This window comes from Lethenteron reissneri, chromosome 29 (genome assembly GCF_015708825.2).
Source record: "Lethenteron reissneri isolate LAM-NWPU_2019-01 chromosome 29, ASM1570882v1, whole genome shotgun sequence".
Taxonomy (NCBI): domain Eukaryota; kingdom Metazoa; phylum Chordata; class Hyperoartia; order Petromyzontiformes; family Petromyzontidae; genus Lethenteron; species Lethenteron reissneri.
This window is the reverse complement of record NC_083807.1, coordinates 12,796,893-12,868,981: the sequence shown is the minus strand read 5'-3', so window position 1 is coordinate 12,868,981 and position 72,089 is coordinate 12,796,893. Positions and strand designations below refer to the sequence as shown.

Genomic DNA, 72,089 nt, shown 5'->3' with positions numbered 1-72,089 from the left:
ACGCAACGTTCAAGATGGCCACCACATTACAACACGTCAAGGTTCTTACATAAGAGCAAAACACTACCATCTGAGAAACACTCATTGTGCTTTTCTTTAACATAACAAAACAAAAATGTGTAAATACGTTAAGAATTAGTGTGGTGGACATGGGCAGCGAGTCTTCCGCCAGCAGTGGAGTGAGGCAGAAATTGCAGGGCTGCACCTATTACCTTCACCAACCGGTGCAGCACGTAAACACAGGCGGGCAATGCACGTGCACCTTCAAGTCGAGTCTATCAACAGATCGCGAGCGGAATCCGTGCGCGTTGTACAACCGCCGCTAAAATTTAAGGCGAACAGATGTGGGCTTTTGTGCATATTTCTAATGAGTCGGCACAAAGTGTTTAAACAACACGAAAATATATTGGTGTTTTGACAGTGCGCCATGCAAACGGCCTTTGTAAACTGTCAGTGAGTTTACACGGACTTGGCTGTAAGCAAGTACCCGTGTTCCCAGATGCTCTAAGCAGATGCATTCGCTGACGCTGTGCAGCTTCGCAACAAAAAAGAGGTCAGATGTGGTCTCGTGGAATATCTACACATTTATTGCGGATTTTACTACTACTATTATTATGTTGCTGCCTAAGCTGTTTTTTGTTATGAAGGCTGCACGGAGCAGAGCACCATGTTTACTCAAAGAAAAATCGGAAGTAAAAAAAGATATAACACTTTCTTTACAATGTAACGGTAAAAGGTACAGCCCTCACATTGCTATGACGGGCCTCCATTAAAGGCAGCTATAGAGAAGCCCCTCCTCGAATGAATTTGGCCTACTTGTCCACACTGGCTAGACGTTTTCGAAGAGTTGGGAGTACCCACACTTGACCCCACCACACGTAACCTGCTGATCGATCAGCTGTGGTGAACCCATTTATAGTGCTGGCTGGACAGAGGAAGCGGGTGGGGGGGGATTTTATTAATTTGCCCATTTTATCAACTTCCACGTCAGGAGATACAACAATATTTGATTCTATAAATACAGGTGATGCATTTTGCATATACAACCATGCCCTAATGGTCTGCAGTCGTCCCAGTCACACAGTTGCAGGGCAATTAGAGGTGTGTAACATGTCAGTCTCCAAACCTGCAGTGGGTTTAATTCATTTACCTGGTTAATAACCAGCTGAGTTCAAGCCGTCATTCGCCCCAACTCTTCCCTGACGCGTCCTCCTAAGTGGCGCGGCTCGGTCAAGCGGGTTTTCTGAGCTCCAGAAAATCTCTCTGCTCGGCGATGTGTTTACATTATCCACATCTGCCAACCCTGGGTTTTTTTTTTGGGAAACGCGGGGCTTATGGCTAGTGTAAGCAGTACATCCGTGACATGTTTCAGTAAACACAGAGGAACGCCGCTAACTAAATATTTTCCCATTTTCCTCGTGGGGATTTTTTTGCGTGCCTCATTTCTTCCACGCTTCAGAATTCACTTTGCTTTTGTTCATAAACGAAGCTCCAGGGTGAATTTCTTGGAGGAAATTATTTTAACAGACGTTTGACGGCAAATTATGCGGTTTGCTCGGTCAAAGGATAGGAGAGACACCCTCCTGTGGGTTTATAGGAAGAGGTACAGCAAGTAGGCTGTTGAAAATCCGTGTGGCGTTTGAATGGTCTAAAATTATATCTGTGTGAAGTTTTTTTTCTTCCATGAATGCTAATTTATTTTACATGTAAACCTTCAATAATTGATCAAACATTCTGGAAAATTCTGAAGCTTCAATCAGACTACTCTGTACAAAGTAAAGCAATAAAAAACAATACAAATTTAATTAATTATATTCAAACTTGTCGACATAAATTACGTTTAATAATTACATTATGACATATTTTTAATACAGACAATATGGTTTTATTCAATTATCTTTAAAAATGTTTCGTCTCTTTCCGTTAGTTCGTTGACACAAAGTCTATAAAAGTCTTAAGCATCTGACTTGATAGTCACCCCTTGGCCAGTCCACTGCTGGATGAATACCTCCCCACATCTTGTTAGTTATGGGGCTGTTGACATCTTTTCGCCGTTATGGTCAGTGTGGGTATGTGAAGGCTATCCCAGACATCACTCCGCCCAAGATTTTGGCAGGAATCAAACTCAAGTCGCCAGTGTCAAATTGTATCGTGCTAACCGCTGCATCACCAAATTGACGAAAATAATATTCACATTGTTAGGAAGCTATTATTTTAGTCATTATTAGTATGCGTTAACACAGTAAGATAAGGTAAATCGGCAGTGTAATGGTTAACCCGGTGACATAGGTTTGATTTCTGGCCATGCCAAGTGATATCTCAACCAATGCTAGCTCCCCCCCATTCGCCAACCTCCACTGATCAAACTACTAAACTATTCTTATTTTTCCAGCTATATAGCTCTTTTTCAAAAGCAACCTGGCAGCAAATGATAGCTCAACGAAGTGGCTTATCATGTGGAAGTTTATAGCAGCCAAAGAATCGAAACACGTGATGTTGATTCTAAAATGTAGAGGGAAAATCCTGGCGGTAGAATGACACAGTGTTGAAAGTTATTATTCACAATATATACAATCATAACAAAGACTCCACCAACTGCTGTAAGTTGACAGAAATTGCAGGTTAGACTATAGACGAAAATTAAAAGCGACGAGTTGATATAATCTAAGCTTTAATTAAAAGTTTCATCAAAGAGACTAAAATAAATCTCGTGAAGGTCACCGTGAACTCCGGCTCTGCAAGTTCAATATTGAAAGTGCAGCGTTAAATTACTAGAAAAACAATAATTTTACTGGCGATCACCCATTAACCCACCTCCCAGGAATCACAACACAGGAGCATAAATCAAAGATGAATATCGCAAAAGGTCGATGTATTAAAGAGAAACACTGCAGAAAAACAACAACATTACACGATTTCCAACGAAAGGTGTTTTTGATACAAATTAGATTTCACGCTTGGTTGGGCACAGACAGAGAACCTACGCATTGTAGAATATTAATCAATGCTCCCGTGACAATACTTTCCCCCCCCCCTGTAACTCCTTTAAAGAGCTCCATAGAACTTAATTCAGAAGCACCCTTTGCTTGTGGAACGAAAATCAGAGGCAAGATAAAAAAAATACAAATATATGATGGAAATATCGGGACAAGCGGTGGCGTAATTGTTTATGAACCTGGCTACCTGAGTTCGATTCCCAGCCACGGGTTGCATTCGAGGCGAGTGATATCTGAATCGGTGCCGGTCACTCCATTGTTCACCAACTCGCATTGACCAGCGTGGTCATTGGTCATACAATCCTGGAGACTGACAAGTTGTGGGGAGGCCATCATCCAGCAGTGGATGCACACTGCGCTGTTGTTATTACATACGTTCCTATGACAGAGGTGTAACGTCCTTGACGAATGTTTACATTGACGGCTTAAGGATCTTCCACACGTCGAGTGCACCCTTCAAGACGCTCTCTTCTCCGCCAATTTCACTACAATTGTGCTATCGACGTTGTGTCAGCTGGCAAACGAATGCTCCATTCGGAGCTCTCACAGAAGCAGCGCATGACCCCGAGTTTGGAAACGGCTTCCGGAAGGTATGTGTGTATGTATGTTGAACTTTGTTCGCACCGTATGTAGCCGCCAACCGTGCTAATCGGAGGTGCGGGGCGATATCACGAAGCTATTGCCGCATTTGCTTCTTGTTTAAACGATGGACACTGCTCCCCATGTGATGTGCTGTAGATGTGCTCGATCAAACGGCAATAACAGCAGTATTTTTGTTTTGGTCCTCGGATGGGCAAATGCAGTAAAATACACAGTCGCATATCCAACCTGTGAAAGTGTCCTACCTGACCAAGTAACCGCCCACACAAAGCGCAATTCTTGTGCGTGGTGCAACTGGGATTTATTAGCGATACTCGTATATCCGCCACTACTACAGTCCCGAGCCAGCCGGAGATGTGACGGCCTGCGTGTTGAATGAAGTAAAAAAAAATTATTAAATTTCATCGGGGGAGAGGCGGCGAGGAGACCGTCAACACCGCCACGCAAGAGAATCCTGTTTCATCACCTCTCTCCGTTTGGCTTCAACCGTGGATCTTGTCAATGCTGGCTCCTCCGTGCTCCAGCATGTCGCCCCAGAGTGTCCCATGCGCCACTCGGCCACCGAGACGATGGGCCCAGAGTTCTGGTGCCCCAACTTCAAACTGTTTGCTCGCCTGTGGACACGCGCGGCGTTTCATCAGAGAGTTCGTCGCACCTCCGACGAGCACTGGTAGCTACGGACGGTGCGGAATAAGTGCAACTGTACATACATACAGAGAGGTCAGGTAGACATTAGACAGGATGCTCACAGTTTTTCTTAAAATCTGGCCTCAGTATACAATTTGGTAAATTTATAATACATCATTCAATTTTTCGATTTAAAGCTTTCGTGACTGCAGGGATTCATCTTCTTGGTTCTTTCGGTAAAGTCATGTAGAAGGGAAGTAATAAAATAATAAAAATAAAACATAACACAATAATTCTCACGACGTTTCGGCCACAACGCAAGCAGCCGTCCTCAGGTGAAGAACAGGTCTGTTGAGAAGACAGCGTCTGAATGAAACACCCCAGGCTTGGAGCGTATATTTAATCAAATGGAAAATATAGAGGAGCATTTTTATTTAAATGCCCTCTATGTGTCTCCTGCCAATTTCAATGTACATGTTACATCAATACCCATCTTTAACCTCTGTTCCTTCATACGATAGGGAATCATCTCTTTCACAATCCTCACTCACCTGTTGAGAAGACACTAACAGAGGGTTATTAGAAATTAGTGGGGTATATTAAATTGAATCACTATATATCTGGACAACGCTTGCCCCGTACAGAACTACTTAAAATTATCTGCACCCCTCTGGAATCACGACCGCTCGGCCGAGAGAATGACGTGTTAGTCGCCTGTTGTCGTCACGGCTTTGTGTCATCTCCTGTGTGCGACTGTGGTCACCCAGAAAAGACCGTGCAACGTGTGACGACGCAATGCCCGATTCACAAATACAAAGGAGACATCACAGCGATGATAAACTCCGCTGCTCCTGACTCGGTTATCTTGCTTGACCGCCTGAGTGTGAAATTGTAGCTGTTGCTTTGCATCTAACATCAACCATACGAAAGAAGAAAAGATGATGATGATGATTGATGATTATTTATGATGATAATGATGATCCCGGTCGCACAATTTTTTTTGTTTGATTCACACAGTTGGCTAGAAACACGTTCAAGTGATGTAGATCTCAATATTTATTGCATAATGACACGAGTCTGATGAGAGAGAGGAAGTTCCATCGTGTAACTTCCATTGCGCGGTGGTCACCCACCGTGCCACCGAGCTCAGCGTCCGTTTATTTGCGAGTTCACTCCTCGCTGGATGGGCAGCGAGCCGTGACCTGCCAAGTGAGAGCGACCCGGCGACCTTGGGGACCGAGCCGCTGCGCGCTCGAGGATGCTGACCTTGCTTCTAATGACCCGGCGGAAGCTCTCCTCGAAGCCGGCATTTGGAAGCTAATGAACAATAATTACGCGTTAACAAAAAAATACGCGACGGTTCGCTGAACCGAACAAAAACAACCAGGGGGCATGTGCGTAAGCGCACCGATGCACGTGAACACACACGTAGAAATCTGTTAACAAGCCACCAACTGACTAACCGAAACCCCGACTAAATTCCCAGGACAAAGAAACGCAACACCAGTCAGGGTTGCGTTTGTTTTTTGCACAACGCGTCCATTCCAAACCTGCCCACCCCCACTCCCAAGCACTGAAATCCAACTCCGCTCACCACGAAGACTTCCTCCATCCCCCCCGCCCCGCCATCGAAACCTTTCTCGCGCTCTCCCTTCGCAGCCTGACACCAATTAACCCCGCAATCCGAGGGCCTCCATTTACGACTCGGCCCTCCTCTGTGCGAGATCGCCGCAGCCAAAGGCAGCCGCTGCGGGCCTCTCTAGCTCTACCCTCTCAGCAGCAAATCCTCTTGTTATGGGAAGGAGACATCGGGGAGGATGCCACGGGTAATCAGGGGCCCGCCTTCGCTGCCTCCTAATTAACAGCGCCTGCACAAAAAAAAGCCCCGTGGATTTGGCAGCTCGTCAGAAATATCCATTACGTGGGAACCAAAACACAGCTGGCCACCGCAATGATTGGGTGGCATTAAGGGTAAGAGAGAAATAATTAGGCTCTTTTAACTGCGCAAAAAAAATATCTCAGCATTGAACCGCTTGTATTTTTGTAACAGTTGTAGAGTCATGCACCGTGTCCAGATTCTTGTGATCATTGACAAATGTAGGCCATTGTGTACCGGTGTCAGGACTCACATTTCAAAGTCACACACAAATAATAAATTACACGTGTATTTAAGTTGCAGAAAAAATGAACAGAAAATACATGAAGCCTCTCTACACTGAGCTTAAATAGTTCACCCTGTAATGATCAAGTATTATAGTTCAGCATATATAATGCATACACATGTTACTCGTGGTTGTTTTTGAAGCCCATCATAATTATACATTTGTTGCCCTCAATGCTATTAAATCAGCACAATAGTGAGTACCGCATTGTAAGGATCATCGTAATCAGCCATGATCTCTCCACTGCTTGAGGAAGGCCTCCGCAAGCCATTGCCATCCTTCATCGCCACTTGATGTGACCATCCACCGAGCTCCCGCACACGAGCTGATGGCATCGCTCCATCTCGGCGGTAGACGTCCTCTCTCAGGCGTACTCTCGACTTTCGGCTCTCATATTCGCAATCATCATCAGCCATGATCAATCCACTGCTGGATGAAGTCTCCCCAAGCTGGCCCTGCGGCGTGGCAATCATAGCCAGCATAGGTGGCATCATTTATTTGTTGCTTTGGGGCGTCGCGGTGGCGAGATGTTAACTCCCTTGCCTTGTATACAGGAGATGGTGGGTTCGATGCCTGGAAATGTAGAGTTTGCATGTATCTCTCCCCGTGGTTGCGTGGATTTTTATCCGGCTCCTCCGGGTTTTTTTCTCTTCCACATTTATAATCAACATCACGCGTTTAGATTCTTTGGCTGCTGTAAATTTCCACCAGCTAAGCCAACTCGTTGAGCCGTCATTTGTGATGACATGGTCGCTTCTGAAAAAAAAGAGCTGTATAACTCAGTAGGCCTTATCTGGTATAATATAAAATAGTTGTTTTTCAACAGAGCACACCGCTACGGCCAAAACCACGGCACTCTTGGGCTGCACAATTCTGTTGCTGCCGAAACCGGACGCCCCCAATGCGCTGCACATTTGGGATGCGCTGGGATGTCAAAACACCCGTCAACAAGTGCACGATGTTTGTTGACGTCGTGGGCAAGCGAGGTTGACAAATGACTTGGTAAATAAAGGCGCAGATTAGCTGCCGTCCTCATTACGTAGATAAAGGCGGTGGTGGCGGTGGGGGGAGGGCCAATACAGACTTTTTTTTTGCCAAACAATGAGGAATGTGTGGGGGCTACAATGCAGTGATTAAAAGCATACACTTACGCCCTCGTTGATAGGATAGCATGACATTACGTAAATATATATATAAAGCCATCGAACTGCAGCTCTCTCGGTTGTTATATTGCACAAGGGGACTTGTGTACATTCTTGGCGAATGGTGTTGGCTTATAACTTCAGTTTAAGAGCCATGATGCCCGATGGGACCACATTTTAAATATGAGGGATCGATCTAAAAATTATTCCTCCGTTAATCGCGAACTTGGTATCCGCGAATTGCATCTGGATCTCCACACGACTGCATCGAGAGAGGAAGAAAGCGATGAGATAATGTGATGCGAATACAGCTATGAGATAAAGTGATAAGAGAGAAAGCTTACTCAAGTATGTATTTAAGGTAATTCATTAAAAGGATAGGTTTACGTTGCCAATATAATTTTCCACAAAATGTCCTCTTCACGAGCATTCGCACCTCCGATTATCACGGTTGGCTACGTACGGTGTGAACGAAGTTTAACATACATACTTGGAACGTATTCCTCGCGAATAGCGAGGGAACACTATTGCTCAATTCTCTTTTCTGGCTGTACCACGGCGTTGTTCGGCACAATGTCCAACTGTTCGGTCCGCGTGCTGTGAACTTGCTCAGCAGCTGAGTAGAGCAGCTCTGGACTGCACCTCCGATTATCACGGCTGGCCACGTACGGTGCGAAATAAGTTCACCATACATACATACGTACTCGTCACCTGTGAAATATACTGGACATTTCTGAAAAATATCTTTATATCTCCGGTATAAATAAAGATTTCTGATTCTGAACTGCTCCAGTCATCGTATCCTCAATGAGCTCCCAGCACGTGGAGCGAAGTGTCACGCCGAATAACGCGCGAGGTGCAGAACACGTCGGAGGGATCGCGTCTGCGTTGCCAAGGAAGTATACTCTTGGCAATGCTACGAAACACAAGGATTCATACTCTTGGTTTTTTCGGTAAAGCAGAAAAATTAAAATTAATAAAAGTAATAATAGAAATAAAATAAAATAATATTATATAAAAAATATAATATAATAGTATTATTATTTTATTTATATTATTATAATATTTTATTTCTATTATTACTTTTATTAATTTTAATTTTATTTTTTACCTACGTGGCTTTACCGAAAAAACATAATACTCTTAGGTTTTTTTCGGTAAAGTCACGTAGGTAAAAAATAAAATTTAAATTAATAAAAGTAATAATAGAAATAAAATAATAATAATAATATAAATAAAATATTATAATATTATATAATATTATTTTATTTTATTTCTATTATTACTTTTATTAATTTAAATTTTTCTGCTTTACCGAAAAAACCTAAGAGTATGAATCCTTGCAGTCACGAAAGCTTCAAATCTAGAATAAATGCCAAGGAAGAGTTTGCACAGCGCTGCTGCCACTCGCCGCAGTGTTCTCCCTGCTCTACCCTTCCTCTGTGTTCAAATATTAAACCAGTTATTCGGTGATGCTGCATAGGCCAAGTGGTTCACTGCACAATTAACAACAAATGCACTCAACACGTTTGTCAATAATAATAATATGCCCTTCACAGAAATATACCGTCGATAATATGTGAAGTTTCTGGAAATGGCTCTCTTTCACAGCATATTATAAAGTAAAATAAAAAATGTCAGTGACACTTTGTCTATGTTGTATTATACCAAATGCTGTAGCTGTTGAATGTGCAGCCGGTGTGACGATACTGAGACCCACAGACCAGAAGGGCCCAGGCAAAGAAGGGACATTGGACAGAGGGGACTCTAGTGGATATCTGAGCAGCTCCGGGCCTAAAGAGTGACCATCGTAGAAGTACAAAAGGTTGCACATAGAAGAAGACCTGATGGATGATGCAGGCAATGAAGGAAACTGGAAGGAACCGGAAAGAGAGAAAGACCTAAACGAGAATGGCTTCACAGCGACATCAGAGATTGGTACCAGAAAGTCGTGCCCCTACGTGAGCACATTGCCACAAGAGAGAGATGAAAGTGGAAACAAATAACGAAATATATTCTTGGTTCTTTCGGTAAAGTCACGTAGAAGGGAAATAATAAAAGAATAAAAATAAAACATTATATAATAAAATTCTCACGACGTTTTGGCCACAACACAAGCAGCCGTCCTCAGGTGAAAAAACAGAGCTGTCGGAAAGACAGCATCCCGACAGCTGTTTTTTCACCTGGATGGCTGCTTGTGTTGTGGCCGAAACGTCGTGAGAATTTTATTATATTATGTTTGATTTTATTTATTTTATTATTTCCCTTCTACGTGACTTTACAGAAAGAACCAAAAATATGAATCCCTGCAGTCACGAAAACTTTAAATCGAAAAATGACGAAATGCACAGTGGACACCTACTGCGGGCTATCTGCCCATTGATCGCGATGACGATGATGATGACGACGACCACGGCCCAATGTCAACGGCGTTACGCCGCTGGCTGAGCAGAGCAGGAGATGGATGCAAAGAGCTCGCGGCTTGGACGAGAAGGGACACGGATCTCTCGTGTCTTGCTGGAATGCCTCGCATGCGTTTCCGTCGCACGTCAGGGCGGCATGCAAAAAGCGCTTTGTTTGAGTGTTATAATACTACGAGCAACCAGCCGTTATCAAACCTCGTCGTGCACTCCTGTTTGGCCCTCCTAACAAATGGTTGCGCGTGTTTGGCAAGGGGAAAAGAAAAGATCAGAGTGGATTGATGATCTTCTTGTTTCTTTCGGTAAAGTCACGTAGAAGGGAAGTAATAAAATAATAAAAATAAAACATAATAAAACAATTCTCACGACGTTTCGGCTACAACGCAAGCAGCCGTCTTCAGGTGAAGAATGAGACACTACCAAACTAGGAGCTTATATATAAGCTGCATTGGGGGTTGAAGAGCGCCTTAACAAAAAGAATGTGCATGTGAAGAGGAATTTAGCATATTCATGGAAAATGCGTAGGCGTTGGGCGGGGGGGTGTCAAAGTCATATTATGCCCATGCATTATGCAGGATCAGCAGCAACCAAGGGGGGTGCAGGGATTAGCAGTAACAAAGGAAAGGAATGTTAATGATATGTAGCTGCAGTTACTCAACCACCACGTAGAAAACTAAAGTATAAACTACATAAAAAACTAAAGTATAAACTGCATCGCACCATCAGTATACTTACTATACTCTATAATAAGCTGAGTTACTAACAGCAAGTAATACATTACAATTCTACCTCGTAAAAATTCTATAATATGCTTCCATCTAAACCTTATTCTCTTATATCACACGAGCATATACCGTACTATATACTGCCATAGATAAACCCAACATTAAATTATATACTGTATTGCTGTAAACCAACCTATATCTTATACATTTAATATAACACTATGTATTATTCTACACACCCTAATGTGTATCGAAATGGTTTATTACGTCCTTCCAATGATTGCTATATTATAGAATTTTTACGAGGTAGAATTGTAATGTATTACTTGCTGTTAGTAACTCAGCTTATTATAGAGTATAGTAAGTATACTGATGGTGCGATGCAGTTTATACTTTAGTTTTTTATGTAGTTTATACTTTAGTTTTCTACGTGGTGGTTGAGTAACTGCAGCTACATATCATTAACATTCCTTTCCTTTGTTACTGCTAATCCCTGCACCCCCCTTGGTTGCTGCTGATCCTGCATAATGCATGGGCATAATATGACTTTGACACCCCCCCGCCCAACGCCTACGCATTTTCCATGAATATGCTAAATTCCTCTTCACATGCACATTCTTTTTGTTAAGGCGCTCTTCAACCCCCAATGCAGCTTATATATAAGCTCCTAGTTTGGTAGTGTCTCATTCTTCACCTGAAGACGGCTGCTTGCGTTGTAGCCGAAACGTCGTGAGAATTGTTTTATTATGTTTTATTTTTATTATTTTATTACTTCCCTTCTACGTGACTTTACCGAAAGAAACAAGAAGATGAATCCCTGCAGTCACGAAAGCTTTAAATCGAAATGGATTGATGATCTTTGTTATTTTTGTAATCGATTTTTCACTGCGATGTTAATGATATTGATATTCATTCAAATAATGTCTTATTGCCTATGTATATTTTTAAACGGAAATATGCACAGGTGAATAAACAAATGTCCGTGATTAATATTTATTCTCACGTTCGGCTTAGATGTAATGAGTATAGCGAGGGATATTTGGTGCATTAGTTACTGCATACAGTATTTTATACTGGTAGGAACCTCCTGGTTACACCAGCCCACAAGGGATTATTGTGTCCGTCCGTCCGTCGTGCAGGGAGGGGCTGGGTGGGAAGGGAGGGGCTGGGTGGGGAGGGGCTGGGTGGGGAGGGTGGGGCTGATTGGGGAGGGGAGGGTGGGGAGGGGCTGGGTGGGGAGGGTGGGGCTGGGTGGGGGGTGGGAGGGGTGGGGCTGGGTGGGGAGGGGCTGGTCACCCCGTGGTGCCCTTATAAAACTCAACGTTTAACCTACTCACGCCGGCTTGTGCCCGCCCTCACAGTCGGCCATATTTACGAAATACACCACGCCGCCGTTGACCCTGGCCATTGACCGAGCAACCCAACGTTCCTACCAGCTCCATCCGCAGGAATGTGTTCTACAGTTTGCATCATTGTACGTCATTAGTGCTGTAATTTAAACTTAAACGTTTACGACAAGACGACCCCGCCTGCTGAAAATACTTCGCGTAATATTCGACGGCAAAACACGTTTGACTTGACTTTGTTTCTAGTGGTGGCGCAATGGTGAGCACACTGTGCTATGAACTTCCTCGCCAGGGTTAACATCAGCGGCGAGTGGTGTCTGAACTGGTCCTGGGCCCTCTGGTTACCAACCCGCATTGACCAGCGCGGTGAAGTATGGTCAACCTCCCCCGCCCCCCCACCTTGATCTATCATCGATGTAGCTTTGGGGGGGGGGCTTCTTCCAGCAGATGATTGACAAAGGGCTAACATAAATATTAGTATTGTTCATTATTTAATATCAGTAACTTTAAACAAAAATTAAGTAATCACATTTATAGGGCCTTGGTCGCACACCGATCTTTTCCAATGACTATACCGCATTGAAAAATGTTACCTTAACATTTCATTCCCCCCCCCACATTTTTTTTTCCAATATTCCCTTTAAGTGTAATTGGCGTCACACTGTCATACAAATCTCGGTGTTGACGGAAACACCAAAGCGGCAATCTGAAGTTCAGTTGGTGCGCATGAGCAACCGCGACTACGTCGGAACGGCTGTTCCTGTTTGTCGTTCCGCCCTTCAGAGAAAGGCATGTGACTGCAAAGTGCTACGAAACACAACCTTACAACAAGACAACCCCGCCTGCTAGCAGCCACACCACGCCTCTCGAAAGGGAGGCGGGAGGGGGGGGGTTAAAATCCTGTGTTCTGCGATGTGTCCACAGCTTTCTAATTTACGTCTCGTGGAGATAAGCCACGTTGGCCAATCCGGCCTCTATCAGGGCGAGCCTCTTGCCGAGGCAAGTTTATATGGCTTCACTTCTGCCAGTTATTTTTCCCCAAGACGAAATTCTCGTGGGAAAGAGGCCACGGTTGTGAGGCCGTTTAGCTCATGTCTGACTTGGGAGCTCTAAAGGTACTTAGCAGGATAAGGCTGGATCACGACCATCATAAATTTACGGCTGCTTGCGCGGCTCTGCAGTGAAAGACCCAACAGATCGCAGCTGCGTGTCATCATAACCTTTGAGCGATTTCAGAAAATTATTGAAGACGCTATTTTACATGTGCACGTTTATTCAGCAACGTCTTATCGCGTGTTTTTGTTTTGTACTGTGCACAATTCAGATAGCAATGGACTCTGTGACTTTCCAGACTGTAATGTTGGCGCAGTGCTTTCAGTCTGCCGTGTTTATATCGAAAGCTGTTGTCTGGCTGACTGCTGCTCGATACAGTTGTAGTCAGTGATCGCCAAATACAAAGATCCCCCGTATAGGCTTAACAGGCTGCTGGGAGCAAGTGCTGTGAGCGAGCAGCTATGAAGGGCGACACGGCGCACGAGGGGGTGGGTGGCCAGCACCACGTCCGGCCGCCTTTGTCTCCCGAACGGCGATGTTTACACCCTGCACCAGGTAATGTACTCATTTGGTGTTGATGTTGACCTTGAGAGAGAATCGAACTCGGGTCGCCGGGTGCGTAGCGCAGTGCATTCACCGCTACACACACAAATGCAGAAATAAAGTTAAAATCTTGACCTTCGACGAACGCAATTTCAGACTCGCTTTTGCGCGCAATTAAAATACGTGGGGCTTTAGAAGACGGATGAACGGGTCACGCCCTCGGCATTTGTACACATAACCATTTTTACGATTACATTACCAATATAACATTGTACCACTTGATCATGTCTCGTAGCCTCTCGTAGCATTTTTATTTGTAGTCTCGACCACCGACCGGCCATCATCATGATTCCTTCGAGCGACGTGTCCTCCCCAAGTCCACTTACTTTCCATAACAGTCGATACAATCAATGTCTCTAGTGTGATATACGTGCTCTCTAATCCACTGTTAAATACCGAACCTGTTTTTTCTTTTTCTCGGCGTGATTTATTCCAGTGGGAAACTTAAAACCTCGTGTTTTGTGCAGAGTGGTGAACTTTGACTTGGGTTAACGGACAGACGCATGTCAATGGAGCCCCCCCCCCCCCCCCGCGTGCTTTGGAATCAAACTCCACCAATTTCAGCCAAGGCCGAGCAAAGCAATGATGCAGTCGGGTTGGGTCTCGGACGCTGCGTCTTGAGTCAATGGGCGTTGGGCGGAAGGTGTCGCTGAGATGGGGTCCCACCGGGGGTCTCTCTGAGTGTCGCTCTGGGTGGCCTTGAGTTCGTGCGCGCACACCGCTGCAGAATCCTGCAGACCCCCAGAGTGGACTGTTTTAATGTTCACGTTGTGCACGGTTGTACCGCGAGAGGCTGTCACGCGGCACTAGGAGAGTGCACTCATGGGCCAGGCGGTGGTGCTGCGCAAGCAAGTAATCCAGGCACCGTGGAAGCGAGGTTTCGCGGATCGCACAAATGTTGCGAAACTCCCTTCTCGTGGGCGTATAAAAATATCTTAGGCCGGCCTGTCAGGAGCAGGCGGTTTAAGCAAAACTGTGGACTCTGCTCGTTCCATAAATTTGGGATAGAGTGTTTCTCCCTCGCACGCTTGGGTTTTCTCCAGGTGCTCCAGTTTCCTTTGCTACATGTATACACTCATCAATTGGACGATAATGCATATATATAGAAGACCGCAGAGCTTGGGCAAGTATTGGCGCCGGCCTATCGCGTGGCTGCCTTCCTGCTTGTCTGCAGGTCCTCTCGCCTCTGAGTCATTCTCTGTCATCGACGGTGGGGCAATTCGAGTGCGGCACGTTGCAAGTTAAGTTGAAATGATTATGTTAAACTCAGCACAACTCTTAATGTGCCCGTGAAGAAGGATAGCGAATTGGCCCCAGGTTAATTTACAAAACAGATCCTGACCCCTCCCCCCCACGCCGACTCCAGCATTGACCAGCATGGTGAAGTATGGTCTAACAACCCCGGCCTCCATGACAGGCAGGGCGTAGGGAGGCCTTCATCCAGCAGTGGATTAAAAAAGGGCCGTCACATATACATACCCACAGTCATACACATCGATGGCAATGCTCGCCCACCACAATTACAAAACGTCGCATAATCACGTGAAACGGGAGCTGACGGCCTAGGCGAATGACGGAGTGTGACAGCCAAGGTGACAGAACGCGTCCGAGAGGACGTCCCCCGGGGAGACGGAGCGAATGAATCGGTTCGTGTGCAGCTGCTGGGGTGGATGAGATTCCGTCGCAGGCTTGGAGTGGCATACATCCAGCCGTGGATTGGCCGTGGCCGACGATGATGAATTACAGTCAGAATATGGGTTACGGGGTATGTGGGGGGGAGTGGGGGGAAGGAAGTGAGTAACACATCCACACTTAATCTTCCCGCAAAAGAATAAACAGGATCAACACAACATCTGCATTTGCTTAAACTATGGTCATGCCCGAATAATACAACTCGTAAGCACGTGTGCATCATTGACACAAACCCGCACACCATGTAACTGTCGGGAGAGGGCATGCGAGCAGCAGGTGGTGGTGCATCTTTGTCGTGAGACGGTGGCGTGCGCGGGGTGGACGGTGTCCCTGTGCGCGTTAGTTGGTGATTGCAAAACGAAACATCACGAAGCGAAGGTTGGAGCGGTGGCACACTGGTTAGCGCACCGCGTTACGATATCAACACGGCGACCTGGACTCAGTGGCGCGTGATATCGGAATCGATCGTGGGTTCATACTTGAACGTATTTTTAATAGCTTAGGTTCACCACTACAGCGAACAGCGTGCTGAGTGAGGTGTGGCAAAAGCAAATCACACATGGCCCACACGGTTTAAGTGAGGCCCCTCGTCCAGCAGTGGATTGACAATGAGAGAGCTGTACAATACATGGCAGTGTAAATCATTACGATGATCCGGGTGTCCCACCAACACCACGCTTTTCTCAGCCCCCCCTCTCCACATTTAGACACACGCGTTTAGAGTAGTTGGCTGCAGTACATTCCCACGTGATAAGCCACTTCGTTGAGCTATCATTTGTGTCCAGGTCGCTTCCTGAAAAGAAAACAAATCTGTATAGCTCAGTGGACCGTACCTGAAAACAAACTTTCGTTTTTAACAGCACGTTGCATATGTCCCACTTGGTATAGTCCACGCACAAGATAAAGTGAGAGGCGGGAGGGAGGACTTGGAGTTCAGCTGCTCTAGCCCGGCGTCAATCAATATCCATGGGAAAGTGACCACCCAACTAACTCTGACGCAGGCAGCAGCCACCCTCATATACCCCCCCCTCTTGCATCATTTCACGGCTGTGTGTGTGTGGGGGGGGGGATCTGGGTTCCCAGTCAACGGCACAACGAAGGGAAGGGGAGTCACGATTACAAGAAATTCTTCTTCAGACCCGGAGCCTGCAAGACGCACACGGGAGGGTAGACCTTACACGCTGCAGTCTGCGTGGGTAGGAATTGATGGCATTATATAGAGAGAGTGAGCCTTGTCTGACATTGCAATCCGTACTTAGCCAGCGTAGATGTGACGGTACACACCCTCGTACCTCTCAAATAAGACGGTGTATTCTGGATAGGTGCTAAGCTGGATAGATGCGATAGTATAAATATATAACTCTACATATATATATATATAATACACTACGTAGATTTTTATTATTTGCTAGAACACTAAAGTCTGACAGTATATATAGTACACTTTTTTTACTGGGAATTTACGTATAATTACAACACTACACATAGTCTGGATAAGAGTACACTATATAGCCTTTAGTTAGCCCGGACTTTAACGGCTATAACACAAGACAGTATCTAATCTGGATAGGCAGTACGATAAACATCGTAAACATCAATACTGCAGCAGTGATATTTAGATATATACCACGCTATATAGTGTGTGGTTAGGCAGAAGGCCACCGTATTATTCAACACGTGTATAGCCTGGTAGAGCAAGAGCCCACAGGGCAACACACACCACACTCACACACCGCACACACACACACACCACTTAGCTCTCACACACACCACTAACACAAACACACACCACTCATCCTACTCAGACACACCATTCACACAAACACACCCCACTCACACCCCACACCCCACACGGACCTCACATCCCACACGCACACGACACACACCACACACACCCCACACCACACTCACACACCACACACACCACTCACCCCACTCACACCACTCACCCCACACTCACCCCACATCCCACACGCACACGACACACACTACACACACCCCACACCACACTCACACACAACGAACCCCACACCCAACACGCACCACACACCCCACACTCACCCCACACGCACCCACACCCCACTCACACCCCACACCCCACACACACCCCACACCTCACACCCCACACACACCCCACACCCCACTCACACACCCCACACGCACCCCACCCCACACGCACCCCACACCCCACACGCAGCCCACTCACACCCCACACCCCACTCACACCCCACACCCCACTCACACCCCACACCCCACTCACACCCCACACACACCCCACACCCCACACACACCCCACACGCCCCCGGCTATGTCCACGGGTTCCACAAGCGACACGGACGAGCTGCTGCGCGATCTGGAAGGCTACGGGTCGCGAGACGCGCGCAAGAAGAGCGACCCACGCCGCCCGGCCAGAGGAATGGCGACCATCGCTGTGGACGAATTGGACTTCACCTCCGAAGAGGGAAGCGGTTGCAGCCCCGGCAGCAGCAACAGCAGCAGCAGCAGAGGCAGCAGTAGCAGCAGTAAGGAGATGAGGCCGACACGCCGACGCCGAGTCACGCAGGGTCGACGCAGAGGTCGAGGAGCAGGAGGCGGCGGTGGTTCTGCTGCTGGTGGTGGTGGCGGCGCTGGCGACGACGGAGCAGAGGGCCTCTCCGAGGGCAAACACGGACAACGCAATGCGGCCAACGCGAGGGAACGGGCCCGCATGCGGGTGCTCAGCAAGGCGTTCTCCAGACTCAAGACCACGCTTCCCTGGGTGCCCGCGGACACGAAGCTCTCCAAGCTGGACACGCTGCGCCTCGCCTCCAGCTACATCGGGCACCTGCGGCAGATCCTGGCCGACGAGACCTACCAGAACGGATTCGTGCACCCGGTCAACCTGGTGAGTGACTGCGTCAGATGTCTGCCCAGGGCGCCGATGCACTTTTTAAATCCTTTATATTAAGTTCACTTGCTTGCTTGCTTGCGCGCTTACGACCGTGCAAATCTTTCGGTCGTTTTTTAACCCACTTCCCGTGATCCAATCGAGCTGACATTTTGCACACAGACTCGTTGTGCGTGACAATTTATTTTCGTGATATTTTTTTTCAAAAATGTTCCACTTTTTAGGAATTTTTTTTCATATTTAATTTAAAATACCAATGTGATAAAAATGAAACTCTTACTCAAGAAAAACATAAATGAATAATAAAATAAAACCGATGCCACGCATATAAAGGATTTATAGTGAAAAACTTTGTTTTTACGGGTTAATTTTTTCTCTTATGGACATTTTCAGGCCAGTGCTGCGTACTCATTGTACCGCACGGGAACAGCTGCAGGGTATTTGAATGGTTTAGGCGCTATATACATTTCGATAAGATGAGGTTGAAGTGTACGGGGAGCTTTTCAGTTTCTGAGGCTATTAATCGTCCTCTAAATCTAAATCCGTATCCTCGATGCGGCTACGTCGCTACCTGATTCATCCAGGGACACCTCACAGAGTCTTCAGGACTCTTTTTTAGAGAGGTTCGTGCCACATTCGAATGTTTATCCAATACCGTGACTTCTTATTTGGCGTCGTGCGGCAAAGAAGCGGAGTATACCCCGGAAGAAAAGAATACTCACGACGTATTCGAGGGGGTGCCGCTCATGACTGCCGTGTATGCTGGCCACCACCTCGCAGCGCGCAACACCTGGCAAGCGTTGGTGTTCAGCCATGCAAGCGATAACCAGACGCAACCCTACTGAGCTTCCCAAATGTGACAATCAGGCGCATTTCGGGGTCAATAAGCCGTAGTAACTTGGTGCAGCTTTGCCCGCTTGCCATCGATTTCAGCGTCCCACTTTAAGGGCTGCAAATGTCTCGGCTCGCTAATGGGGAGGAGATGGTATGTTTATGTGTTTGTAAGTGGTTGGCACGAGACGTAAAGCGATCTGTAAGTTAAGCAGATCCTGCGCTATCTGTGAAACCAATCAACATCTGTGTCGTTATTTCAGAGGCCAAATTCTAACAATTAGAATTTCAGATTATTGTTTGTTTGTTACAAACCTAGGCTGGGACAATACTGTACTCATGGGGAATTGTGAGTTGTATCGCTCTTCTTTGACATCATTAGAATGTTCCGGTGAACTGTGTGAGATGGGTGCTGGGCGTGTTGGCGCACGCTTACGAACCAGCGTTATCATCGCAAGGGTTGGTGGATCACGTAGAGACCAGTGGCACTCCCCAACCCCAGAACTGCGAGGTGGTCAGGAGATGGCAGCACATGAAGCCTATCCGTGGGCGGACCTTTTGAAGGTCATCGCATTCCTTTGCGTTGTTGGATTTCTCCGGGATCTCTGCTGCCCTTATGCACAGAAACAAACGCTCCTCGAAAGAGATGACAACGAACAAGTTGCAATGTAGGAAACCTCTCGCACAAGCGGCTTGAAACTCCGCGAGGCGTTCATTCCCCCGGCACCTCCGACTAGCACGGTTGGCTCCGTAAAGGTGCCGAAAAAGTTCAACATACATACGTAAATTATTATTATATTATTTATTCTTATAATTATTATTTATCCCGCCATGAAAATGCGGAATTTCAAACACTCACCTAGTACCGCTTACGGAGATGAGGGCAGACCCATCGCTCGTTTGAGAAGGAAGATAATATTATTTGGTTCTTTCGGTAAAGTCACGTAGATTGAAAAATAATAAGAAAAAATAAAGTGAATAAAATAATAAAAACCACGAATGTAGACTGTAGACACTTTCACTGACCCGGGCCCGCAGTGGTGGTTGATTGGTCATACTTCACCACGCTGGTCAGTGCAGGGTTGGTGAAGGCGAATAGCCCAGGACCGGTTTCCGATGTCACACGCCTACTGATGTTGGTCGTGGCCGGGCAATCATAGCGCAGTGCGCTAACCACTGCGCCACCGCTCCACCCGTGCTGTTCGAATGCACACCTTTCTAATATAGGACAGTCTTATAATTAGTGACTGTGGTCAAATGGCAATGTAGGAGGCAACGGATCATGATATCACGCATGCAATCACGCAGAATGTTCATAAGTAGTCCTTAAGTAAAACAATATATGAGCATATATAATTTCCTGTAGCGCTTATGAAAGTACAGCTGTGCTGGTGATTCTTACTTGAATGTGAAGTAGTCTTTGTGAATTATGACAAAACGTTGTTTTTATCAGGCCAGAAGGTATGGTGATATTAACTTTCAGCAATGGGGAAAATAAAGTCTGTTTTAATTATACGTTTGTACCGACGTATTTAGATAATTATTGTTGTGTGAGGTCGCTCGATCAGAAACTTGATAAGCGGTCATTGTCGATTCCATTCTTTACTAGAGTTTTGTATTCAAATGATCACGTGGAGCAAAAGTAAACTATCTCAAAATAAAATCACTCCCAGTCCACATTTTCGCGAGCAATATTCATCCAAGTACAAAAACACGGTTAATAATACTCGTAACAATGAGAATGCATTACTGTAATGCTCGTACAAATCGGTTTATAATGTGAGTACAATTCCGCTTATTGGGAAGCATAAACGTTCATTCTGTGGAGAGTGACGAGGCAATGCTCGAATATGACGTGCATGCATATTGACGCTTTATCGTATTAGTACAGGTTGTTTTGGGGGTTGTATAGTATTTATATTAAGCCAAACGCTACACGGCACTTGATGTGACTCAATCACTATCAATGCCAGCCATGATTTATCCACTGCTGGATAAACACCTCCCCAAATCTGCCACCGTCTCTCAAGGTATTGCGATACAACGACCCACATGAGCGCCTGCACGCGTTCCCTCCTGTGAATGACACTTAGAAGACGTTCGTTTCGGTCACCGGTCATCACCTGCTCGCCACTTTATTTGCTTAGCAGCCAGTATGATGTTTTTAACTTTGCGTATGTTAAAGGCTGCGGCAGTGGCGAGATGTTAACTACCTCGCCTGGTATACGGGAGGTCGTGGGTTCGATTCCCACGTCTGTATATGTGGAGTTTCGCATGTTCTGTCCGTGGTCGTGTGGATTTCTCTCCGGGCATTCCGGTTTTTACCTCCACATTTAGAAACACGTGTTTAGAATATTTGGTTGCAATACATTTCCACACGATAAGCCACTTCGTTGAGCTATCATTTGTGGCCAGGTCGCTTCTGCAAAATCGCTATAGAGCTGAGTGGGCCTTACCTGGTAAAATAAGCAATGATTGAGTTTATCGTTTAGTTTTTATATTCACGAATCCATGTGTTACTATTCCACGTCTTTCAGTGTAATGCCAAGCACCCACCTCTCCATTATTACGTGTGCACTTTTCAACTTAAAATATAGATACGTTCAACGAAATATTATTAGCATGAGTCAGTTATATGCATGTTTGTCTTCACGTTGCACAACGTAGGCCTGCAATGGAGTCACAAACGTGCACACGTAAATATATATACAGAAAATACACAAAGTATCTTCCAAGAAAAAAACATGTATTTAAAAAAATGATGTATTATATGTAATCATATACTGTTGGTAGGAAACATAAAATAAAACATAATGCGGCCTATTGGCCTTTCAAACCACAATGTGTCACATCAGCATGTGTTTAAGCAGACAAACTCCGAACTGGTTTCGACTTCTTGGCTTCATCAGCAGGGGTATGGCCTGGTAAAAAAACCGCTGTTTCATTGCCACGTGTCATCGCAAAATCCATCAGCTTAAGGCAGCTATGGAGCTGTCGTAAACCATTGGAATAATGAACATGCGTCTGTTGACAGATAAAGTTTGTTTATTTATGTACAAGTCTTATCTGTTGTGCGCCATTACGTCGCATAATTATACTATACTGAAAATTTGCGTGGCATATTCGCATTGGTACACACACCGCAATCTTAATTTTGAGCTTTCGTGACTGCAGGAATTACTCTTTGGCTCTTTCGGTAAAGTCACGTATAAAGATAAAATAATAAATTAAATACTAGCATACGACGTTTCGATTGCAACACAAGCAATCATCATCAGGTAGTAAATGAAATAGAAACACAAATCTAGTATACTTAGAAATGGAATGTAATACAACAGAGAGTCGGATAACATAACAGGTTAGGTAGGGTGTTGACTGTTATGTTATCCGACTCTCTGTTGTGTTACATTCCATTTCTAAGTATACTAGATTTGTGTTTCTCTTTCATTTACACACACAGCACTTGAAACCCAGCCATATGAGTTTGATTCCCGGCCACGGCTAACGTGATTGTCGAGTGATATCCGTCACGATTCCTAGGCTGCCCCCTCTAACTTCACTAAAACCTGCGCTGCCGACCAGCGAGGTGAAGTGTGGATCAGGAAACCTCTCCCGCCTTGATCCAGCAGTCAGTAGATAGACGGAGGGCGCCGCACACACCGCGCAGTGTGCCTGCACGATGCCAGGAGCGATATCGTACTCGGCGGCTGCTGAGCGATGTTTGCTTTGAAGCGGCTCGGTGTTTTGCGCCGAGTGCTCAGAGGTGAAGGTGCTAGAGGACCGCTGCGCGCAGCAGCGCGCGTAATTCTACACTTGGCGAATAAAATACTGCCCGAGTTAGTTTCACACAAGGTCACACCACTCTTGAAGTAACACACACACACACACTCTCTCTCGTTGGTGTAATAAAAAAAAGTCCTCTGAAAAGTGAAAAGATCACGATGCACGTCGCAGTTTTAGTGGTCCGATAGGATTAGACAGTCCACGTGATATCTCTCACATCGCTGTGATGAGCAACGGGGAAGCAAGTCTGTAGGATGTGTGCATATATACGTGTAGGGTGAAATATCGTCATCCAGCAGTGCATAGACCGTATACGATGTTGATGACGATGATGCCAGTGTTCGGGCGTGTATACACCATATGTCATCGTTGTGAATATTAGGCGATTGCGTTAATGGCGAACTGGGGATGTCTTACCGCGTGCGCGCGCGTGCTCGCCTGATTCGCAGACGTGGCCCTTCCTGGCCGCTGCCAAGGGCGACTCCGAGCTGAAGGACGCCGGATCCGCTTCCCGCATGTGCGCCTCGCCCGTCTCCTCGCTCGCATGAGTGGCTTCGCTCCCCTCCCAGGGGGCCGCCACGAGACGTTCAGAGAGCGACTCCAGCATCAACATCATCACCGTCGTCGTCGTCAGCAGCAGCAGCGGGAGCAATAGGAGCGGCAAGAGAAGCAGCAGCAACAGCAGCAGCTACAGGATCAGCAGCAGCAGCTACAGGATCAGCAGCAGCAGCCACAGGATCAGCAGCAGCAGCAACAGCAGCAGAGGAATAAACATTGGCGCCTTCCGCAGGCTTCACCAGTTTGTCCACGTGTCTCAGATGTTTTACTTTTGGGGACGTCGGGGACCCATCGTTACTCATCGAGGTAGATTTCATCTTGACATGATGATGACGATGATGGCGATGCTGATCAAGACTTTATCTTAATATGATGGTGACTATAATCAAGATCATTCGATATTTTGACAATGATGGTCATGATGATGATTATTATTATGATCAAGATCTTCATCTTGACGAAGGTGGGCGCGATGACGGTAACGATGATCAAGATTTTAACCGTGAGATGACGATGATTATTGCGATGGTGATTATCAAGGCATCGCCGCCTATCCCCACCGCACCACCACCACCACCACGATCATCGTTGTCAAAATCAAAGACAACGATACGAACAGAGCATAGCTTTGAAAAACGATGCTTTGCGGGACGAAGCACTTAACGCATACGGTTTTTTTTTAAATACAGCGTTGTATCTCTGCTGGCTTCCGGCAGAGAAGAGTTTAGCGGTACGCTATGTTTCTAAAATGTATGCAAGAGTCAGTTTATATGCAGCAAACACTTGTGTATTATTGCTAGTTTTTTATACGTATCAATTACCATATCAGTATGATGTACATAATCATTATTCAATTTATAAGGCACCTTTCATCGAGTATCTCAAAGCTTTGTACAAGACACGACAGCAAACACTCAGCATGAAAAATAGCTGACGAAACTAAAAAATATATATCATGCTAAAATAATGCTGAACGCTATTATCTCAACCAACTAATAGTTGAATACACGGAAGTGTCTAACTAAGTTTTCGGTCGTGTTTTACTCGGAGATCTTGGAGATGTCGCGGATTAGAGAGGGTCCCCAGAGTACGGGGGCCAACCCCCAACGAGCCGAGAAGCCTCTACGAGCTAGGGACGCGGAGAGGATCCGCATCCCCACATCGTAGAGACCCTTGACGGCACGTGGGTACAGCGTGTCCCTGATGTACAGGGTGATACAGATTTCTTGTGACCCCCCCCCCCCCCCAATTAATTAAAGCCTCACACTTTTTTTTCCTTTAGCATATTAATTTCTGTTTTAAATCTTATCTAGGATTTTATATAGCGCTTTTTTTAAAGCGCTTTACAATAGTTATAAATTGTACATTAGTGGTGGCTAATGGGGATGGGGTTTGAGTGTTGGGGAGTGGAAGGTATGGCTCGAAGGATGATGATAGGGAAAGGGAGGTTAGGAAGGGGAAGGGAGAGGATGGTTAAAGTTTTAAGCACGAGGACAGGAAGTAGTAGAGGAATACGCTGAAATAAATATTCCTTAGAATATGTATTTAGTTTCAGTGAATTAAATTGGGGCCACAAGACATCTGGACCACGCTGTAGGCTGGGGCGAGGTGGTTCAGAGCTTTCAAAGTTTGCCTGGTCCGTTCGGATTCATACAACCTTCATATAACTTGGCGTGTCGCCATAATTCATTCAACAAAGGCTGTTAAACCCAATGTTTGCATTGCCTTTACTGATGAAAATGTGGATTTTTGTTCTTCATAAAGACAATATATATTGCATATGAGCCAGTGTCTGTAGATTTGTTTTTTAACGTTCGAGACCCATGCTTTGGTGAAGGCAACATATTGAAAATGGCAATCTCTGTGTTAAGCTTGGTATATACAGGGTGGCCTAAAAGTTAGGACACACGGGGTTATATTTAGTTTAACAAATAACAGGGTCATTTTTAAAAATCAATGTTCAAACTCACTTGCAATAACATTAATGCATACAAGAATGATATTTTCAGATGAATGTAGGACAGGTGTAATCTGTGAACATTCTTCAATTTGTCTCAATTCGTTCATGGTTCTTGGTGGAGTTTTGTAAACAATGAATTTAAGGTGACCCCACAGGAAGAAGAAGAATCGATATTAATAATGATAATATATACCATTTTAACTTTTAATAATAAACAATTGAAATGTCTTAATGTCAGTGTTAAAATAAATTAAATAACCCTACGTATCCTGACTTTGTGGGCCACCAATCCATTTATAGTCAGCTCCACTAAACTACCAGCAAGACACTATCGAGAAAACAACATTTTATTTGAAAAACTCTACACGACTCCTACAAATCTAAATAAACGTTTGAAATATATATATTAACAATGTCCTCTGTGAGAAAGGGAGCCGTCACCTACACAAGATTCAATCAGCTTTTGACAAGAACGATATGCGGAATTAGTGGAGTGCCTATAAATGGATTGCCCTGTATATACCGAATTATTAATGACATGTATCACAGCATCTATACAACGCGTCGTGCCACTGTGAGATAAGACGGGGTACGCATCTGAGCGCTCATGCTGTACAAGTCCTTCAAGCTTGTACATATACTCGTGTACAGAAGCAAGGGCGTAACTCGAATAATAATAATTTGCCTTCGGTGATCGATTAATCTACGAAAGTGTTCTTTGCGAGTTGCTCACACCTTATCACATGTGTTTGTGTACGTCTGATGTTATGCTTTTTTTTCTTCAAATATGAATTGACACTTTCATCATCCCTTCTTTGTGTGTAGATTTCACAAAAGACGATACGAAATAAAGGCGGGCCTGGCTTGTTTTGAGTAGCCTCTGTGTGACTGGTTATTTCGCGAACGCACTCACGTAACACACTCGCGTACCACGTGCTTTTTATCAATCTACATCGAAGATTGGGGGGGGGGGGGGGTCGTTACGTTCAATAATACATCCATTCGCACTGATCAGCGTGCAGAAGCTTGATCGAACAACCTTACCCCGAGAGCGACCGACACGCGGGGTGAGTAAGTGGAAGTGTTCATCCCGCAGTGGATTGGCAACATGCCGTCTGTATTATAGACAGCACTCGCGTATGATGGCAGCAATCTGTCCGGGAGATGAATGCCGTCGTGGATATCTGCAAGCGACGAGAGGGCTGCAGGAGAGCGGAGAGTTCGTGTCGTTTTGCGATTCCTCCTCCGTTGGAGGAGCGCAAAACCACAGTGGGTTTACTACACGTGGTCAGTAGTCTGGGCTGCATGGCCAGTCGCACACGATCCCACACCCGTGGGTTGTCTTTAACGCTGTGTGTGTTCAATGCATGCATTAACAAGTATAACCCGTAAAAACTAAGTTTTTCACTATAGATCCTTTATATGCGTGTCGGCTAGAGTCCTCTCGTTCTCTGGCTTGAGATGGCTGCCACCTATGGGTCAGATGATTGCATGGCAGCATTAAGCAATTGGTAATTAAATATAATATTTTTGTCCTAAAAAGTGTAGAATTTTGGAACAAAAAATTTCACGAACATTAATTGTCACGCACAACGAGTATGTGTGGAAAATGTCAGCTCGATTGGATCACGGGAAGTGGGTTAAAAAACGACTGAAAGATTTGCACGGTCCTAAGCAAGCAAGCAAGTGAACTTAATATAAAGGATTTAACAAGTGAACTTAATATAAAGGATTTAAAAATAGGCTTTGGCAGTAATAGTACACGTTGTCCATACTCTTTGGTTCTTTCGGTAAAGTCACGTAGATAGAAAATTAATAGATCACGACGTTTCGATCACTAACACAAGCGACCGTCTTCAGGTGAGAGAGAGAGAGAGCTACTGAGACAATGTCTTGTATAGGCCTGAGATGGGTGCAGCCTCAGGGTTGTCCTTCAAACATACTTTACAAGCCACGGTCGCGATACGTGAAATGCAAAGTAATTGTAAAAAGTATACCGCGTAATGTGAAATATTGCACACGCACACACGTACTACACCGTATGGTTTCATAAAAAAGAACCACATACGTTAATTTACGAACGTGCATAGTTCAACATGCATAGATGATCACGTGATGTTTAGACGAGTAATTTGTGTCTTGCGAGTCTACCGATACAAATGCCGCTGGCTGATCACTTTGCAATGCTTTGGAAGCTGTTCCTAACGCGTCTGCTCTTCAACAGCGCAGCAGTGCCGTCAATCACGGGTAACCATGCAGGCACATCAGATCCACAGCTTTATATATACCTTGTGTTCAGCATGCAAAGCCTTGCGGGGCAAAAACAAATGTGCAGGGCCTTTCTGAAGCCCATCACTTCACCGAAGATCACGCCACGTGGTCTTTTCCGAGTGGGAGTGAGCGGGCAGACATAGTTTCCTTTACGATCGCTAATGCCCTCATCTTGCGGGCATCAAGTAACATTTTAACGAGCACCACGTAGAGGCCGATCTAGGGACTTTCTACTCGATAGATATACACACGTGCACACGCAGAGGCAAAGATCGAACGTTTAAGAGCTTTGGGCCATTTGGAGCAAGTGCTGTTGGGGTGCACCAATTAAGCCCCAGGGTTGTTGGGTCAGCATCATGCACGCTTGACCAATACTGTACAACGCCCGGCCGCCTTTGTCTTCCAAGTACAAGCGCTTTCAGCGAGCGCCAGATGCTCGTTATTAAAGGACGTGTCGAGCTCGGGGAGGCTCACATCAGGATCAGGGATGAGGTTTCCACTGCATGTTCGTGGTCTGGAATCGACCCCGTGTCTATATAGCGCAGTGCACTCAAGTAGGACTCACAACACACGGTAGGAAAACTCGAATGGAAAACAAACATATATGAACATAATTATTTGAAGCTTCCGTGACTGCAGGAATCCATACTCTTTGGTTCTTTCGGTAAAGTCACGTAGGTAGAAAAAATAATAGATCACGACGTTTCGATCGCAACACACGCAATCGTCATCAGGTGTGTTGCGATCGAAACGTAGTGATCTATTATTATTTGTTCTACCTACGTGACTTTACCGAAAGAACCAAAAAGTTAATTAACATAATGGTACGTTTATTATAACTCCACTGTTAATGCATAGATCATGTAAATAGTGTTAGCGCATAATAGACATTGTTGTGGAGTTAGAATCCCGGCCACGGCTATGCGTCAACAGTGTGCTGTACTGTTTGTTGAACTTCTTTCGTACCGTACGTAGCCAAACGTGCTAATCGGAAGTGCGGGGGAAGGACAATAAACTGAACACAAAAAGCAGTTCTAAAGAAACGAGTTTTCAATCTAGACGATTTAAAAGTGCATAGTTCCGGCGGCTTCCTAATATCGGAACGAAGAGCGTTCCAGACGGCCATAGAAGCGCTCCTGAAAGCGCACGATGCAGTGCTCTAAAGAAGGCCCATTGCTTGATACGTCGCCGATTATATATATATTTACATTTTAATACCGCGGTGTTATTGACCGAACGTGAAGTTTCTGTTTGTACTTGTGCACCACTGCCAACGCAGCAGCAGCAGCACCACCACCCACTAATTTGAGCGCGGACTGCAGAGATATCTGAGCCGTTCCTGGGCCAAACCTCAACAAACCCACGGAGATCCACGCTGTGCAGTTACTGGAGTGCTGCAACAACTCAAATGACGATACGGCGATGCAATTACAAAGTGATGTGAATTAATGACGATAGACATATGAGCAGTTAATGTAAACAAGTCATGTTATGAATTTTCCTATCAGTGCATCTTCCAATTATGCATTGACGACGGTCAACCCAGACTAATAGAAATTCTAATTATTTTCTGTAAAGGCTAGAGAGATATTACATTTGACACAAATACTGTATAGTCCATGTGCTAATAATTAGAAATAAAACTATCATTTTACGTTTGGGACCCGGAAAATGGACAAGGCCAGCCTAAACGTTCCACATTACTTTAAGTATCGTGTTAAATACTTAAAAGATAGACGTTCCCCATCATTAGTGAATCAGGCCATTCGCCATAAGTGGAGTGTGACGCTACAGCCGAGAGAAAGCAGACTAATCCCATTACCAGTCAGCAGTATCTTTCGATTTAAAGCTTTCGTGACTGCAGGGATTCATCTTCTTGGTTCTTTCGGTAAAGTCACGTAGAAGGGAAGTAATAAAATAATAAAAATAAAACATAATAAAATAATTCTCACGACGTTTCGGCCACAATGCAAGCAGCTGTCCTTCTTCACCTGAGGACGGCTGCTTGCGTTGTGGCCGAAACGTCGTGAGAATTATATTATTATGTTTTATTTTTTATTATTTTATTACTTCCCTTCTACGTGACTTTACTGAAAGAACCAAGAAGACAGTTATCAGTATTTGTCTAAAAAAGTGCGGCACTGGATGTGCGGCTCGTAACGCTAAGAATCTCAAAACGTGTTCACCATACAGAATAAATCTCTCAGTGATAAATGTAACACATTTATTATTTTTCTATCTACGTGACTTTACCGAATGACCCAAATAGTATGAATGTAATACAGTATACATATTTTCCGTTGTAAGAACTTTCGGAAATTTTGATTCACAGGAATTTTATCAACCATCCATTTACTCAGCCACTATAATCTGCACGGTTTAAAAGGGTTATCCTCTGGTATAGCACTTAAAGTTACAGTCCAAAAAAAATCTGCTATATATTTTTTTTAAAATAATTGAACACCTCGCTCACTCACTGGGAGTGAAAAGACAGTTACATAACACGTAACAGTACAACGCCGCAGATCCGACCGTCACATATCCGCCCTCAACTCAGAGTCGCCCACACAGAGTGGTGCAGAATTAGTGCATGGCGTAATTGTCATTATATACAGATGTTCACATTTCCGAACTTTTAATACGTAAAAAAATTCGCCAGCGGTATAATCATCATGCCTTTCATTGCCAGCTTTGAACAATTCCTTCTGTGTAACAAAGCATCGATTCATCGGTTAACCGGCTAAACAACACGGTTATCTAAGTAGGTATACATGCACATTGTTAATGTTTCAGTGAGTCAAATTAATTATTACAAAATATCAATCCACTGCCATATGACGGTATCCCATACACCTGGTTCATGAGTCATGGGTGCTGTTTGAGCATACTTCACCACGCTCTTCAGTGCGGGATAAGGGGCCGTCCATAAATGACGTCACGCACCTAGGGGGGGGGAGTCAGACATTTGTGACGATGTTTGACGAGGTGGGGGGGGGTTGAGAAATGTGACGTCACATCAAAATGCGCAACCTTAAGTAGGTATAGACAACACGTTCTACTTAATTAAATAGACTTTTTAATAAATGTTTTCTCCTACAACATCAGAGTGCAGCGCCACATTAAATACGCACTACAATGACAATAGTTTAAAGCGATTTGAAGCATGTTTTATTTCTTTTTGGTGGGTGGGGGGGCAGAGCTTTGTGACGTCATATTTGAGGGGGGGTTTGACTTTTTGTGACGAGGGGGAGGGCGGGGGGTCAAAAATCGTTCAAAATAGCGTGACGTAATTTATGGACGGCCCCTAACAAGGGAATGGCTCAGGCATCACTCGCCATGCACTGGTGTATGTTGTTGGTCGTGGTCGAAAATCGAACTCGGGTAGCCTGGTTCTCAATGCTCCCTCTGCTGGTTCTAGATGAGCGCTGTGCTGGTTGAATAGGCGTCATGTCGCCTGCTCCTAAAGCAGTGGCTCTTCTTCTTAACCCGGGGGGGTGCACGCTGGACCCCCTGGGGGTGCGAGATGCCCTTTCTGGGGGTGCGAGACGTGGGCAGTTTGTTTTAGAAACGAAACGCAAAGCACGGGCACGTAAGAACAACTGCATTGTTTCATTATACCTCCGCATTTATGAACATTACACTTTTTTTTTACGATTGAGAACCAAAGGGCAGCAGTAAAGGTGAAGAACCACTGTTCTAAATCACACCAAACCGCGACGTTCACCACCCCTCGACTGGCACACGGTGTGTGAACTGTCGAGGGGTTCCAAGTGATACCCGCAGCCGCTAGAGGGCGCTAAATGTAACAACCTGATCGGTGGTGGCTTCAGTTTCATTTATTAGGTACGAGCTGTACTACCCCGGCTTCTCCCGGGACTTGGATTCACCACACCCAGCCGCCTTTGTCTCCCCAGTGGCGATGTTCACACACCACACCAGTTACTTGTTTGAGGCTGAGTCGACCTAGGGGAGGCCCAGGAGCGGTTGAAATAATCGTCACCGGTGGTGGCCGTGAGCGGGAATCGAACTCGGGTCGCCGGGTTCGTAGCGCGGCGCGCTACCCGCTACACTACAACGCGTTACGCTTCCACGTGCGCGGGTCACGTGACAGATGTGACGTCACAGCTCACTTGTGCAAACAATATCTGCATTATTGAGCTCCCCCCCCTCCAAAAAGTGTATTTTTATAATTGTTGCATGCTGTACAGTCTGGAAAGTACCCACATGGCAAATTTCCAGTTTGTTGCATGTCGGGAAGTACGCTAAACATTTTGAACAGACACACATAATCACAGCTTTGCCTTTTATGTATATGGAGATAACCCTGTGAGCCATGCGGCTCTTGACTCGGGTGCAACCGCAACAAAACAAAACTGTTGTACAGCAGCGTAAGACCTCCCCATTGTTCGTCTCAGCAGCACCAAAAACAACCCAGCGAGACACGCGCATTGCGGAGAATCACCGAGAAACAGCATTGCTTATTAGCATCACAAGGGACAGTGTTAGCCACGAGAGACAGAGGGACAGTCGTTATGTTTCAGTCATAAAACTGTAAAGAGAAACAACTTTGTGTTTTTTGTTAAATATTTCACAATTCCAGGATAATTCAAATCACGGCAATATCTTCAACCATCCATGGACCAAGAGCTACGACAATGGGGACTTCTCGCTCACTCGACATTCTCACGGCGACAGGGAAAGAAAGTTGGAATCTCGTGCGGCATCCGACGGTCAACATCGCCGCGCGGGTCGTGGGGGTCAATTGGGCCATGCGGCACCATCTCATTACTGGCGACGCCGGGCAGGGGGCCCATGGCAAACCAGGACACGTGGAACTCGACGAGAGAAATGCACAAAAGTCAACATCTGCGTGCGGTTCCAGTGGTTGAAGAAGGCTCGTTGTGGGTGCTGTTAACGATTATATTCTCCTTACGCTCTTCAAAGTCTTCAGGTGCTTTCATCATTCAGACGCTACATGATAATTATTGTGCAGGCTTGGGCAGGGATAATATTGTATTGGCAGCACGAATGGTCGGAGGAAAAGTAATTCCAGACGTGCGGTGTTACTGTGCGGCAATATATGCAAACTCGTGGCTGCTTGCGTAACAGACTACAGTACTTTTCCGTGCCACTCGTCACTTATATTATGACATCAAGCAAACGCACTAACATAATGGGAAAAAAACCTGCTACGATTATGATCAAAATGCAATTACTACCACTCATTGTACTGCACTTCTACGTTACCGCGTGAAGACGGGCCTTACCCGCCTTGACCAACCAGCAGCCCATGCAGCAGTTGATTGAGGAGCCCTTCGTTAACGTTCTGCTTGATTGCAGTCTTCTTCGTATGGATGATGTTGACGTCGAGCCACTACGACGACGACGATGATGTCACATGGAAGTGGTTGAGCCAGGCGATTGCGTCAGGAGCAGCGGAGTGGAGCAGCTGCGTGACGCCTCTTCCTGCTTAATTCGTGAATGGTGCATCAAGGTCACTGCTCTGGGTGACCACACTAGCAGCCACGCATTTACACTAACCTCTGCTGCTGTAACTTCTTCTAATGCGAACTGCTGTAGCTCCTTACTATTAAAATTTCCCTCCCTTTATTAATGCTAATCCTACTTCCTCCCTTTATGACTGCTAATCATAAATAATACACGAGCATAATACGATTTTGAGACCTCCCCACCACCTACACATTCCACAAGTAGTGACTATTCCCATATCTGCATTTTCCATAAATATGCTAAATTCCTCTGTTGATATGTAACTTCCTTTGTCAAGGCGCTCTCCTCCTCTAACCCAGCTTATATATACGCTGCCAGGCTTGGCGGTGTTCATTCGGACGCTGCCTTTCCGACAGCTCTGTTCTTCACCCGAGGACGGCTGCTTGCGTTGTGGCCGAAACGTCGTGAGCATTTTATTGTATTATGTTTTATTTGTATTATTTTATTATTTCCCTTCTACGTGACTTTACCGAAAGAACCAAGAAGATGAATCCCTGCAGTCACGAAAGCTTTAAATCGAAATTCAGCCACGGAGGGTTTGTTTTTTTAAATGTTCCATTTGTCCATCAAGTATTCTCATTTGCTGCCACATGCTTTGTGCCCGTGAGCCGTCGAGGGAGATGGAACCCAAGGGGAATCTTCTGCGTGCGTCGGGTCTTGCCCGAGGTGTCGGTGATGTCTTTGTGAACTCCACTCGTCAGGGAAACGCAACGTCTGGCGTCTACGGTATGTCGAACAACTTCTTCCATTGAGATGAGCTTCACTGCACTTCAGTTTTATTCTTGCGTATTCTTGGCGGTGCTGCAATTTACAAGGATGCCATCACACGGGCTCGCTCGCTTCGTCACTACACCCACTGCCCGCTGATGTGCCGCCCTGAAAAATCACCCAACAAACTGCAACGCAGAAATTATGTTCAAAGATAAAGACCCATAGGCGGAGTTTGACTTCTTATATTTGGCGGTGTGGCAAAGGGGGTTCGCTTTGTCCTTCGCATTAGGAATCGCGGGTGCATTTGAATAATCTAAAATAGTTAATCTGAATGGTAAACTACTGAAAATAATTTAATTAAGGTGTTCAGTTTGGGCGGGGGGGTTGCCCCAACGCCCCCCCCCCATAATCCACCCATGCAAAGATCCCCCGTATAGCCTTAACACACTTTAGGGGCAAGTGCTGTCAGCGAGCACCTACGAAGGCCGGCACGGCACACGAGGGGGTGGGTGGCCAGCACCACGCCTGACCGCCTTTGTCTCCCTAGTGGCGATGTTTTAGACAACGCACCCGGTTACTCATTGAGGCTGAGTTAACCCAGAGTTCCACGTTTGCGCACACAAAATGAATCGCTCTTATGGTGAAACGAAATCTCAATGGTCAGTTGTGTACGCTCGAGAGAGCTCTGAAAGCCCACTCTAGAGAGGGTGTTTGGCCTACTCTTCCACGCGGGCCAGACGTCTTCGGTGAGGTGTGGTAGAGCACCCACACATTTACAAACGTTGCTGAGCGAACGACGTTCTTGTCGACACACATGAAACCCGAGTTTGCTGCTGCAATTGATCACGTTTTACTATTATTACTACACGCTTTTATTTAACTCACTCTGTCTGTTGTTGTCGTTGTTGTATCCTCAAATCTTGTAACTCAATTTTGACCCACTTCCCAATGTGGTATCGACTGCAAACTGGGTATACTTATGTCATACTGATGACAATACTATACTTTATCATAAACAATAAGAAATATATTTTTAAACATTATTTTTTAGATGTTAAGTTTCGGCTTGGGTCTAATTGCCCACGGTTAACTGACATTGGGTTGTAATTGGCCACGGCACCTTACGTTGTGGCAAGCTTCGGGGCCACTTCCTGGAGTCGTGGAGTTATTACTCGTACATTTCATAAAAGCGTGTTTAAAAAAAAGTTTTTTTAAATATTGCTTCTAATTTTCCCAGGCGTCTCTAGCGACATCTGTCGACTGCGAGTTGTGTTCGCTTGGGCCACTCGTCACCCCTATGGGCCGACACCAGCAACAGCAAGCAGAATTTGGCAGCGCGTGCGTTGCGTTTACAGTAAGTGCGGCATGTGTGCTCTGTGTGTGTACACGCCAGTGGCAAATCGAAACCACCGTGCTTCCTGATTTCCCTTCCTGATTTCCTCTGCCTTGGTTAAGTAACAGCAACTATCGCTCGCTTTAACACCCGCAGACGGTATTAGTATTTTTATAACAGCCATCATCATTTGCACGTGTGTGTATGTGTATGTGCGCGTGTTTGTGTGTGTATGTGTGTGTGTATGTGTGTGTGTAAACTACACGTGGGGAGCGGTGGTGGAGCGGTTAGCGCTGCGCTGCGCTACGAACCCGGTCATCCGGGTTCCATTCCCGCTCACGGCCAACACCCAGTGACGATTATCTAAACCGGTACCTGGGCCTCCCCTAGGTCGACTCAGCCTCAAAATAAGCACCTGGTGCGGTGTGTGTAAACATCGCCGCTGGGGGAGACAAAGGCGGCCGGGGTTCGTGCCGGCCTTCCGGAGGTGCCCGCTAACAGCACTTGCCCCGACAGTCTGCTCGTGCTACACTCGTGTGGGTCTTGGTTTCGTGTAAACGATATTTGACGAACGTCAATGCGTGACAGGCGCTCAACTCTGTTTCGTTTTACCAACAGCGCCGAGCTCATCGCCACGTGCTACACACGAATGGTCTCTCCCATGGGACACGGAGCTCGGGACGTGTGTGCTGGACCGCTGTCGACATGAACTTGGGAGACGCAACGAAAGTGAACGTGGGGGAAGATCGCGAGCTCGCCCAACGTCTCTGAAGACAAAAAAAAAGATCTCGTCGAGAAAGAAGGTAGCGAGGAAGGGGTTTCCGAGCTTTTGTTCGGCTCCCATCGAGTACCCACAGCGAGCCCGAGGTCATTCTGGGTAGCGTGTCACGACCCCGTGGGGTTTGTTGAACCCCGTGTTCTTCTTGTACTCGGAAATTTGAGTTGTTCGGATCCATACGGCGGAAACTATTTTGTTTTGGTCTATATGTGTTTCTCCCTTGTGATGGGACGTTGTGGGATGAATGTTGAGATTTAAAAGGGCCACGGGGTGACCACTGAGGTCTCCGTTGGTCTGTAATAAGTAGGCACCGATAAGGGGTTGACAGGTATGATCCTGTCAAAATATACGCTGTATATATATTTTTTCTACCTACGTGACTTTACCGAAAGAACCAAAAAGTATGGATTCCTGCAGTCACGAAAGCTTCAAATCATTTTGATTCTTGTTATAAGCGATATTTTTAAACACAAAGCCAACAAGTCATTTTAACCACATTTGTATTTAAGTAACAGATGTGTGTGTTTTTTAAAAAAGATGGATGTTAAACATTGCATGGGCAGACGAGATGCAGCATAATGTACATTTATTACGGACGGGGTGTACACAACAAGAAAGTTAGCATAATTAGAGAGAGTCAAGTTGCATTTCTTGGACACGTAATGGGAAAACAAGAGACTCAATAATATCACGTTCTCGCTTGTAACAAATCATCGGTACAAGAACAATTGGATGCAGCTGAGAGCACTGGATGGCGAGTTCTTGTTATAGGCTACTGCGGAACCACAATCCATTGTTGTACTGCACTCCTGTGACCCACCCCCCTGTGTTCATCCACCAACCCGCTGTGACCTGCGTGGTGAAGTATGTTCAAACCAAGGCCGGAATTATAATAAATATTAAAATATGCTCAAAATGTCCCCCCCAATTTCTTGATATAAAATAGATTTCCGTTTATATGATTGTGGTTATAGTTGTACTTTATTAATCCCTAATCTCTGCCATTACATACAATGAAACAAGAAAATGTAAAAAAGAAAAAACAGAGCAATGTAATACAATACACTATTATACATTATTGTAAAAAATAAATAAAAAGTCCATCCGCGGTGTTAGGCAGGAAATGGCAGGAAATTCGTTTTCAAATCTAGATTTTTTTTTCTGGGGGGGACCCCCAGACCCCCTGGAAAATTTGGTCCCCCCCAATGTTGACTCCATGGCTACGGCCTTGGTTCAAAACATCCACCCGCATGGCCAGCACACAATCCAAGGCCTTCTTCATCTAGCAGTGGATAGACAAAGATCTGTCCATGTTGGTGCGGAAGTGTTCACCCTCTACGCACATACACAATGCTCATGGAAGCACGCAATCTGTGCAGCAATCTTTTATTCTGAGTTGTAATCCTACACGAGTATACTGTACGGCATTGTAAGCAGAAGCATTCCCCGTCAATACTGCTCCCCCAAAGTTGCACAATTCCGGTGTCTGATGTGCAGCGTGCAGGAGAGGTCTTGAGGCAGTTGCCAAGCACACGAGAGAGTTGCTGATCGTTCGTTGCCTTTTATTGAACTTCCTTCGCACCGTACGTAGACAACCGTGCTAATCGGAGGTGCAGGGAGAATGACAACAAATTAAAGACAAAAAAAGCATTTATCAGGATATGAGTTTTCAATCTAGATTTTAAAAAAGTGCATACCTCCAGTGGCTGCCTGATATCGACAATACCCGCTGTGCATGATGGTCGCCCATCAACAACGTTATGCAGGATCAAACCTGCTTAGCTTCTGAGATCTGTGATTTGGTCCTGTTCGGGTCCAGGCTCCAACCACTCATCTCTATAAAAATGAATATTCCCACTGTCTCAGTGCAGCGTATTATAATGCTGCGGTTGCATTTAGACACTATACAAAAATTCAAATCACATTGCATTACTATCACCGTGAAGGCCTATGTTGTAATGCCCCCGCCCCCTCTCTCTCTCTCACCCCTAGCCACCCCAGCCACGTGGAGGTGCAGCATGGATCAGGGGCCCAGGAATGAGCAATGGACGCGCTGCAGATTTGGAGTGGAGTTAGCCACCACGGGGGTATCACTCGGAATGCTCGTTTTTGACATCTGCACCGACTTGCTTTTGGCCTGGAATTACCTGCACCGAGGGGAGGAACTGAATTTCGGCCTCACAATCTCCTTGATCATCCTTCCCAGCGTCGTCGTCCAGTTCTACAGTTACGCGTGGTTCGTGAGCGACAAGAAGAATGAGACAACGTGGTGGCTGCAGATGTGTGAGGAGGTGCCTGCCTTCCGTTGTGTCACCGGGAATAAGTGGATTCTCTCCATTGTGCACGTGTTGCAGATGGGTTTGTTCATGAGGTACGGAGGTTGGTACACACAGGCACACCGGGTGGCCATGATATTCCATGGCTGACAACAATGGTGTTCATTTAGTCAGCATTTTTTTTTTACCATAGCCTTCTTAGAGTCGACAACGACCTGCGGAATTTCAGTTCAAGCCATTCCCTTAGTCAAGTCGACTAAAGAAGTGGATAATTTAGTCCACTCTCAGTTATTAAATGTTGGTGAGAGGAGTGCATATTCTCTGTCCCATCCCAATATAAAGTCGGCTAATAATCAGTTTAACACGTAGGCTTTCGCAACCAATCCCCCCTCCCCCCCACATTGTGCAAGAGTGCAGAAGGGTGGTCAACACATCTACGCCTCTATATAAGGAACGAAACAGGAAGACTTCTCCACGAATCTGGCTGTCGTCTGATGAAGCTGGTTGTAATTACTGGCGAAACGTCGTACTCAGATTGTAAATTTTGTGGCTTGGCTCTCCAATACACCGGTGTTGCTGTACTAGTACACTACACTATACACTACACTATACACTAGTGCTGTACTAGTACACTACACTATACACTACACTACTATACACTACACTACTATACACTACACTACTATATACTACACTACTATACACTACACTATACACTACACACTAGTGCTGTACTAGTGACGAATTGGCACGTTCTGTTTACGTGACAATCCTTACTAGTTGGCTGTGGCGGGTTTAACGACACATTTATATATTTACGCGATCTAACCCAACAACCTCGATTACGGCTAATAATCATTCACCTCTTTTAATATCCAGTCTCTAGTAACGTTACTAAACTATATTAGTCTGCTTTTTCATTGAGACTTATTGATTTTGTCTCTTCATAGCGATGCTGAGTAGTCTTAGTGATTTTCACGCTTGGTATTTTCCGTCCGATCAAAGTCATTGTTAAATGAAATATTAAAAATACTTTCATGAATATTTCCTGCACTAATTTATTGAACAAAATTAACACGCAACTAAGTGCTTGTCATGATGCCATAACTGATTTTTTTTAAGACAGACCTGTTACACTTCTCTCAAGGTAACAATTGTGCACTTTCCAGTAAAAAAACATTACAGTATTTATATTCCAAAAGAAATAAAAACTTCACACTTTGGTTTGGCAGTACACGTTATCGAATTCCCTTTCACGGCCCCCCTGGGATCACGTGACCAATCCTTCACCATGCATACGTCTCTTGTTTTCTGTCGTGCGCTTATTATTTGGCCATTCATTGTAAACATCACATATACATTTCATGCATTGTAAAAAAAACACCCAGTATGCAGTTTATCTGGAGCGCGGTGCAAGCTAAAAGGTTACGTCTGTGCAGGCCAAGCAAACCAGTGTTAACACGTAGGCTTTCGCAAGCAATATTATCCATTAGAGTTTTGTTGGGTTTACTCTCCAACACACCGGTGTGTTGAACTAGTAACGGATTGGCATGTTCTGTTTACGTGACAAACCTTACTAATTGGCTGTGTCGGTTGGTGGCGGGTTTAGCGACGCATTTGTAGTAAAGAAGACCAGACACAGCAGCGGCATTGCTTGTGTTGCAGGGCCCTGTGCCTCATCTATCTGGGCGTCAAGGCATATCGGAAGCACGCAGCTGACGGAACCTGGGATCTGCTGACACGCTGGTGCAACCACCAGGCTGACCTGACCATGCTGCGCCTGTTCGAGACCATGCTAGAGAGCACTCCCCAGCTCCTCCTGCAGGTCCACATCGTGCTGCTGACACGTCAGCCCAACTCCATCCAGTGTGAGTCTCCGGCGAACGTCGAGAACGGCGTCCGTGAAATGTCTCGCGCTCATAATTCTGCTTTGCGTCGTGTGCCTAATGCTGCCATTGCCTGAACGAGCAGGGCACATTGGGCCGAAGTAACGAGGGCTTGGGGCAGGTCACAGAGTGGCAGAGGTTTCCCGCAATTCATGATCTGCCATTCCGCTGATGGAATCATGAATTCCGCTCCTGGGGGCATGGACATTCTATTGTGTATGTGGTGAACGTGACGGTGAATTCTGCGCTATTCCTGGTGCGTTCTACTACGTTCACTCTCCCAAAGAAGCAGAAGCTACTCCATACAAAAACAAACTTGTCGATGTGAAGCTTCTTTCGTGACTGCAGCAGGGATTCATCTTCTTGCTTCTTTCGGTAAAGTCACGTAGACGGTAAAGTCACGTAGAAGGGAAATAATAAAATAATACAAATTTTACATAATAAAATACAATTCTCACGACGTTTCGGCCACAACGCAAGCAGCCGTCCTCATTATTATTTCCCTTCTACGTGACTTTACCGAAAGAACCAAGAAGACAAAAATACACGTTCTTTTCTAAAGCCCTTAGTCAATCCACTGCTGGATGAAGGCCTCTTAACAACATTTTGGCATTGGTCCACTGCTTGTTTGACTATACTTGATCACACTGGTGAGTGCCGTTGGTGAAGTTGTGGGTTGGAGGGCCAGGAGCGGTTCAGATGCCACTTGTTCCGTAGTACAGTGCGCTAACCACTACGCCACTGTACCCGCATTAACCTCCCAGAAAAGGTTTCCACCGCAGCCACATAATCACATTTGCGAAATCCACGTTTTGATGTCACGGCGCTGTGGTGAAATCCTCTCTCCCTGGCCCTCGCCTGGGATTAGATCGCGTTCGTGCAGCGGACTTGCGTGTTCTGTCCTTTCCGCATTGCACGGTAATGCTCCGGACGGCTCATGACCTGCAAACTATTTGCTGACGTGTAGCGTTTTCTTCCATTCCAATACAGCTACATCTGCTCTCTTCACGAAATGCATCTCAGAAATTTTGACTGCTAGTTTATAAAAAAAACGTTACATATTTTTTTGTTGTACAACAGGGATGTTTTTTTAAAAACTTTTTCTACCAAAATAACGATGACAGAAACGTCACATGACACTTGAAATACAGGTTTATCAATATGCATTCTCAATGAACTCGCCAGCATGTCTGCACGGGTGTGCTATTTGGACAGAAAAAAAACGTACCATATGTAACTTCCCAAAAAATGATGTGCATCCAGCACTCAAATCACTTGTGCACGTTAAATTGGAACTTGTATGGTGCGTGGACATGCAACATTGATATTGTTGAATTACAATTTAATTCGGAATAGGTTTTACCCTTTCTGGCAATACAACAGTTGTGTTAAGATGTTCAAACACCAAAGAGAAACCTTTCGCCAGCAATGAAGTCTGCAGTAACGACACGTGCTTCTGGTGAACATGCAAACAAACATGCTCTGATAATAATTATATTGTCTTTGAAACTGATTGCCCTACACCAGCGACAGCTTTCTTCATGGCCCATGTCCCATCAGTGTCAGACCACAGATTGCCAAAAGGCGAACAACAAAAAGGCAATGCACGTTTCAGAGCATTTATAGCTCGGGGTGACAGCAATGTCATGGGATACCTTTATTGCCAACAACAAATTTGAGTAGATTAGACATTGGGCTGCAGTATTATGACATTGACATATGTAGCTCTGCTTCAACTGGCCTTCACAAATTATCCGAGCATAGCATTAACAGCTGATCATACACCAGAGGTATTCCTAGTGATGAGTGTGATGAATGTTTTTAAAGGAGATATTAATTCTGTATGTCTAATCCTATTCCAAACCCTTTCCACTAACATAAACATAATTTATTCGAGCAGACAATCGAATTGGAAGTTCAGCAAGCATGGTGAACTAAATGCATTCAATCCATAATAATGTGTTTTGTAAAGACTGATAAAAAAAATACTTGATTTATACAGTGCAACATGTATGTCCTGTATGTTGAACTTCTTTCGCACCATACATAGGCAACCGTGGTAATCGTAGGTTGTGGTTGGATATAAACATAGAATATTAATGTATGTATGTTGAACTTCTTTCGTCACCGTACGTAACCAACCGTGCTAATCGGAGGGGCAACTTAGCCTCGCTGCCGATGGCACCTGTTTCACGCATGGTAGTCTCCCCATCCAAGCGTGATCCAGGATGGGCCCTGGGCATTGACGTGGCCTAGCGGTGGCGCATTCACCGCTTTGTTGCAGAGATTCACGGTTCGATTCCAGTGGATGCCCTGGGTAAGACTGCGGGATCTATAAATCATGAACATATAGTGGACGTTAAAGATCCTGTGATGTCATTTGAAAGAGTAGGTCGTTGTGTGCCTGCGTCACGGTGCAAAATTAGAATAATTTAAATTACTTATTTTGACTTTACGTAGCAATAATTGTCCCATGCTGTGAAAACTTGGCAAGTCCCTCCTGTAACAGTCACGGAGCTTTGCCGAGTAAGCAAGTGTCATGAGTAACGAAACACCGCTTAGCTGCTGAGCTTTGATGATATTGGGTGCATTCTGGGAGATATGGGCTAAGGCATGCTGGCTTTTTTGTATAAAGAAACTAACCCTCTATTTGTGTGTGCCATTCTTCAGGTATCACTATAGTGGCGTCTTCAATAGCCATTGCCTGGACCTTGTTGGACTATCACATGACCTTGCGGAATTCTCTCGAGAACAAGGAAAAGCTGAAACTGTTAAGCTTAGCCTTCGTTGTGTTCTTATCGTCCAAGTACTTTTTGCTTTTATCCCAATTGCTCACACTCTGCCTCCTCACCGTGCTGTGGCCCTGGTATTACGTGATTCCTGTCTGGGTGCTCATTTGGGTTTTGATGACCCTGACGGTTTATTTTCACGAGACTGAATTCATGGACACTGGCTTCCAAGAGTTTGTCTACCGCTGCACCGTCGGCTTCATTCTCATTTTTTCTTTCTTCAACGTAAAGAAAGATGCCACTCGGAGGAACGTGATTTGCTACTACTTATTCACGTGTTTAGAGATTGTTGTGGCTGTAGGTGAGACGACTTGGCGCCACATTAGCACACTGATGACCACTGAAATCTGGATGCTAGCGATAGTTATTTCCATCGTTGTGGGTTTTGTACTCGGGATTGGGTTTATGTGTTTGTACTACGGCTGCCTGCATCCCACAAGGGGAAAGTACGGAAAGGTCAGCGTGTCAAGGAGCTCCAAAAACAGTTCCGTCAGCTGTGCGGTGGCGTACGACGAGGTCGACACGGGCTGTTGGCCTGGAGCCACTGACACCCCCAATGGAACTGACTCGGCATCGCCTCAGCCCCCAACAAACGGACACGGCGGCGGTGAATTACAACCTAGCGAGACGGGAGCGGAGGGTGGCCAGCCGCAAGGTACAGGCACTGCCCGGTCACGATCCACTTCCAGACTAGAGCGCTGTATACGGCTGTAGTGAACTCCATGGTGATGATGATGAAGACGTAGTTGATGATATAACGATGCTGGGAACTCAGCTTTGTGTTTCTCATTAAAAGCAGCTACGCAGTGCATTCCCTAGCCATGAAATTGCTTGCACTATAGTGTGTAAAATGTAATGACGCGGATGCAGAAACTAGAACAAATTATTATTTCATCGCCTGTATACAGTTGCAGCTACTCAGTGTATTGCCTTGTTCTGAAAGTGCTTACACCATAGTGTGTAAAATACAATAACGTGGACACAGTAACTAGAACAGGTGATTATTTCATTACCATTACAGTATACAATTTTATATTGCTAAGGTGTTGTGAAATTTGCTGCATATTCTGGTCTACAGTCAATGCTCTGTAACTACTCGAAAGTCCTGCCTTTTTCAGATTTCACTGTTTCAATGAGGAGCTGTGTGCAATGAATGTGACCAGTGACTGAGCAATGTCTTGGCACTTAACAATTTATCCCCTTTGCGATTAGAGCGAAAGTGACGTTGCTATCATCGACGATAAATGTTTCTGTTATATAGCAGATGATTCGAGGTTACATGGCTGCAATGCAATTTTCAATTGGCAATGGCTTATCTTTACTTTCATCAGACCTGGGGTCGATTATAATTCCAGTTACTGCAGCATAATCTGAAATCACTATATTGTGGCTGCGATTCGTGAAAAGTAACACAATGCATTTTTTTAAATTGACACCAGTTATGATCATGTTGGATTTAAGACATTGACACGAGTAACACGTTCATGCAGGCTCCTGTTGATACCGAGTATTATATTTAAAAACAACTCAATACATGAGTCCGCAACACTACCTTGAAAGGAAAAGGAAGTGTTATTCACAAATGTGTTGAGGTTTTATTGTGGTATTCGTGCTTGTGCACCACTGCAAACGAAGCAGTGTCATTAAATAATTCGCTACGTTTAAAAACGCTTAATTGTAAGAAGACATTTCAAACCTGTGGAGGGAATTTAGTATTTTTGTATTTGCTCATTTGACGTTCACACTTTTTTCCCGTAAAGTTAAGTGCTTAACCTTGTTCTACTGTTTGTTTAATAAGAAAAATAAATAAAAGGCTTTCACAAACCCTTTGTTTGGAGGTTGTTCGACCATACCTCACCATGCTGCTCAGTGACGGTTGCTGAAGGCGTGTGGAGACTCAAGGACCAGTTCAGATATCCCTGGCCAAGCAATGCTAGCCACGACCAGGTGTTCAACTCAGGACACCTGAATTGTAGCATCGTGCGCGAGCCACTGTGCCATGACTCCACGCCGTTCAATAATTGCATTATTATGCAGAATTTTTATTACATAAACCTTCGTGTATTGTAATAACCACTCTTGAACCAATGCTCTAACAACACTTATTACACTGGTCAACACACTTTTTCTGGCATTAGGTATTCCAACGGTTTTAAGGTAATTTTGGGGTGCTGATTCCAAATCTGGTATCAGTGTTTGTCTATCACATCAGGTTTTTGAGATATCAAATATTGCATTTTCAATAAAAACTGCAGAAGAAAAATATTAAATAAATGTGGATATCTACATAAAATTATATTATAAACACACTATCCTAAAAATACAGCACCATATATTAACACTAAAGCAGTCACTGACTCGCAACAACTTGCAATCATAAGTGACAGAGTAAATTTCAGGTAAAATCAATGAAAATGGGGTATGCCGATCGCGAAAAAATGAGATGTGATAGAGCAAATCTGAGATCAGATTTGGAATCAGCACCCTGAAATTAGTCTAAAACAGCTGCAAAAGTCCAGGTCAGAATTTTGTAGTTTTTTTGTTGACCAGTGTTGTAAAGAGTTCATCTGAATTCCATACTTAATGGTGGGGTTTGTGGACCATTCAGAGGTGCCTCTAAGAAGCAGCGCTGCTAGTAGGCTTGAACTATATCGAAACGTTTGAATGGAATCTCCTTTTACGCGGGAGTTCTTGTTTCTTTTCCTGGCTATGCCAGTGACCTCCCACAGCAAAGAACAAAAGTACAATGAAGCCAAGACATCCCAAAGCAGGACCGTTTTGAAAATGAGTCTTAAAAAACAAGGTCTTCCCAAAGAGGTTTTTCAGTGCACGTGTAATATACAACTGGTTGGTCTGCGTTCGCATCTGCAGGACTCTGAGTATGTTGCCTGCTGCAGTTATTTTACTTCATTTATTACCTTAAATCAGCGGTTCTTAACCTGGGCTGCACGCACTCCCTGGGGGTGAGAGATGCTCTTTCTCGGGGTATGAGACATTCCAGATTGTTTTCGAAGATAAATCGTCTAAAACACGAATTAAGCACCTATGTATTTATTAACATATTTTTTTACGATTGAGAACCAAGGCTACAGTAAGAGTTAAGAACCACTGCCTTAAATCAACTGGGGAATTCAACCTCTAGGCCCCACCCCTTCCGTAGGCTCCACCTACTTCCTCTTTCTGCGCCTTTCCTTTTTAGGCCACACCCTCTTATTTAAGGCCCCGCCTCTATTTTGCTTAGACCCCGCCCCTGAGCACACCGGGTTGGGCTGGGTAGTGGTGGCGAGTTGGTGGGTAGTGGTGGGGAGTTGGTGGGGAGTTGGGGATAATCGGGGTGCGGCCGGCTTTACGGTGACGGTCAAAATCACGCTCATAGCAGCAAAACAATAATAACACTGGCCAACAAAAAAACAAATTCTGGCCTGGACTTTTGCAGCTGTTTTAGACTAATTTCAGGGTGCTGATTCCAAATCTGATCTCAGATTTGCTCTATCACATCTCATTTTTATGCTATCGGCATACCCCATTTTCATTGATTTTACCCGAAATAAACTCTGTCACTTATGATTGCAAGTTATTGCGAGTCAGTGACTGCTTTAGTGTTAAAATATAGTGTTGTATTTTTAGGATAGTGTGTTTACAATATCATTTTATGTAGATATTCACATTTATTTAATATTTTTCTTCTGCAGTTTTGATTGAAAATGCAATATTTGATATCTCAAAAACATGATGTGATAAACAAAAACTGATGCCAGATTTGGAATCAGCACCCCAAAATTACCTTAAAACCGTTGGAATACCTTATGCCAGAAAAAGTGTGTTGACCAGTGTAATTATAGATGCTGTGTTCAGACCCAACTCCCCGTTCGGTTCATAGATTCAGCGTTCACGTCACGTCCAGGGAGCTCGAGTTCCAACCAGCGGACCGAATTCAGTGACCCCCCCACCAACTCTACAAATCCCGGTCTCAAACGCACACGCTAACCTAACTAAATATATAATTTGGGATTTACATTAGTCCGAAGGGTCACCCATCCCATGGCTCACCACAGTGCGGCGTTAGATTATGGCAAAGAGGTCATAACTTCACGCGCTTTATACATTCATTCAACGAGTACAGGACTGTGGCAGTTTAGTAAGTATGCGTGTTGACCTTGTTTCACACCGAGCGTAGCCAAGCGTGCGAATTCGGAGGTGCTTTGTGGCATTACACGCATGCGAGTGTTTAGCTTGTGAGAAGAAACGCGTAAAGCTCCATGAACCCACTTTTTGTACCACCTTCTTACCTGGCATCTAAAAAATACGGTCGCCACCTCTCCAGGTTATTGGTATCTCTGTTCGGGTGGCAAGAGCTGATTTTATACCGAGATCTGTGTTAAACTTTATTACAGGTGTATACGGCACTTGTTTTTGATCGACCCAGGCTAACAAATAAATGTTTACGGCTGTGGCCTGTGAAAATGCTGCCAGCCAACCCCATCGGCAAGTTTGGGAGGTTTTTTTTTTTTAGCAAATCCTTACGTGATCCACCAACCCTTGCCTCCAAAGCGTTGCATCACAGGCGTGCCCCACCACCACCACCACCAATACGCCTGGCTCAGTGAATACATACATTGATGGTAAATATTGCCGACGTCAACTGTTGGTCGCGTAACCTAAGCTTTTGCGTGTTTCTTGTTTCCCCTTTTATAAATAGACGTCGCAAACAACAAATTGAGATTGTTTATGCTCGATCGCAGGGTACCCCCTGCTGCTTTACGTGGGTATTTGCAAACCGTGAAACGGAGCGGTGGCGCAGTGGTTAACCCACTTTCATGTCCAGGGTGGTCCAGATTGTCTCATGACCCGCCAATTATTTGACCCCTTTGCATATTAAATTCTGTTTAAAATAAACCTTTGCTTTAAACATTTTTACATAGTTTTTTTGAGAATTAAACGGGGGTCACAAGACATCTGGACCATCCTGTACTCGAGGAACCTGGCAACCACGAGTCGGATTTCCGGTCATGGCTAAAAGCCGAACCGCTCCCACGTTAACCGGCGTGGTGAAGTATGGTCGAACAACCCCCGTTTACTAACACAATGTGGGGAGACCTTCATCCAGGAATGGGTGGACAAACGGCACGAAACTCGTTGTTGTGACGTTCTGACCCGCCCCGGGTGGGCCATCTGTGAAAAAGAGCTTTATAGTTCATCGGATTCCTCCAGTACAATAAAAAAAAATTCTGCCCCCCCCCCCTTCTCTCTCCCCCCCCCTACTGCCGAGGCCTATTGAACCTCGTGCCACGGCAGATCTCTCGCCTACTTCAGCAGGTTTCTTTCTTGCTGGGGTTGTCCCCCCCTGATGATGGTTGCTTGTGTTGTGATCGAAACGTCGTGATCTATTATTTTTCTACCTACGTGACTTTACCGAAAGAACCAAAGAGTATACAATAAAATATTCAGATTTCTGGATTGTAACGATAAAATACGATCGCATCTTAGACTATAGATTAAGTAGTGTCATTATTACATTACCATATGCGTCGCATTGTCATTGGTGTGACGCGCAAATGTTTCTGGGGATTGTGTCACCAAAGAGAAAAACAAAACTCTTGAAAGGAGGCAAAGGAGAAGCCACCGCAACCCTGGCCGTGTTGCGTGGTGGAGGGGCAGGGAGAGCGGCAAGGGACGGAGGAGACCTTGATCCATTCAGCTGCTCTTCGTCATTGAACTTGAGAGAGAAATGCATAGCCCGGCAGTGGCGTGGCTTATCGACGCGCGTGGCCTTGTTAAGTCTGGCAGTGTGGAGGAGGCCAGGCTTTGTGGACCGCACAAATGTCAACCGTGGACGTCGAGAGTAGGTGCCGTACACTGGCTCGCCAGGAGAGGGCGGTGCAGCAAAGTGCGGAATAATATCATCTGTCCCATCTGTTCCATCTGTATCGTGTTTTCTCTGGGTGCTCCGGTTTCCACCTCCGTATGTTCAGCTTATTTCGCACTGTACGTAGCCAACCGTGCTCGTCGGAGGTACAGTACATGTATAAACACTCATTAATTGGCTGAAAACATCTTGATGTGTAGAGGGCTGCAGAGCTTGGGCAATTCCTGGCGCCGGATATGCCTGGTTCCTCGGCAATTGTGAGATTAGATTTGCATGAACGCCGTCATATAGAACTAAACATTGTTACTATAATACTTGCATATCCGTATATGTATTGTTTAATTAATTGTCAGTATCACCGTCACTGCTGGATGAAGACCTCCCCAAGCCGTCGCCATGACTCACGGTCCCATCATCTAACAATCACCCTTGCACCTCCGCACAAGATGATTTCATCGCCCCGTCTCCGCGGAGTATATCCACTCGGACGCGTTCCCTTCTTTATGTTGCTTTGTAAACACTGTGAGTGACAGATACTTTTGTTTATGAGAAGTGGCATTATACAAAGAGTGTATATATATACAGAGGGTGTTTCACTTATATGGGACTATCGTTTTTAATGGGAAAAGAACGGATAATACACTGTAACATACTCTTTGGTTCTTTCGGTAAAGTCACGTGGGTAGAACAAATAATAGATCACGACGTTTCGATCGCAACGCAAGCAACCGTCATCAGTAGGCCTACTTCAGCAGTTCTTTCTTGCTTGGGTTGTCCCACCTGATGACGATTGCTTGTGTTGCGATCGAAACGTCGTGATCTATTATTTTTTCTACCCACGTGACGACTTTACCGAAAGAACCAAAGAGTATGGATTCCTGCAGTCACGAAAGCTTCAAATCAACACTGTAACATGATAACAAATGTAATGTTAATAGCTGCAAAAAGTCACAGTCTCCACTTGCTCGCCATCAATGTCAACGCGTGCCTGGAATCTTCCCCAGGTGGTCTCCAGAGCCCGGAGACACATTTCTCGTGGCATTGTTGCAAATTCTCAGAAGTGTTAACATTGTTTTTGAAGCACCCTGTATATATTAGCAGCACATTCTCCGAACATTGTTTCCCAAGGAGGGGCGTTTTATGCAATGAATGTTATATTTCACTTCCTGTTCTGGCTTGTGTGCGCTTACTTGGCCGATGTGGGCCACGGTGTCATCATCTGAGGTGCTCGGCGTTCTGTCCTCCACGCAGCCTGCTCAGAGGTTCAATCCTCCTCCACACGCGCCTCGTTTCACGTGGAACAACCATGCTCACATTCGGGGTGATTTGGCATTGACATCGACGACCGTGGAATTGACTGCTTTTAATTTAGCCGATCGTCCTGAGACTAAGTTAAGATTCTGATTCGTTGGTTGTGGTTGGGTCATGGACGCCAATTTACGTGAGCTATCTCAAGTGGTGGACGAATTGTAAAGGTGAGCGGTGAGCGTTGATTGTTAGTGTCTGATGAGTGTGTGGTGAGTGATGTCAGGTCAAGATCAGGTGAGCGTTAGATGATTGGCGAGTGGTTATGAGGTGAGGATCAGGTGAGTGTTAGGTGATTGGTGAGTGTGTGGTGAGTGGTCTCTGTTCAGTGTCAGCATCTGGTGACTGTGGTGGATGGTGTCACGTGAGTGTCAAGTGAGTGGTGAGGCCCAGGTGAGTGTTACGTCAACTAATCCTGATGTCTCAAAATAACAAATCGTATTCTATTGATTTGAATCTTTCGTGAGTGCAGGCATCCATACTCATCACGTGGGAAAGCATTGGTCTGCTTGCTGAGGACGCTTGTGTTGCGCCCGAAACGTCGTGATTTATCTTATTTTATACCTGCGTGACTTTACCGAAAGAACCAAAGAGTACATATTCTATTGGTGGGTTAACTCGGTGAGCATCACAATTCCAGTCACCGCTTCTGTCCCTCGCCATGGAGTCCACCGGTGACCTCGAGTGTAATGAACGCACGATGCGCCTAGGGGGCAGTAATAACACGATCCATCTAAAAACACATTTTTTTGGCTATCATGAATTAAGAGTACTTAACATTGTTTGTCCTGCATTACCGCGTGATTAAACCGGTAAAAAAAACTGTTACCGGTTTGCCGCATATATAAAAATGTGTGACAATACGCTAATCATCGAACAAGGACGGTCACTGCATCGCGCGCTTTCACATGCGCGTCTGCGGCTGTCTGGAACGCTCTTCCTTCCGATATTAGGAAGCCGCCGGAGCTACGTCATCAAGATGGAAAACTCATTTATTTCGCACCGCTTTTTGTGTTCTGTTTATTGTCCTACCCCGCACTTCCGATAAGAATGGTTGGCTACGTACGGTCCGAACGAAGTTCAACAGACATGCATACCCTTAGCCTCTTTAACGGAGATACAAAGGCGGCCGCCATAGTCTACTGGACATCTGTGAAAAAGAGCTTCATAGCTCATCGGATTTCTCCAGGATAAATACAGATTTTTTAAAATTCTAATAATTGTCGCGGCAGACTTGCATTCTAGAGGTCACTGGTTCGATTCTATCTCCCGGAGTGGCAGCTGAAAGAATGTGGAGAGTTTCTTAAATCCCTTCCCCCGCCTCTGTCCCACCCAGCAGCATCATCAACTGGGCACACCGCAGTTGATCGACAGGCAAGCACCTGTGCGGTGGGGTAAAGTGTGGTTGACTTCCACCTTTTTTGCCCCGAGAGCTGTCTGGAAGAGTAGACCAAGTGCCCTCTCGAGCTCGCCCTCTTGGACGTTCTTCCGCCAGCAGTGGCGTGAGAAAAAAGCAAGTGCAGGGCTGCACCTTTACCTTTCAACAAATGAACAAGGCCAAATGTACCTTAGCCGCCGTGCCGTTTGCAAGTCCGCGTGTGCGCGTCGATGAGTGCATTCGTTGCTAAAACTCCACTGACCACGGTTACCGGTTCGTGACTTTCGTCGCTTCTGCAAATGGTTACCGGTTTCGCGTTAAATAACGCTCTTGTGAATACGCGTTTGAGCATTGTCCCTCGATCACTAGCGCAGGCATTTGAGGACCAATATCGCGTTGGATACGTGGCAGAGAAGGTGCAACAAAAGCTGAAAAGTGTCCAAAGGAACAAAGATTTGCATGCTTGGAACCACAGTTAAAGACTAACGCGTTCGTAGCCGCAAGCCACTGGAGCAAATGCACTTTAAAATCTAGATTGAATCCTCATTTCTTTAGAACTGCTTATTGTGTTAAGTTTGTTGTCCTTACCACGCACCTCCGATTAGCAAGGTTGGCTACGTACGGCGCGCAAGAAGTTCGACGTTCATTCAAAACAAATCGTAGAGATTACGATGACTGTCAAGGAAGCGGGACACCGTTAGCAGTCGATGGTTGATCGATGAAAACTGCTGACGGAGTGGTGGCCAAAGGAAGGAAGAAAGAGGCACGCCTAAGAGCGATGTGAACGAGGAGGAGGAGAGATGGACTGTGACACGCGGCCACTGTATGGTGGAGGCTTGTTCATCCATTCAACAGAGCATAAGACAATGGCTCATAAAAAAATAAATTAGAACTGTATTCTTTGGGTCTTTCGGTAAAGCCACGTAGATAGAAAAAAATAACAATAATGAAAATCACGACGTTTCGATCGCAAGACGATTGCTTGTGTTACTATCGAAACGTCGTGATTTAGATTTTTGTTATTTTTTCTATCTACGTGGCTTTACCGAAAGACCCAAAGAATATTAATTCCTGCAGTCACGAAAGCTTTACGTCAATAATTAGAACTGTAGATGAGTGGCATTTCTATATTCTGTTCGGCTCGAGAGAAGTGGGGGATACAAAAAAGAAGCGGGCAGTCAACGCGTGGCATTCCGACGATGTAACCTCTCGAAGCGCGCCAATGTTTAAGTTCAAACATCCAACGGGACACAAACGGAGAGGCGGGGCGCAACAGTGCAAAAGTAAAAAATTGAAAAAGTGTGCGGCCGCGGTATTTTTTTTTGGGGTGGGGGGGGGCTTAATTATTTGATGAAAGGCCTTCGCTCTGCGGAGATTTTTCTAAGTGGCTGTAAGGGGAGCTTTAGACAAAACAAAATCGGAGCCCCCGTCTGTTTTTGGAAAGTCGCTGAGGTCGACTTTGCAGCGTTTCCTGCCTTCGCGGACGGAGCGAGCGGCCGAATCGAGGCAGCTGCGACGATAAGCCACATTACCGCCACCCGGCTCTCCTCCTTCTCCCCCTCCACACCACCCCTCTCCCCAGACCTGGTTCCGCAAAACATCTGGCAAGCATAATGTTATCGTTTTTCACAGGACATTTACGCAGAAGTGGAATAATGACATCAACGTTCGCAAAGGAGCCATCGGCGTGTTAAAGCGAGCCGTGGATTCTGGGTCGGTCCCCAGTGTTGACGGGCGCTCAATTGTGCGCGTGTGTGTGCAGCGGTAGCACTACGCTGCGCTACGGACCTGGCGACCCGGGTTCGATTACCAATCACGGCCAACACCGGTGGTGACGATTATCTGAACCGGTACCTGGGCCTCCCCTGGGTCGGCTCGGCCTCAAATGAGTACCTGGTGCGATGTGTAAACATCGCCACTGGGGGAGACAAAGCCGGCCGGGCGTAGTGTTGGCCACCCACCCCTCGTGTGTCGTGCTGGCTTTTATAGGTGCTCGCTAACAGCACTTGCCTCTACAGTTTGTTAAGGCTATACGGGGGATCCTTGTCTTTGTGTTTTTTTATATCGACTCCAGCAGAATTTCGTCCTTGGTCGGGCTATCCGAACAAAAAAATACAAAGATATTTTCGGAGACTTTTATGGTTCACTTGCGAGTATGTGCCCCTGCCTAGGGGCAAGTTCTAGCACTGATTTTGGCTCTGCTTGATTATTTAGACTCGCAGGGAAACTCATTATTTCCAAGGTTCGAGGAGACCGTAGTACACGCTCCCTGCATGCGGGAGGATGTTGTTGCTTCAATGTTTTTGTTGTTGTTCCATTTTACTACAATAACGCTGGCGAATGTTTGTTGATTTTATCTATTTCTTTATTTGGGTTGTTAAAAAATCATTACGCGGAGACGGCCCGGCATATGGCTTGTTTGAAACGCGCAATTGCTTGGAATCATAAACAGTGGCTTAAAGTGGCGGTTTGATGGACACTTGCGTGCAACAGCTTATGTTTGTGAAATAAATGCAAATGTTTTGCATTATTTGCGTGTTAATATTCTACCAGGACAGCTTGCGTATTGCCTAGTTTGAGATATGTGTCATGTTATTCTTATGTAGCATCTCAACGTGATTTCGTCTGAATTCCCTGTCCACAGTGACCATTATTTATTGAAGAGGAATAAAGAGACCGTCGATCATAGGCAGAGGAAGAAAGGAAGCAGGTCTTGAGCCTGGACTTGAACAGGGGCAGTGAGACTACAACACGTATAGCTGGAGAAAGGTGTTTCCAGACGTTGGGGGCAGCAGAGGAGAATGAGCGACCTCCCACTCAGTGAAGGTTGACTGGGAATGTTGATCCAAAGCCTGCGTTTCTGGAGTGGGGAGTGCGTGGAATGGAGTAGAGTGAGACGAGAGGGTCGATGGCAGCAAGGGATGAACCCGTGGAGGATCCTGAAGACCGTGAGTGCGATCTTCTAAATGGGTCTGGTAGTGGACTGGGAGCCAGTGGAGGGATTTGAGGCTTGAGATGATGTGTGGTCTACATTTACAGGTGCAGTGGCATTTTGAATTATCTGGAGGTTGGAGACGAGTAATTTGGAGAAGCCATGGAGGCGAGCATTGCAATAGTCGAGTCAAGATGTGATGAAGGCAATTCATAATAAGGCTCTCAGTGACAGGCAGGGAAATTAAAGGGCAGATGCAGGAGATGTTGCGAGCTTGGAGGTAAAGGGTTTTGCAGAGTTGAGGAATATGGGAAGCAGAACGAGATCGTGCAATTCAATGATAACTGCAAAGTTTCGTACGCCATGTACCAGTATAATGTTAGGGTTTAGGAGGCGCATGCTCAAACTGCACTATAATTTAGAGTCTGCTCCAGCAGCTTAAGGGTGTTCAGGATGTGGGTTTCGACTGGTGAAGCTTGCATTTATAAACAGTTTTTGCACGTCATTTTTTCATTGAGTCAGCTGCCTCAATGTTAGAGCGGACATTTAGCAATTTCAAGACCTCATATGGCTGCCGTGGAAATTTGCATTCTATCGTTGTGATAGCTTTTGGAAATCCTGCGCCCTGAGCTGCAAATGATTTACATTTTGGGTTTGCTGGTCCTCGTTTGCAGAAACCTTTGACATAATTTGTAAAGAAGGTTTTGTCCCCATAAAACTCCATAGTAACGAGATTGCATGATGACCAGTATATGCGAACGCACTATTAATGACGAGTGTATTACCTCATTAACCCGAGCCATCGAACCACAATGCCTGATTGTATATGTATGTGCGGGGAGCTTCGCAAAACACCTGGTTCTTGCGCCTCTGCCCTTTGCGTCAGCTGTTTATTGATGAACTGCAAATGCGCAAAAAAATTTGAATTTCTTTTTAGGGGACCCATACGACTACACAGACAGCATTGCTGCCCCGCACTCATATGGCCCTGATGCCTGCTGTGCAACCTGGCGTGAACCCTTGTGTGTCTGTGTCTTTCACCGCATGGCTCTCCCCAATGGCATGGCGTGGTGGACGTTACCGCATTGGCTCCAGCACGAGCAATACAATGGGGGGCCTCGTTTCCAATGTCCCCACTTCGTCGTAGCCCAGCGCCTCTGAGCCACACTCGACAGAATCTCCCCCACGCTGCCACTTGTTCATCACACGGCTGTGGTAAACGTTGAAACATTTTGACTCTTTGACACTGTGAGGTGGCCAGAACGTGGCCAGAATACCAATGAATTCTTGAACCCAGCTGTGGCAGATATTTGCGTATTATCCCCTCGATGTGTGTGTTTTTCTCTTGGTACCCGGGTTAACTTTAATAAGCCAAACCGCTCTTTCATTGAAAATTGTCCAAACAATCCGGTGCAACAGGGCTCTCCTGAAAATTACTCTTATGAGTCAGTGACAATGTATCCTGGAAAAAAAGAAGAGCATCAGCATTAATATTTATGCAATAACGTTCATTAGAGCTACTGCATGTTCAATTCTCTGTCGGAGGGAGGCTGTGCAGCTGCCACAGCTAAAACAACTCAAATTTTGTCTTCCCACCCACAGATGCTGCTATTTAAATGCCAGTGTGTCTTGTACGTTTATGAATAATAATAATAATAATGATAACAACAAATATGCAAATACAGGTCCTTACAGAGAAAACGAGAGGCAGGTGGAGCAAAAGGTGTCGTTGATAACACTGAAAAAAATCTTTACCGTTGGAGAGATGTTGACTACCTCGCCTGGTCTACAGGAGGTCGTAGATTCGCCTGCTGCTGTATATTTGGAGTTTGCGTGTTCCCCTCCCTGTGGTCGCGTGGACTTTTCTCCGAGTCCTCTGGTTTTTCCGCTCCACATTTAGAATCGACGTGCGGTCATAGTTTTTGGCTGCTATAAATGCCCACACAATAAGCCACTTCGTTGAGCTATCATTTGGGGCCAGGTCGCTTCGAAAAAGAGCTATATAGCTTAGTGGGCATTAACTGGTTAAAATTTTTTGTAAGTTTAAAGTTTAGTTTATCGAGAGTTGCCTCATAATAAATGTGTAAAGAGAAAACCCCCATAACGCAACGCAACCTTCCAGTGCCATTTACACAACATAACTTTCAGCTGCGGTTATTAAATGTCACGCAACGTAATATCCAACACGACAAAGTTGACGTTTTAAGTCGGAATGTACAGCACGTTAAGGTGTTTGACAGGTAGGTGGGCAGGTAAGTAGATTGGTCGATATTGTGCAAGGTTCTCATGAAGACGCAATGGCAGGAGGATGGCGATGTTTCAGAAAGCATTGGCAGTGCCACAGGGGGGCATGGGGGTTATTGCTCCCCCCCCACAACCCTCCTCCACTTGGCAGACTGCACCCCCCCCCCCCGTCACAAGCATGTCCATTTAAATCTTGACTTAAAGCTTTCGTGACTGCAGCAATTCATGTTGCTAAAGCCACGTAGATAGAACAAACAATAAAAATAATAACAATATCACGACGTTTCGATCGCAACACAAGCAATCGTCATGAGAATAGGGCTGCTATTCTCAGCAGCCCTCCCGCTATATTTTTCAGCTGATGACGATTGCTTGTGTTGCGATCGAAACGTCGTGATATTGTTTTTATTTTTATTATTTGTTCTATCTACGTGGCTTTACCGAAAGACCCAAAGAACATGTGAACATGTCGATTTACTTAATTTCAGCGGCAATTTTAATGCGTAGTTGCAAATGTTAAAAAATATATTTCATAGTGTATTAAAATGCAATGGACTGTGGAGTACGGAGGTTAATAACGACGTCGCTCATCGGAGAGATGCTGTGTCTAAAGTTGCGTATACAACAACAACAGGCAACAATCTAACGAAACGATTGGAACGTTCGTTCTTGACGTGGTAAACTCAGCGGCTCCGAGTCCCAGCCTCTCAGCTGCAGTGCCTCCACACCTTTTCTGATCGCGTCGAGGGAGCAATGGAGCATCAACCACCATCAGGCGAACTCCCGTCATCCTCACAGCAGCGGCTTTTGGCTGGCCATCGAACGAATACGGTCACCGCATCGCGTGGCGCTTTGAGACGCGCTTCTGCGGCCGTCTGGAACGCTCTTCCTTCCGATATTTGGAAGCCACTGGAGCTATGCACTTTTAAATCGTCTAGATTGACAACACCGTTTTGTGTTGTTTGTTGTCCTTCCCTCGCACCTCCGATTAGCACGGTTGACTATGTACGGTGCGAAAGAAGTTCAACATACATAATGCTGCTGCACGACTCATGCTTGCCATTGCCTCGGCCCTATCCCCAACCCCCCCACCACCTATGACCCCCGTTGGTTAATGCTTCCCCTCATCCCTCTCCGCAGTCAGCAGTTAGCCCACCCTCGTGTTTGTACTATGCATGCTGAGCTTCTTTCGCACCGTACATAGCCAACCGTGCTAATTGGAGGTGCGGGGGGGGGGGAAACAATCTATATAAACACAAAAAGCAGTTCTAAAGAAATGGCGCCACCCATGACAGCAAACACAATTCCTGTCCTTGACATTATTTGTCCTATCCTCGTGGATGGAATGCTCAGACTGCACTCAATTGTCTTCACAGTTGACCCAATCACAATTGATGGGTTGTTTATTTATTTATTAAAATTGGTCTTCATTTTTAATGTAAGAGTTAGGTTTTTTTTTCTAGAAAATTTCTGCTCGAAATTCCAACAATCTGGCCCATAGCTTGTCTCATTCGCTTTGGCCTTTATTTGGCTTTATGACTCCCATGCTGAGACTGAATTTAGATAATTCAATTTAAAATCAAATGGTAATAAAAACGATAACTTGTACATTAACCGAGATGGACCTCACACTAATTGCAATCACTGTGAAGTCGAAGGCCTCGCTTGATCACTGACAGCGTCAATTTCCCCTTCTCGTTCACAATTAAATGTCACTGACACAATGTGTTGGCGTATTGATCATTATTATTGTGATCTTAATTCACTGTAATTATGGAGTCTTCCCCCTTTATAAGAGGCACACTCGACAGTTTACAAGCCTCTCATGTGAACCAATTCGCAGAGGTCTGTTAATAATGCTGTGAAGGTTCAATGCGGGATACATAGAAAACCTTTATTTTTCTACATTAGCAAAAATAACAGATATTATTCGAAAGAAGATGAAAGTAATATGTTAGCAAGCTAATGCTTTCATTTAAATCCCGTCTATCATGAGCAGCCTTTTTATGCCAGCAAATTAATCTGATGCAGATGAATGCAAAAAATAAAGTCAACCGAAATTTTGGTTGACATGCGTGGTTGATTACGATGTATATATATATTTATTTCCACGTTGTTTTTGCAAAAATAAATATTTCTGCAAGATATAACACGTTTATGTGCTCACGCTTGCAGTTATTTTGCCCATGAAGAGTGTTTACTGGACATGTCACAGTTCATCTCCGTGTAGTGTGATGAATTTATCATGATTGAGGGGTTCACGGTTCAACTCAAAAATCAATTATTATTTTCCCCATTGCAGTCAATGTAGCGCCTCGAGTGGCTGCAGGGATGTCATGAACCAACCACGTACAACAAACGAACGTCTTGGCGGTACACTGGTGCGCGGCATGAAGAAAAAATAAAATCGCTATAATTATTTATTTTCCTACGATTTGCAAACTCGGTCAGAAAATCTTTCAGGGTGGTGCGTAAAAATCAGTTTTCGTGATGTCAAAGCAGTCGTAAGACACACGTTATGAGCAGCTGAAAATGGAACTTCACAGCCTCTTGCGGTATAGCACCCAGCCTGATGACGATTGGCTGCGTGTTCCAAACTGCAGATTTGACTCGTGCCCTAGATTGGGTCAGACGGTTCCTCGATTCAGGTCTGTTCAGTCTTAGTCGACTGAAAAGACTAATAAACCTTTGAATCGCGTCAAACTTGGTGACAGGCTCAATTAAAGACTGAAAAACAGATTACATTTTGCTGATTAAAATTTAGTTTTATGAGGATCCGGTGTGTTATGCTGCACCGATGTACCGCCAATACGTCCATATACAATAACAATAAAAGCACCGATGCTTGTACACACGCGTCGCTGTACATATCATTACGGAGTGGTGAGCACACTGTGCTGTGAAGCCGGTCATCTGAGTTCGATTCGCGGTCATGGTTGAGATCAACAGCAAGGAATATGCAAATCGGTTCTGGATCCTCACCAACCTGCAATGACTAGAGGGATGAAGCATGGTCAACAATTTTTCGATGTAAAGCTTTCGTGACTGCAGGGATTCATCTTCTTGGTTCTTTTGGTAAAGTCACGTAGAAGGGAAATAATAAAATAATAAAAATAAAACATAATAATATACGCTCCAAGCGTGGTGGTGCTTCATTCAGACGCTGTCTCCCCGACAGACCTGGCCTTCACCTGAGGACGGCTGCTTGCGTTGTGGCCGAAATCGTCGTGAGAATTATTTTATTATGTTTTATTTGTATTATTTTATTATTTCCCTTCAACGTGACTTTACCGAAAGAACCAAGAAGATGAATCCCTGCAGTCACGAAAGCTTTAAATCGAAATTTTACCGCCACTACGGGGTGGGATTCCACAAAACTTTAAGATCCTTCAACAAACTCCGTGATAAGAAGGCTCAGCTAATCGAGTCTCTCACCTTTCTGAAGAGATGCCGCGACTCTAAGGTAATACCAATCGCATTTACACTAACCTCTGCTGCTTTACCTCTTGATATGCAAATTATTTTGTCAAGGCGCTCTTCTCCCTTCCAACCCAGCTTAAATATACGCTTCCAAGCAGTGGTGCTGTTTCATTCAGGCGCTGTCTCCCCGACAGACCTGGCCTTCACCTGAGGACGGCTTGCTTGCGTTGTGGCCGAAACGTCGTGAGAATTATTTTATTATGTTTTATTTTTATTATTTTAGTATGGTCAACAACTGACATTATCAACAACTGACATATCCATAAGTGGATTGACAAAGTGCTGAAAATGACTATGATTGTCATGACTGTAAGACTTCACTGGAGCCAATCTATGCATCACGACTTGGCTAGTGTCGAGCATGTTGATCTGTTGTCTCGTTATTAGGTCGGTGACCACAAGCCTTTCACAAATCGATGATACTCCCTGCTGTTACATAAAAAAATGACCAGCTTGTAACTTCTTTCCATCTCAACGGTCAGTCAGGCAAAACGTGTAGCCAAAATTGCTGAGTTTGCCTCCAGATGGTGGCTGGCAAATTGAGAAGTGTGAATTTCAGGCTGGGACCTTGGGGCTGATGCGTGCTCATCCAGATGGCCAGAATTAACAAAAGGAGGTCAGATGGGCAGGGTCATCGGCAGAGTTGGGCCAGAGTGGCAATGAGTGCAGCTGATAATGCCAGGCAAGGGGTCAACTCGTTGCTTTTAAAGACCATCTGCTGTTTTGTATAGATAATTCCTTCATGACTTTCAGGGGCTAAATGAATACATATACAACACTGCAGGTGCTATAGATAACATGACTATTGCTGTATGAATGTATTTTATTTTATACATATATGCTAAACCCAGAATGTAAAATGTTCACGGTTCACTCTGCCTCAAGCGACCCCAATATTGCTCTTGTTTTGAAGGTGTATATAATTATTTTATAATTGTATTCGAGTATATTGCATCTAATGCTTTATTTCGTATTATTTTAATCTCATTAATTCTACATAAGCTGGTCTTGCAGTGTGTTTCGCTGTGCTTTCAATGGCAAACAAAACTGGACCCAAGCAAGGCACATGCAATCTTTTGTATCTGTAATTTCCTAAACTTCAGCCTCTAGGACCCACCCATGTCAATCTCTCCATGTCTTTCAGTCAACAGATTATGTGAACTATATTACCCAAATTACGCATGAATGCCCGGCGAATCTGCATGCGAATGGGTCACGGCAATTTCCATATGAATGGAGAAGATTGGCTACCGTGGAAGGTTACACCGGGAGAGAGTGCGTGCGTGCGCGCGCTCCGTGGACTCGAGTTTGAGAGCCTAAGCTGTGTCCTTTATTCGCCGACTCGTGCACAATGGGGCTTCGATTTCCCACATCACCTCTTGAGTATCGTGGAATTCTCCCGGTTGATTCGCCAATGCTCTCTCCATGCACCCACGAAGAACGTGACGATTTTCACAAGGGACGATACTCAAACTATTTTCCGAACAAGACAGCCCCTAATGAAAGGCCACTTTCATGAGTTCACTGATAAAAAAAAATTACTTGCATAAATCAACAAATCCATTAATTTACCAAAGATACTTATGACAGATCAGCAAATACTGTATTATTTTCTGTTGAAAGGTCAGCCACTAAAGTAGTCGATCTGTTATCGATCATTGCCCGATGCGCGACTGTTATTCCAGTTGTTATATATCGTAAACAAAATACATAATACAATGAATGAAAGTTGTTTTTGTTGATTTACCACTCACCTCCTTGTAGTTGTTATGTCCTAGATCAATGTATATCACTCTGATGTTTAGTATTCCTCCCAACTCATGTGGAGGAGTCTGCCTTACCGGTCCTCTTTCTCCACAAATTCTTGTCCTGAGCCATCTCCAACATGCACCCCACAATCCTTCATACCCTAGCTCAGTGTTACTCGAAATGATATATTTTTGTAATATAAGACAGCTCGTGGTGGCGACATGTCAACTACTTCGCCTGGTATGGAGGAGGTCGTGGGTTAGATCCGAACCCTGACGCCTGTATATGGATTTTCTCCGGGTCCTCCAGTTTTCCCCTCCACGTATAGAAACATTTGTTTAGAGTATTTGGCTGCTGTACATTTCGACGTGATAAGCCACTTCGTTGCGCTATTATTTGTGGTCAGGTGGCTTCTGAAAAATAGCTATGTAGCTCAGTGGGCCTTACCTGGTGAAATATTTTTTTTAAATAATAGTTTATAGTTTAACAATACAATGAGATAAGATTTATGTCCATTGAATTGCATGGAGTATGGTAATATGTTACTTCAATTGTTTTATATCGTATGTATGGGGAAGCATACAGTACCATACGGTATTTGTAAAGGATAAAATATTGATATTCTTAGTTGTTTCGGTAAAGTCACGTAGAAGGGAGATAATAAAATAATTAAAATAAACAATAAAATTCTCACGACGTTTCGATTGCACCAATCATCACATTAGGTGTGAAGACCACAGCATCGAGCTGATGTGAAACTGTGCTTGACTTGCAATGCCAACATTACAAACACAGAAAACATTTTAAACACAAGTGGTTAAAATACACCTAATAATTGACATGACACTGCGCCAATAAGTCAGCAAATACAATGTAAACTAACCTGTCTGCCCACGTAGTCTATGTATTGGTCCACTTACTATTTACTAAAACACGTTTTTTATTTTAGCAGGTAAGGCCCACTGAGCTACAGTGTACAGCGACCTGGCCGTCACTAACGACAGCTCAATGAGGTGGCTTATCATCACGTGGGCATTTCTAGCAGCAGCCAAACAATCTAAAACGCACGTTTCTAATTGTGGAGGGGGGAACTGCGGAGGGCACGGATACAAACCCACGCTTGTTTACATCACGTGATATACAACCTATTGCGGCAATACGTATACGGTATTTTAATGTAAAACAATGAACGCCATACAATCGTCAATAACACTGCCTTGAAAGGAAACGTATAACAGGCGACGTTTCGGGCAATCGCCCTTCTTCACAGAACAAGTGTTCTGAGAAGAATGACCATTATATTTTATTTCTGTATTATCATGTAAGTTTTCCTTTTCGGGCGAACGCGTCGACCTGTTTCTGCTGTAGATGCGTGTGCGCCTCCGCTAATTGCAGTGCCATCAAAATAACACCGCAAAACGTCGCGGCTCTGTCCCGTAACAACTCTTGAGAGTGTGAAGTGTAAAGTCCTGAAGGTGGCGGCATTGAGACGCCGTCGCCAGCGCTTTCCAATGAACTTGCGGCCCCGTCTGATCGGTCCTGCGCCGCGGTGGTCAACAAGGGACACGGCGTGTCGATTTAATTCACGGTTGCTCAGCACAGGGCCCACCTCACCTCTTCTTCCCGCCCCCCCCCACCCACAAATAAGCCAAGCTGTCAGCAACAAGCAGCACACGTGTGACATATGAATGACGCCTTTCAGTGCCAAGGCCGCAACGAAGCGAGTAACAATCCAAACGCGAAGTATTGTTACTCTAAATTACAGGGGTGGGGAACGTCCGGCCCGCGAAATCATTTGGTCTCTGGCCCTGCCAAGCCGACCGCAGGCGGGACTCGAAATTCAATAAATCTCGGAGCAAACCTGGAAAAGCAGTTGCGACCAGCAACATCATCAATACCAGCTAACATCACACGCCTCGCCAAAGAGAAGCAGTTCCAGCCATCGCATTAGGGGTGAGTTAATTAAATGTTTGATCAAATATAACAGGCTCAATTTTAAGTTGATAATTTTGTATGGCCCGCGAATGATGTTATAAATATCCAAATGATCCTTGGCAGAAAAAAGGTTCCCCACCCCTGTCTAAAAGGACAAATATGAACGTCTAAACAAAGTTGTAATGATATGTTTAATGTTTAATGAAAGTCTCATTGAACAGCAATGTTCCCGGGTGTGATTTATAAATGGATATTGAATTGGCAGATCTCATTCAGGGTTGTGGGGAATTCCAAATGTTAGTAGCATGATATGGAAATGTCCCGTCACTCTTAGCGCACAATGTGAAGTTTTCAACGTCAGCATCTTGTGAATGCAGCCAACACCTTTGGACATCAAGAGACAGTTCAGGCAGGTACGGTATGAGGGTTCGAGACGAGATATCACCTTTTAAGTTACAATCCTAACGATTAAATCTGCTTCAAGAGGATCTGGGAGCCAATATAATATATAAAGTCAGAAATTGAGGAACACGTGGATTATTTTAGATCTTTCGTAAAGTTCACGCAGAAGCATTTCACGAGTGTTGAACTTCTTTCACACCAACCATAGCGAGACGAGTCCCTGTGCAGACGTTCCAATAAAGAGAGCATTGCAGGAAAACAGTCGAGATGGACTGCACTGGAGTGGATTACCTTATCATCGGACGAGGAGAGACAGCCTCTGAATTTGAATATAACATCAACATTTCTGGGATGGGAAAAAAAATAAACTCCGCTAACATTACAGCTACGGACCTCAAAGCAGCACTTGGGGTCACCTTACCAAAGACAAAGATCCCCTCCCGTATAGCCCTTTGCAGACTGGTGGGAGCAAGTGCCGTTAGCGAGTACATACAAAGGCCAGCATAGCATAGCGCAAGTTGCACTACAGCGCGGATCCCCCCCCAAAAAACTTTAATGTTCAGCCAATGGAAAGGTGAACGCCGTTGCATTCCTGCGCGACGATGTTTATGACCTCCAACACCATCAAAGCATTTTTTGGAGACCGTTCGCACCGACTGCCTTGGTTTTTTGTGTTCGCACGTTGAGGCACTTGGGTATTTCTTCGCTAATGACAGCTTTACGAGCCCGAATGGTGCGCGGCCCCTTGAACGTGTACGCGTCGCCACGAGAGTGGCGCTTTCGCTGCAGGTAATACACACGTACTGTACAACGTGCACATTTCACCATACCCGTGTTTTGTACCATTACAGTTCGGTATTAGATGTTCATCACCACTGCGCGGACTTCCACGGTTGCGCCTGGTGCGGTTGGGCGTCAGGTCCGACGCGTCGCCCCCGGCATGTTGGGAACTCCTTCGCGAACTGAATCTCCCATCATCACGCGGATCGAAACGTCGGACATCACGCCAAACAACGCGCGGCACGACGTGAAAACCGCACGAGGCGGCCGCAACCTGTGAAACCGCCACGCAAAAATGCACTCGCATTAGTTACCACTGGAATACAATTCCGCTTTGCACGAGGTAATCCCCCTCATTCACCTCGTTCCGCTCCGCTCTTAAAGCCTCACCTCCTCTTCTCCATTGCCCCATTCCCTTCCCTCCCCTCGCCCCTCCACTCCGTCCCATCCCTCCCCTGCAGCACCCTCTCGTGACCCACACCCCGTGTCCTCTGTTACGCCCCCCTTGCCATCTAAAACCAGCGGTCCCCAACCTTTTTGTCACCAGGGGCTGGTTTCGTGGAAGACAATTTTTTTACGGACCGGGTGGGGGGGTTCATCATTGGATCTTTCCCCCTTTTCAAAGAAGCTCTCCAGCGACGTGTGTTTTGTACTCATTGTGGCTACTAGGGGTTAGTAGCTTGTGGGCTTACCAACACTGTGACTGAGACGAGTGCGCAGTGCGGGAGAGAGGCGCGGATGGAAGTGGTCAATAATAAAACAATGGGGGCGGGGGGCCACGCGCGGACTCACCGCCCTCACCTCCAGTTGCTGTGCGGCCCGGTTCCTAACAGGCCATGGGCCGGTCCGTGGCCCCCGGGTTCGGGACCTCTGATCTAGAGCACTCGATTCTTTTTTTTGCGTCTGCTTTTTAAAAAAACGTAACGCACCTTGAGCTAAGGAGCTCTCTAAATACTAAACAAGATGTGACTCCAAGCTGGCGCGAAAGCACACGTCTACAGTGAAGCCGGTGTAACGATTTAAACATCAGAAATGCACCGTTTAGCTTGAGGATGCTGTCCAACAAAATGGATACATTGGTGAACACAAAGCCCCCCCCCCCCTCCCAATTCAAAAACCTAATTCCCTGCAGGTCTGCGGCATCAGTGTGGGGGTACTAACCGAGATGGTGCATCTCGGGTACGGCTCGGATTTACACCTCTGTAGTACAAAACCGGGACGTATCACGCGAAGATAAATATATGACAATACCAATAGAGGAGAGAACTGCATGCCAATGAATCTTCTTGAGCGGTGCACGTATGAATGTATGTTGAACTTCTTTAGCACCGTACGTAGCCAACCGTGCTAATCGTAGGTTACTATGCGACATCAACAACTGAGGCATTTAACGTCCCAGGAAGACGTACGGATAAACCCGGACAGCCACCTCAAAGAGAAGACGATCCTGGGAAAAGCTGGACAGATGGCAAACTCTCCGGCTTTCTGCCACTGTGTTTGGGCAGACCGAGGGAGAGGGATGAGCGCTAATTTGAAGATCACCGCTTGAGTGATGGGTGAAATGTGATTTGTTGTGCGTGGTTAATTTAACTGTGACTTTGACACCCAATAGCCTTGCATGGTCTTTCAAAGGGGAGTCGCTTCATACCGCAATGCCTACGAGGTCCCAAACAACGAGCCCAACTGAGAGGTGCACTTTGTGAGCACAAGATCCTACACGTGAAGAACGAATGCACTTTGAATGCCTGACACTGCTTTAAGAATCGGCGTGCCGTCGATTCATTTACCCTCTCTACTGACAGAGTTTTGAGATGGAGTGTGGCGTTAAATTCGTTATTGTACAACTGTCAATTTGGCTTATATGGTCATAATAAAGTTTTTGGGTTAGATCGCGTTATTATAAATGTGTAATAACGCGATCAAACCCAAAAAACTTTATTATTAATAATACTGGTCGCGAAAGCCTACAAGTTGAATTGGCTTATATGTGTTATTTGTGTTCTTTTATGTACAATATACACCCCTGTGTCAGTCCACTACTGGATGAAGGATTCCCGACGGCGTCTGGAGGTCATTGACCATACTTCACCACGCTGGTAAGTGTGGGTTGGCGAAGCCCCGAACCGGTTTGTATATCACTCGCCATCGAAGTATATGATTCTTACTCTATTGATTCTAAAATGCAATACGTGAATTTCAACGTACGACCAATTCTACACTGAGGTGGCCTGTTTCAGTTTGTGACCTTTGTGGCGTTTAATTGTTAACGGAGTCGAGAAGGAGCACACACACACACCAGCCCGCTCACAAATGACAAATTTAAATAAAAACACGAAACAATAACTTGACAGCCTGAAGGACGTGCGATGGTCCGTGAACAATTGAAGTCATTCATTAAGGTAATATAATTACACTTGGGTGCGTCCCCCCCCACTCCTCCCATCTCTCGTATGTTAATGGGCTGACAAGGAGCGCATTCATTTGTCTGTGTCTCGAGCTTAATCTCTGTGTGTGTGCGGTTTCCGTGCATCTCTCTCGAAGCGTCCGAAGTCCTTAATTCGGCCTTTCATTGGATGGGACATTGAATCGGACAGCCAGGTACCCTGTGTCTGTAGGGTCCTGTCACTCCGGAGTGTGCAGGTCCCCATGCGCCTGCTACCATTGTAATTGCAAATTCCTGAAAGCTGCCCACCGCCATCCTCAATGGACTCCTTTCTTGCAGATATCATGGGAAACACGGCAAGAAAATAACGCAGTAGTTGCGCTCCTGAAGAACACCACATTATGGACAAATCGCGTAACAATAAATAAGACGGAGTATGGGGTAAAGCACAGACCACGATGACACGCGAGATGCGTAACGCAGGCCGAACAAAGACGTGGGTGGCATCCTAAAGCATCCAACAGCATCCCGCCTTGTGTGATGCTTAGCCGAGGCAGCCGTACAACCGCGTAATTCATACTCGCGCGACGTAGTTATCTTCGCTCAATCGCGTTATATCCAATTGGCATCCGCGTTATAAAAAAGAATGCGCTCCCTAATACATTCATCGCGTTATATCCAATTCGCGTTTTGAAAACAACACGCGTTATAAAACAGACTGTGCTGAGATCTTAAAACGTGTAGCATTAATAAGTAACAATAGCCAGTACCGGATTAGTGATTCTGCACTTGCTTTATTACTATAGTACTATTTTGCCTTCAACTTTTATGAACGACTGGGTGTTTAAGGTTAGCAATTTGTCGTATTATCTGGCTTCATAGCAAATGAAAATGAAAACATACAATTACTTTACTATGCAACTTAAACATTTGTGTTTTAATATTTACGTGTTAAAAAAAAAATGTAGGGCCCCTTTGTAACATATGCTACAGGCCCCGCACTAGCTTAATCCGGCACTGACAATAGCCACGGTGGATATGTAAAAGCGTGAAACTGACTGTGCAATTGTTACATACTCTTAGTTCTTTCGGTAAAGTTTACCGAAAGAACTAAGAGTATGAATCCTTGCAGCCACGAAAGCTTCAAATCTAGAATGTGCAATTGTTGCTCACTACGATGTTAGTTCCTTTGCGCAGCACACTGCCCGCACGTTGAAAAACACCGTACCCTAGCCATACACATATGGCTTCAGCCGAAATGTTTAAAGCTGACTTTTAACGCTTAATAAAATATATTTGGGGAATGTGTAAATGTATTCAGTTTCGACTCAACATTTCCCGCTGATTATTATTTTTTCCATACGTGTTTGGTCCTGAGATTTCGAGCGGGGAGAAGAAAAAAATTTATATTGGTGCCTTATAAGAGAGGCCGACTTGTCTTCACGCTGTTATGACTACGTTTATTGAGTAGACATAGGCTTGACAGCATGGCATGCATGTAAGTACCGTGGATACTAACCCTTACATGGGCCCTTATTACTCGTCTTAAGAGTTGCCTTGTAAAGCTGCCTGGATCGTCCTTTGGCCCCCACAGTCTCAGAGGGCCCCCCTCTGCCCCCAGAAAAAAAACACCGGTTTTGGCTTTCGGCCCGTGGCGATGTGACTTTGCGCTTATAGAGAAAGAGGGGGGGGGGTGTTTTGTGCCTGTATCGGCTTCCTGGCGAGTGCAAGGGATTAACGTCTTTTTGGGTCCTGCCCTGTCGCACTCTCTCGCCTCACACCCACGACGGCTGTCAGATTAATGCTGTAATGTGGCACCTAGCAGCCAATTACCACAAGGCCTAAACACAGCCTGTGGCAGAGTCATGTTGGGGGTGAAAAACAGGGCAGGGTTTGCTTACAGATTGACTGGTAAAAAAAACATATTACATCAAACAGCCTCTTTGACCGGATTAGTCCAGAGGAGGGCCTTGCATTGCATATTTGAACGGAGTAACTGTTCCACATGCATTTGTTTGGCTTTCGTTATATAACATTTAATGTAAGTTGGCATATGACCCGTGCAGTGGCTGGTATAGAGATGCATTCAAAACGGGCTCTGCTTGAGGTTGAAATGCAAGTATGCTTTGGCTGAACTTTCCACCTCTTTTTCAAATCGTAAATCACTAAATATTAAATGTCAGTTTTTTTGAAAAAAATAAGAAATGCATTTGTTTAATGCTGAGATTTGTGCACGCTCGTTTATCCCTACCATCATTTATAATAATAATTTCTTGGAGTTATTCGTTTTAGAATAAAATAAAGTAATTTGAGTGACACAAAAACAAAATAAGCAAACATTTTTCAATTAAATTCATACATTTTAAACACAGCAAGTAAGCATTCAGTAAGAATGCCATCGTGTGACATTAAAAAAAATTAATGAAGGCTCAAAGGATGATTGATACCTCTTGCTAAAAATAAATCCAGTCAACGCACAGGTCCTCATCAAAAGAAAGTACAACCTTACAAAAGGAAATACCACTACGCTTTTACACAGCCCCTTCAGTGACACTCTACCTGAAGACAGCTCCAAAAACATGGAATGCACCAAATGAAAAAAAACATGGAATGCTCCAAATAAAAATATATGGAATGCTCCATATCGAGAATATGAATTGTAAATTAGAATAAGATTCCACTGCTGGATGGAGGCCAACACACACCGTTTCGGTTTTGGGGATAAAATCTTGACTTAAAGCTTTCGTGACTGCAGGAATTCATATTCTTTGGGTCTTTCGGTAAAGTTACGTCGATAGGTTCAAAGAAAATAACAAAAAACTACGACGTTTCGATCGCAACACAAGCGGTGATGACGTCCGCTTTGGTTGCGATCGAAACGTCGTAGTTTTTTGTTATTTTCTTTGAACCTATCTAGGTGACTTTACCGAAAGACCCAACAATATAGGTTTTGGGGATTGTTTGGCCATAATTCATAAAGCCCTCGCCCGGTTCACATGTCACTGCCGACGTCACTGTGTCTCAGGATCAGACTCAGGTGGTCGGGTTCGTCACCGTGTGCGAGCCACTGTGTCACTGCTTCACTCCCAATGTGAGATTATCTAGAAGGAACTATAGTTTGTCGGTTTTTAGGACGAAAAAAGTATTTTCTTAAATAAAATAAAGTTTGGGTCTATTCGTGGTCAATTCAACAATGTCTTGACATGCGAGGAAGACACATTGGTTCACCAATCTGGAGAGACGGACAGCAGTATATAGCTACTTATTTATCCATAATACTGCACAAAAACGCGTAATGGCTTTTTAAAATTCCTTTTTGCCGAATAATTGCTGTTTATGTCTCATTTGGGTCTTGACCCCGTGTAGCTGGTGTTGAGAATACACGCAAAATGACAGGGACTTCATTAATTATCGTTAAAGTGATGGGCCTTTTCTGGGATTTAAGATTCAATGACTGTTGAAATGAGTCTTTACGAATTCTTCCTTCGAGTGGACCCAACGCATCTAGGAGTAGAAGTGACGTTCCTTTAGGCAGCTCACTAAACTCGTCTGTAGGGAACTGGTTGCAATTGCCGCCACGGTTGCAGAAACCGAAAGCGTCGCGACGTCTGGTAAAGCGGACTTTAAAAACCTTCTTTTGTCAAGGTGCTCTACTTCCCCCTCCAACCCAGCTTAAATATACGCTCCAAGCTTGGTGGTGTTTCATTGATCACCTGATGACGGCTGCTTGCGTTGTGGCCGAAACGTCGTGAGAATTATTTTATTATGTTTAATTTTTCTTATTTTATTATTTCCCTTCTACGTGACTTTACCGAAAGAACCAAGAAGATATTTAAAAACCCTTTAATATTTTTTTCTGAAAATTACCTCAATTGGTAATGTGAATTAAAATTTATGAAATGTAATTTCAATGTTAAACGTAATGCGTTTCCAAATATCCCTCACACATATATACGTGTTGTTGATCTTCTTGTAAGAGAATGGATCAGTGGAGTGCAGACTAGAATCGTGACGACAGAAACCATCTGTATTCGCGCTCGCACGGGGACAGATCGTCTACAACAGTTGTTCTTCACGCATTATAATCAGAGGGCCGTCACTTTCGCCGATAAGACATCGCCAGTGTTTGGGCCACCGCACCACCTGCCAGGGGTTGTTGTCACGTGTTGTGTTTCGTCGGGGGCCGCCAGTGGCTCGCGGGCCTTGCAAAGAGAAACACTGCCCAACGAGAACATCTGTGGGGTTGGCCCGAGGCTGGACCAGCACACTGCTGGAGTATAGTAGCCTCGAATCTCAATAGCTACTAAATCCATCTTCTTTCATTGGCGAATCGTCTTGCTTCTCCGGCAGATAGGGAGGAGGGGGTCAATGGTTGAACTGGTTCGATACGTTGGTGACTAAGAAGTGCGTGTTGATACTTTCTTCACCGCGATCTCTCTCAATTATCCCTCGCCTCGCCTCGCTGCTGCTGCTGCTCAAGCCGCTGCCACCGTTTTCTCCTCAGTGTGTTGTATGGGCTGCCATGACAGTTATTATCTGTTCTGTGATGCGTTGTCTATATTTTTGTAAAGTTTTTTTTGTTAACTTCTAATATACCCAATCAAGAGCAAGACCATACGAGCAGAGAGCCCAGTACAATCCATGTAAGCATCCAGTATTTTTATTTTGAAATTGAATTCCGAGATAATTAACCCC

The 72,089-nt window shown here is 45.1% G+C and overlaps 2 protein-coding genes across 6 annotated transcripts; both read left to right on the top strand.

Annotated features, from left to right (window-relative positions):
• Positions 1-16,434: 16,434 nt before the first annotated feature.
• On the top strand, positions 16,435-33,106 carry LOC133349264 (transcription factor 21-like). 2 transcript variants are annotated; one of them, XM_061562619.1, is made up of 2 exons: positions 16,435-18,250; positions 32,997-33,106. In XM_061562619.1, exons 1-2 carry the CDS (start codon positions 17,675-17,677, stop codon positions 33,012-33,014), a joined length of 594 nt encoding a protein of 197 aa, XP_061418603.1. In that variant the 5' UTR covers positions 16,435-17,674; the 3' UTR covers positions 33,015-33,106. The 2 variants fall into 2 exon arrangements, with proteins under 2 accessions (XP_061418603.1, XP_061418601.1); XM_061562617.1 differs by lacking the exon at positions 32,997-33,106 and adding an exon at positions 23,317-26,238.
• A 698-nt stretch (positions 33,107-33,804) lies between these two features.
• On the top strand, positions 33,805-44,747 carry LOC133349262 (XK-related protein 9-like). Of its 4 annotated transcripts, XM_061562616.1 has the most exons (6): positions 33,805-33,893; positions 35,116-35,232; positions 35,830-36,014; positions 37,982-38,360; positions 39,931-40,133; positions 42,822-44,747. In XM_061562616.1, the coding sequence occupies exons 4-6, from the start codon at positions 38,008-38,010 to the stop codon at positions 43,652-43,654; spliced, it is 1,389 nt and encodes a 462-aa protein (XP_061418600.1). In that variant the 5' UTR covers positions 33,805-33,893; positions 35,116-35,232; positions 35,830-36,014; positions 37,982-38,007; the 3' UTR covers positions 43,655-44,747. The 4 variants fall into 4 exon arrangements, with proteins under 4 accessions (XP_061418600.1, XP_061418598.1, XP_061418597.1 ...); XM_061562614.1 differs by lacking the exon at positions 33,805-33,893 and having other exon boundaries at positions 35,226-35,327; XM_061562613.1 differs by lacking the exons at positions 33,805-33,893; positions 35,116-35,232 and adding an exon at positions 35,274-35,698.
• Positions 44,748-72,089: the final 27,342 nt, after the last annotated feature.

Bases quoted from the DNA above. Each gene is read 5' to 3' on its own strand.
- LOC133349264 (XM_061562617.1), top strand. From the start codon at position 17,675: ATGTCCACGGGTTCCACAAGCGACACGGACGAGCTGCTGCGCGATCTG. The intron at 18,251-23,316 runs GTGAGTGACTGC...CCTGATTCGCAG, and splicing joins TCGTGCACCCGGTCAACCTG to ACGTGGCCCTTCCTGGCCGC.
- LOC133349262 (XM_061562616.1), top strand. From the start codon at position 38,008: ATGGATCAGGGGCCCAGGAATGAGCAATGGACGCGCTGCAGATTTGGA. The intron at 38,361-39,930 runs GTACGGAGGTTG...CTTGTGTTGCAG, and splicing joins CAGATGGGTTTGTTCATGAG to GGCCCTGTGCCTCATCTATC. The intron at 40,134-42,821 runs GTGAGTCTCCGG...GCCATTCTTCAG, and splicing joins TCAGCCCAACTCCATCCAGT to GTATCACTATAGTGGCGTCT.